Source organism: Sciurus carolinensis, chromosome 4 (assembly GCF_902686445.1).
Source record: "Sciurus carolinensis chromosome 4, mSciCar1.2, whole genome shotgun sequence".
Taxonomy (NCBI): domain Eukaryota; kingdom Metazoa; phylum Chordata; class Mammalia; order Rodentia; family Sciuridae; genus Sciurus; species Sciurus carolinensis.
In genome coordinates, this window is record NC_062216.1 from 34,314,311 (window position 1) to 34,386,399 (window position 72,089).

The following is a 72,089-nucleotide window of genomic DNA, read 5'->3' on the forward strand; positions in this document are numbered from 1 at the left end:
TACCAAGAACTTGCATAGCGACTGGGACTCTGGCCTTAATATTGCTTGGAAAACTGATAATGAAGAACTCAAGCAAGGGATTTCTAAGGTTTTCTTTGTCATGAAAAGACAAGAATGCTACATTCGATCATGACATGAAAATACATGCATAAACCCCAATCAAAGCAATCACAGAAATGTTTAAAAAGACAATCAGAATGGGTGTTTTATAAGTAATCATTATACTGTCTATTGCTATCATATATACATACACACTTAATGTAAGCACACATTTATTCATTAGAGTTGCCAATAGGAAAAGAATTGGTGCTGAATCATGTGACTTGGATTATAAATTTATTAATGACTCATGTTATTAAGTGTTGCTAACAGGTGAGTATAGTTCCAAGTGCTTTGTTGGTATTTATGTCTTTAAATTTTTCAGTGACTACGTGGTACAGATTATTATCCTTACTTTACATTTGAGCAAGTGAAACAGTGAGCAATTTAACTGACTTAATGTCACACCAAAAATTGATGGGGCCAAGATTTTACTGTAACTTCAGGATGACCCATGTTCTGAACCCTGACACTATACTACCTTGGTCTCTTTTCAGAAATCATAAGCTGTATTGTCTTTTATGTGACCATAGTTATGTATTTTGTTTTCTTTTCCTGTCATTCAGAAGTTTCTGATGAAATGTTTAGTAAATATTGTTTTCCCTGAAACATTAAAATAAATATTTAGTTCTATGATCTTCTTTCATAGTTTAAAAGTTGTTAGCATTTTTCCTTTGAGATATTCTGTCAATTAATTTGTGATCTATTTATTCTCTGGGTAAAACTTCCTGCTAAAGCTCAGGATAAAATTTGTGTTCATCCAGAAAGAATTTGGAAAAACTCTTTAAATAAAAAGAAATCATAAAATTGCCAGGTTTTGGTTATGTAATAAGCATTGTTAGTGGATTCCTCCTTGTAGAAATTATTGAATGGCAGTTGGATACCGATAGTGTCTGCTCCTTCGCTTTCCCTTCCATCATCTCTCTCCAGGACATGGCTGCCAGGGTGATTTCCTTTCTCACCTCCCTAATGCTGCCTTTCCGCCTCCTTGAATCTCTTCATTGCTTGTCCTTTTTGATATGACCTTCTTGTACCTTGAAATATCTCCTCTGTTTCAAAAATCTCCATTAATTCCATTTTCCCTCTCTGTCCAGGCTGCCATCCGATTCTCTGACTCTTTACTATTCTTCATTGTTCTGTCTTCTCTCTTACTGGCTTGCTGTTTGAACAGTACAGCACTTAGCAAATATGAGGCTCTTCATTTTATTAAAAAACAGCAACTAGAGATGTGTTTTGAGGAGTGTGCTTGTGCCATTGTGATGAAGTAGTATGAATAGGATCCTAATTAATTTTAGCTCTGGATGTGACAGCCTTCTCAATAGTGTTCAAATTGATCCAACATATTCTATCCCACTTATCACAACAACATGACCTTGGAAAAACTGCACTGAACAAAAATATTTTAAATAAGCCTTTGACTGACGTTATAATTATCATCTTATACAGAGCAAATGCCAATGATAACAAGATGACAAACATTTGTACTTCAGGAGAGAGAAAAGCTTGGTTAGGAGTCATCATTAGTCATTGAAAGGCTACAGGAAGTAACTTCAACAGCAAATACTACCCAGGCGTGCGTCTTCTATGTGGTGGATGGAAGTGACACTGTCAGAATAGCCTTTAAACACGCCCATTCGAGAACCAAATTAGTGACTAAACATGGTTTCCAAAAGCTTGTGTTACTCAAAGCATCGAATCCTTAATTTTATAAGGTAGGAACTGTAAGCCTGCTGCTCACACTGATGAAAATTGTCCTTCTACTTTAATGCATTCATTTTGCTTCAGTTCTTTGACATTCAGCTGACATTCTTTGATGACTGGAATGCAAAAACAAAATTGCAATATTTTATTTAAAATAAATACTATGAAACAGTTTCAAAAGTTGAAAATCTCTAACATAATTCTCAGGCTGTTTGCATACCCATCAGTGCAAAGATGCCGTCTTCCCTGTATGGTTTCAATGACGGTTATCTAAAACAATCTGGCTTACTTCCCATATCAATACAATCTCTGAAGGGGCCAATTTTTAAAGTCATGTGTTAGAAGCATCACTTCCCAATTGCAGATAGGCAGTTTTAAAGATGCAATTATGTCATTAGCAAATTATCTAGTTACTAAGTTGACTCATTGAAATAATGAGGAAAACTCAGTGCTGATTATTTTTAGAGAAAGAAGGTAGTATTATGTGAAGAATATTTTCCTAATTTAAGTGATTCTTACAAACATAACCTTTGCCACTCTAGTCTTTTAGGTATTCAGTATGATTTTTACTTCTAATCATTTAACATAAACAAAAGAAAATGAGAAGCCATGAAATTAATGTTTATCATGATCGAAATAATTTCAATGTTAGTGGAGGTTATATTTAAGAAAGTTCATTTTGTATAGTGACATAAGCCTTTATATTCTCAGCCATTTCAGTAATGTCATTGTCATGCTGTTAATATTAACTGTGCTAACTTTCAGGGCAATACACTTTGCCCAGCCTCCTCTGCAGCCCCTATTCCCCTACCATCTGGAATCTCTTAGCAAGGGATGATCTGGTACCATATTAAGTTTCTCTGATCTTTCGGTTTTAGAAACTTTTTGTTTTCTCTTGCTCTGGTGTAAACAGAAATAGTAATCACTAACTCTTAAGGACTTTGGCTCAATATGTGAATTCCTGGACTCACATTTCCCCTGTTGTACAGGACAAGTTAGTTTCTACATGTTCCAGGTCAAAAGTATGGATGTGCTAGCCTCTTTCCAATCTACGTTTTATATGGATATAAATTTGAGTAAGAACCAGAAGTAAGTTTTAACTTTTAACCCTAACTTCCTTCCACTGTAGCCATTCATTTTGTTAGTTTTCTTGTGTTTGTCAATGACTCCAAACTAACATCTTAATGAATTACAAATGCTTTAAAATACACAAAAGCATGCTCAATATTTAATGTAGTCCTGCTTTTTTGTCATAGGTGGAAAGAATATACATACACACACACACATTTACATACTCCAGCCATTAAACTAAGGTTGTCATTAAATTATCATGCACAACCTGAGTTTCAAGGCACACTGCCTTAAGAAGCAAGAGATATGCAGTGGAGGGAACAGTAAGCAAGAAGTCAAGAAAAATGGGTGCTTATTGTAACACCATTGATCAGCCTTGATTTTTAGGACTATCACTAATCACATTTTTTTTCCATAAAATGGGGTACCCAATCTTATTCCTCCTTCCTCAAAAGATTTTGCAAGGTTTAAATACAATAATTCTTGAGGAAGTACTTTGAAAAAATAGTATTATAAAGTGTTATTCTTAGGTTTATATTAGTCAGCTGAGAAACTTTGGTAGGCGAAATATTAATATACAAATACTTATAAATTAAGTTCAGACTAAGGTACTTGGTTGTGAACCTCATGTTACTTAGTATTCATATAGAGATATTGACAATTTTTAGAACTCATGTTTATTTCTAATTAACATAGACCAAAGTAAAAAAATCTACCCAAAATGCGATTTTAAAAATTATATTCAAACTAAGTAGGTTTAAGGAAAGCTGTAATCACATTGAATAAGTAAAATGATAATAATATTGATCCACACTTCCTCTACTAATAACGTCATCAAACATTTTGTAAAAATTAATTAAGTCTCACACTTTCCTTATTTGAAAATGAATTAATAATTCATGGCATAATGAGACCTGCACAATCAACACCATTAACTGGTTCTTAGGATGAATTTAATCCCTTAGTCTTTTAATTTAATCACTAGAAAATTCTTTCATCTTTTATTGACTTGTATTTCAACTGTCCTTGTTTTAATTTTTAATAATACATCTTGTTTATTATTTAACAACTTATAATACAAACTTTAAAAATAATCTGACTTCTATGAATCCATGAAATTAAAAGAGAGAGGTTTAAATATAATATCTTTCATTTTATAAGAAATCACATAAACAAGAAAAATTTATCTGGTTTATTTTGAAGTGGGAAAAATTGCTTCTAAAAATTTATGTGAGCAATTAAAACATACCTTTTAGAGGCTAAAAAATCAGGGTGTAAAATATTTAGTATTTTCATTAACACTTTCAGGTTCTACCTCTCACTGTGTAGAAATAATGGAGTTTAATGTTCTCTTTAGAAAGTTAACACATGGATCTATGAATGCCAACCTTCTTTCCAAGGGAGAGTGGGAAATCTCTCCTGTTTCTCTTCCAGAAATCCACCAGCTTGTTTTTGACTTACTTAACAATAGAGAGGAGGGATGACATTTTTTTGCAAATGCCAATATTTCTTTCATCTAAGATGTTCTTAATTTCCAATGATAGCTTTTAATAAATCACCAATTCATTAACTATCTGAAGCCTCAAAAAAGACAATGATTTGATGGGCAGTTTGAGACGCTCCATGGGCAAAGCAGGAGGCTGTGTGCTTTTTGTGAAGTCAGGGTTACCAGGACAGTCCTCTGCCCTAAAATTAACTGACTCGTTTCCAAGAATACCAATGTCACTATTACAAATATTGATAAAAGTGATAATACTGATATTATATTTATAATACTGATATTCATATTTATAATATTTATATTTATGATACTGACATTTATAAGTGTTTACTATGTGCCAGTCACTATGGTAAGCATTTAGTACATAAGTTATTGCTTTCAATTCCCATATCAATATTGTAATGAAAGTATTATTATCTCCAAAGCATAGATGAAGATGCTGAGGTTCAGGGTGTTAAGAAGTAATGTGCCAAAAGTTATATAAATATTAAGTGATAGAACTCTAAAAATCTAAGTGAGATTAAATTCAAATCTCTAGAAAAATATTTTCTCCAAAGTCTCCAAAGAAACATCTTTGTTCTATTATTTCCTATCATAATGTTCCTACTTTGTCACTAGGAACTCAGTGCTGGAAAAAGTAGTTAATTTCTTAACAATTTTTCTACTCAATGGTTACAACTGGGAAACTTTAGCATTCTTTGAGAGTAGATCTTAGGATAGGTTTGCTTTATTTTACTTTGCTTTAGGGTGGAGGACAAAGGAATATATCCAGAGAGAGAAGTCCTATCTATGTAGGGCAGTCCTGTAAGATTTACCTTTGAAGAGAATCTGAAAACATGGAGAAAATGGATGAATGAAAGAGAAAAACTTCACTTACTTTAGGGATTTGCTCTGAGGAAATTTTGACTAAAAACCAATTCCTTATTTACTTTCCGGATCCTGGCTCATGACATTAAAGTTTATATGTAGCCTTCTGCTCACAGTCCATCGGCCAAAGCACCATTGGACACACCTAGGTGCAATGGAGTTGAGAGGAAGTACTCCTCTCCTGAACTCAGAAAGAAGAAAACCAGAATATCGGTGAACACTCATGGTAACTACCATTGTTACAACCATGGAAAAGTGATAAAATTAGTCCCTTCCTTCACAGACAAAAGAATATTCTAAGTGAACTAAAATTATATGCATGAAAAATCAAATATTAATATATTTATGAAATACAATAGAATGTCTTTATAAATGGGGTAAAGTATCATAAAAATGAACAAGACACAAAACAGACAACATTGGTAACAACAATTAGATTAAAATAAAATAGCTTTTGCAAGACACAAATGTGCTTTAAAAAGAAAAACAAATATGGAAGACTAGTACAACACTTATGGCCAAGAATAAATTAATTTCTACAGTGCATAAATACTTCTAAGCCTCAATAAGGAAAAGACAACTAACCCAATACAAAAACAGACAATAAATAAGAATACATAATCCATGAAAGGGAAAAGCAGAGAAGCCATAATTACATGTGGAATGCTTAACATCACATGTAACCACATGTAAAATATGAGGGAAGTACTATCATACCCATTTGCAGGCAAATGCTAAGAATTTTGACAGGACCAGTATACTGAGAATATGAATATCGTTGAGTGCTCACTCATAGCCATGTTAGATGTGCAATTTCAACTTAATCACTTAACAATTTGAATTTATGTAGTAAAATTGAAGATATGTTGAACTATAAACCCAGTACTCCACACTTTGTATTTCTCCTCTCAGACAGGTACACAGGAACTAATATTTAAGGTTGTTCATTGAAGCACTCTTTGCAACCTAAAACTTGGAAGCATACATAGAAGAAAGAGTGCATCCATTGAAATCAATTCCTTAAGAAGCAAACTGCATAGTACAGCCATTTGGTCTGTTTAGTTGGTTGGTTGTCCTTATCACCTCAAATGCTGCCTGGAATATAATAGAATTTCAATGCATATCTAATTCATTGAATGAACGGATGGTGAATGATTGAAAGAATCTAAAACTGAATGAAGGAAAATTACATATATCAATACTGACATTTTCAAAAGAACATTGAATATAAAAAGCTGGTTGCTGGATATGTAACTATAAAATCATTTATACAAATTATAAAATGCATAAAATACTGCACCTTTCTTACAGACATGTGTGTGTTTGCACAAACATGCAAACATCAAAATTATGACAAAAACAAATTCCAGAAAGCAAGGACCTCTAAGGCAAGGGGAGGATTTATATCAGAGGACATACAGGCAAGTTAAATTATACCTATAATGTTTTATTTTTTTAAAGCCAATGATGGAAAATGTTAGTAATTTTAAAACCTAAATATTGCACCATATCCTGAGTTGTTAAAACATCAATTCCTATCCCTCTCTTTGTATGAACTATTTCATGATGAAAATATTTAATAAGACCACTGAACATACCCATATTAAATTCATGGAGTAACTCAGTAGGAAAATTTGTTTCTTAATAAAGTACAATAATTTATTATACTTTGATTTTCAAAAGCTTAGTAACTTCTTTAATAATGGTCTGATTTTTAACATTCTATTCAAATTCCACCAATTTAATATATCGGTATAATTTTGTGGTTAGAGAGCACTGAACTATGCCATAGAAACGCATTACTGTCCTCTAGAATCTCCTACTGGCTGTGACATTTACATCAGACAGTAATTAATTAATAAGCCCCTATGTACAAATGATTCTATATTGGCTAGAGTACAAAAACTCTTCTTGTCCTGTCCCTGCCTTTGAGGAGCTTACTGTTTAAAGAGGTTTTAATTGTAGAAAAGGCTTTGAAATACACAAAGGGAAACAGCTACATTAGTCCAAGGCATTTTTTCTTACAGTTTTGGGACTTGATTTGTGCTCTTTGTTCTGTTGCACTTATAGCTCAGTTCTTCTGGGTGAACATGAACTCTTCTTCAATCTTTTCTGCATTCCCGAGCACACTGTTCACACTTTTTAAAGAATAAAAAAAGAAACCCACAATCTTTACCCTTTTATTATAGTTGTTCTCAGCTGTTCACATCATCTCTTTAAGGTTTGCCTCTAATTCATCTTCATATCCTTAATGACCATTTGAATTAAGCAAAACAATTCTGCATGGTTATCGTTACGGATTATACTAAGAGGAATATGCATGTATAACAAAATTACATATATTTGTGACTTTAGACAATCAAGGCTGTTTAATCCTTATCAGTGACATCAGTGCGGACCCAATTAGCACAGTTTGCAGCCACTTCATAATTCAAAAGAATGTGATCATTCAGCTGGAAGCACATTTGACAGAAACTCCATAGTCATGAAAGTAAAAGCTTGCAAGATCACCCACCAGGATGGAGAAGCTGTCATTCTTTCATCAGTGCTGTTGAATACTAATGTCAAGGTCAGAATGGTGTAATTTTAGGCTGCCAAAATATTGCTGGAATTGATATACCAGAAGATGTTTAAGAAAGTAAAGAAAAAGAACTTTGCAAAACTTTCTCAAGGTATAGTTTGATATGACTTTTTACTGCCTAGAGACAAATCTCCATTTTATCATTGTTTTACAACGAAATCTTCTGCTAGTTCTCTTGTACAATGATTCCAATATTCTTGCTTTCTTTTGTCCTCTATATTATTAAATTTATATCTTGGTTAAGAACTGGAACTACTGTAAAAATCTATTCCTCTGAGATTCTAATTTTAAAAGGAAGCCTGCTTTTGCTAAGCATAATATGCACCCTTCCACCCTTCCACAAGTGGAGAGTATGAGACACATTAAACTGAAGTACAATTTTCTAAATACGTCATTTCAAACACTTCTCATAGAATAGAGTAAAACTATAATACATTGAGACAACAGGTTCGAATTAGATTAGATTTTCCAAAACAATAGCTTGTTCTAATTAAACAATAACTGTTACATTGTCACTAAAGACCATTTATCTATGGAAAACGTGTGTATTTTCTAGCCCCTTTATGTATATTATGTGTGTTATGTGATCCTTATAATCATTCCTGAAAATAGAGAGCTATGTTTAGTGCCAATGTTTTAGAAGAGACACCTGAGGTTCTTGTTAGCTGTTGACTCTTTGAAAAGTTATAGCATGTGGGATGAGAGAGAAAGTGGCTTTGGAGCGCAGCTTCTGGTATATGTATCATTATCATTTTTATCATTACATATCGGCCATTTGTTACAGCCTCTTCGAACATGTTTCCCCGAATCATTCTCCTTTCTCTTATATTTTATTTTATTATTTTTATTTTAAGGGAAAAATAATAAGCAAAACCCATCACACATTTCTTTTATTCTTATACTTACTGAAAATTTGCAGACTCCATTCATTCAAGAAAAATAAAAAACCAAATTCATAGTTGCTCTGATCTGATTGATTTTACAAACATAAATATGTCAATGAGCTATGCCAAACAATAGCTCAGTAGGATTGCTTTCCATATTCCAGATACATTTTGAAAGATGTCTAAAATGACATGTTTGCTGTAAAATATACATGGCCGGGTGAACTTTCCCAGTCTTATCTTGCGCCTCAGTAACTCTAAAGAGAAAGTGAAATTTTTGTTCTGCATCAGACGTGTTGTAAAAAATATTTAAATGTTGCTTTTAAATATTCCTTAGTCTTCATAAGCATACTGCATACTTTTAACAAGTTTCTAATTTTAACTTCCTAAGGGCAGATAGTCAGGGTTCAGGGGCAGAAAGCTATCACCTATTTAAGTGTTTTGTTGTGGATATTTTAACTGAATCGATTCAATCTACACTAGACTGTGCCTATGTTTAGCTTTAAAGACAATTTATCAGCATCCTATGGTGCTTTAAATCTTCAGAGATGATTATATAGACAGCACTACAAGCCTGCTCAAAGTTAAGCAATCTTTTATGATTTGGGTGTAATTTTTTTAAATGATGCCCCATTTTAAGGGACTATCAATTTTTGCCTTGGAAATAATGGACTAAAGATTGCAATGAACTAAAGTATCCCCTGGAAAACCTGATTCCAAGGGGTCAAGGACAAATCTAAATTAAAGGTGACTTCATACAAGAAGAATTTGAAGACTAGGATTTAGCATCAGAGAGGTAGGGAGAGATGTTACAGTAAAAGTTCTGTGGAAGGTGGGAGCAGACAGAATTTAAACCAGTGTTTTTTTCAGCAATATCCCATCTCTTAGTGTATTAGCTAATCTCTACTTCTCTTTTCGTATAGAATATATGTTAAACCTGAATGGTATTAATTAGATTATCCAGCAAGTGTTCATACAGGGTCAACCAGGTCCTGTGAACAGTCCTAAGACTTCAAAAGTAAATAAAATAAGTCACTACTTTCAGGAAGCTCAAAGTCCAAGGGGAAAGCAATTAACTAAACAGTCAAGAACAGGGAGCTATGTTCATGTCCCATGACTGACTGTGTCCCCCCGCCCTTTTCCTAAAAGAAAAACAGAGGAATCTTAAACGTCAAGATGGATACCATAAAAGCAACATTGAATATACACAGTAAATAGAAGCAAAGATAAAAGAGATAGTGATTATGTCATGCATAAGTCAATGTGGTGTCACCCTCTTTCAGGCCTAGATGGTCGAACTGATTGCCAAAGCCACATAAAGCCCTTGCATGGCCTGGGTCTTGTACAGTGAGTTGCCATATGGCGTGCGTCTGTCCTCTCCCGGGAATGCTGTGCCCCACAAGGCTAAAGTGGTTTCCACATTAAGAGGTTGATCCTCTTCCTGCTGCTTCTTCCCCAACACAGGGTCTGGTGAAGCCAGATGTGCTTCTTGCCTCACAGGAAACTCCATGGCTCAGCCTCTTTCCACAGGCGTTGGGTAGCCGCCACACAGATCTGCCAGGCTGTGAACTCAGGGATTTGAACACAGGGGTCCAGATTCTGACAACTCATTTGTGGGTAATACTGACTTGATGGAATTATTTCACCTTAGCAGGTCTCCGTTTTCGTTATTTTTAACATAGAAAAAATACACATGCCTACCTTAAAGATTACTGTGAGAATCAAGAGAAGTGAAGCTGGGAGTCTTATCACCTAGGGGAGTAGTTATATATCGCCACCATTTTTCCTCCTCCCTTCCTTCTTATATTTCTTCATCAACTTTTCCTTAGCCATTTCATTTTCAAGTTGTAGCCCAGTATGAACCAGTTCTACAAGAGGCAGAGAAAAGCATAGAAGTGACTCTGTTCCCCCAATAATTTGCAATGAACAAGCATCCTGTGTGACATGCAACCAAAGGATTGATGTGAAGATTAAATGAGGTTATGCAAGTAATGCATTCGCACATAGTAAATGCTCAATAAATATTAACTGTTGTAATATGGCTTAGTAGTTTCATTGTGGAAAGGGAGTGGAATTGCTAATCCGACAAAGGTTGCATGAAGTATTACGAGTATTACAAGCAAAATACTTAACATATATTAAATGCTCAATAACAAGTACCAGCAATTACTTGCTACTCATCATGGTTTTACTGCATGAGTGAGAGTGGAGTTGGCGAAAATCATCATTGGATAAGGCTGCTTCTGTTACCTTGTGCCCTGCTGACAGCCCATGATGTTGGGTAAGGAGGTTGCTTCATCTTGTACCTACCAGGAAGCTACTGGTGTACGCATAACAGAGAACTGGGAGCTGGTCTGGGAAAGAATGAACTGCTTCTTTCTCTTAGCTCAACAGGCAAACATCACATTTACCTGAATCAGAAAAAGAAAACAAGGCAGAACTGTACTTCAGTTTTATAGTAGACCCAATTCTTAATGTGCATGATTTTACCCTGAATGTACTTCAAATCAACTGGGCCACAGTTTCACAGGATCACATTAGTGAACATGAAAAATATTAAACTTAATATTTTACAAGTTCGTTTTATCTTTTGCAGTATTTTTGCACATACTGCCTTAGTTCTAAAATGAGCTAACATTTATTTGGTATGTTAAGTATGTAGCTTTACAGCTTTAAAATTTGTATAAGAAATTGCAAGGAAAATGTCAAAAATAATAGGAATCTGAGAGTCTTAAATGTTTGTTTGCAGGGCTGTGCCTTAAAAACATTAACCTTAAATTAGAAAGGTCAAGGTTCGTATCAAGTTTTCAGGGAACACATAAAACTACGTCATTGTAAATAACAATAAACTAAACCTCACTTTAAGTTTTGGCTTTCATCTTCAACTCAAAACTCTAAGCACACATTGCAAGATTGCTTATATATGTTAAAATATTCCATAGAAATGTTTGCAGAAAGCTGGCATGTGAGGCTAAACATCCTGGTTATCTTAACAAAGAAATTCAGTTGAACAGCTCAGCACAAAAGCAACAACAACAAAAAAGTCTGCTAAGTTCTAAAAAAGAAAAAGAAAAAAAAGTCTCTAATACTATGTAATTTGATTTGGGATCCAAATAAATTAACAACAAGGTCCTCTTTCATTAAAGCAGTGACCCATTTTATGACTATGGTCTGTGGCTTGTTCACCTATTTATTTGAATGTGACTTATGCTAACTAATGGAGTCCAGTCTCCACCATTTCTAATGGGGGCACAATTGTGGCAGTTGGAAGATTGAGCTTTTTTTTCTTTTTCTTTTTTTTTTTCCATTCAAGCCTGATGTTTCCTCCTTGAATCATAAAACTTGAGAAATACATGTTGACGTTCTGTATTCGCACTGTGGGCATTGGCTGGGCATCACCATAATTGTCAGTGACAGACATTCTTTTACAAAGATAAGTTCTCACCTAATTTGTGTGAAGCAGTCCCCAAAGAATGTCACGGTAACAGCCAGCACATGTGCAATATTGCTTTCAAATCACATGCATGTGCCAAATGCCAAAATGAAAATTCGTAGAAATGACATCTGCAATTGAAAAAAAAAAAAAATACACCTCATAAAAACCACCAGGGATTCTGTTTTCTGGGAGTTGTTTTGGTCATTGCCCTTTTAATCTAAAATGACTACTTTATCACTCTTCTTGTGAGCTGCCCTGTGTGCTTTAGCAGTGAGGCATGAGAAGGGTTAGGTCATACAAGGGGCAGCTTGGCAGCAAGTTCAACTACAACGGCACCACAGTGTAAAGAATTGATAGGGAAACCCTTGGTGGCTGAATGCTTTCCACCTAATTTGACTTCCTTATTTTATGTCAATCAAGGTTTAGCAAATTTATTGACAAGGGTTCTTTTTAGTAATAAAAATAGCTACACCTTATATGGCACTTGCTATGTGACAGGCACAAGTCTAACTGCTTTACATATGTCAATTCGTTTAATCCTCACAGTGACCCTGTGAGGTATGATAGTTGTGATTCTCATTTTACAGATGAAGAACTTGGTGCTAAGATTTGAACACAAATTGGCTGGTTCCAAAGACTGTGTGTTTAACCAGCATATTACATGAGAAATGTCTATTTAATTAAATATTATGTAGTTAAAGCACTTGACATAATGAGCATTCAAGCAATGTAACCTATTATTATCATTGCTGTTATCATCGTTCTTATTTTATTTGCTCTGTAGACTCTGCTATCAAAACTCACATAATGAAATTATCTGGATATGTTTATCAGTACACACCACAACTTTGGTAATCAGAGCATCCCACCAGAAATTGTTTCTCCTCTATTGAAATTCATAGATTAATTGTATGGATAACTTCTTTAGAAACAAATGCACCTTTTTTATATACATCATTATCCACTAAAAATATTTATAATTGTGTAATTGTATTAATGACACAGAGAGTTGTTTATTTTTAAGCTCCAACTCAAAAACATTGCTTCCTTTACCCTACTGTGCTTAATTCATTTTGACAGCTTTACTGAAAATGTGAAACTTACAAGTGCCCCCTTTTCCGTCGTTGGCCCTCGGGGAGCAGGAGGTGTTGAGATTGCCTCACACTCAGGGAAACTCCCCCTGACCTGCATCTGCATCTGCACATGAGATGAAAATTCATGAATTGCTTCTTTCTTTGAAAGTGAGCAGGATCCTCCAGTTTCTTGATGTGAATAACAGGGAGAGGAAGCCTTACCTGGAGGACAGAGTCATCTGCATAACACCAGAAAGATGTGGTACTCTGCTCACAGCAACCCTATCCAGACCCTGTCTGGGTGCTGATCACATTGTCTGCTCAGTATGATCTCCAGGAGAGCAACCACAAATGTTTATTGTCCCTCTCTTATTCGGGTACCTTGTAGTTATAGCACCTGACACATTTTTTTCTCCCAATATCATTTTGTTCAGCAGCTGTTTTTACCTGAATTCTATGGTTTGGATCTGGAATGTTCCTCATAAGCTCATGTATTGATGACTTGATCCCCAAAGTAGCAATGTTCAAAGGTAGGGCATTAGGGAAGTATTTAGGTCCTGAGGGCTCTAACCTCATCAGTGGATCAATCCATTGATGACTTCTTAACTAAATGGACTATTGGTAGGAGGTGGAAACTGTAGATGGTAGAACCTAGTTGGAGGGATGGATCCCTGTGGGCGTGTATCCTTGGGAACAACATCTTGTCCTCAGTCCCTTCTCCTTTCTCTTCTCTTTCTCTCTCTCTGCTTCCTGGCCATCATAAGGTGAACAACTTTCTACCACGCCCTTTCTCCATGATAAACTGCCTCCTCATAAGACCAGAAACAATGGAGTCAGTCAGTCATGAACCGAAACTGTGAGCCAAAAATAAATCTTTCTTCCTTTAAGTTGTTTTTCTCAGGTATTCTGTCACAGTGATGTAAAGCTGACTAACTCACTAAGATAATCAACTTATAAAGATAAAGGGTTTATTTTGGCTCATACTTTTAGAGGTTTCCATCCATGATTTGTTGGCCCCATTAGTGTTAAGCCTGTGGCAAGACATCACAACATGCTGGAGTTCTTTGCAGAAGGAAAATGTTAACCTCACAGGAAAAGAGTGAAAGAATAGAAGGGGCTGGTGTTCTCCTATAATCTTCAGGGCATGACCCCCAGTCATCTAAAGACATCCCACTAGGCTCCACCTCTTCCAGGTTTCAACATTTCCCAATAGTGGCACACTAAGGAAAAAGCTTTTAACGCACGCTCCTTTGAGGGACACTTATCCAAGTCATAGTGTTTATATTTTAAGAAACTTGATGTTTTAATTGTGAAAATCTGAGCTCAGACTTTGGAATGAACTGATTATCATATTTAACATAAATGCACTGAGGAAATAGGAATGGTAATACTCCAATACTGATAATAGCTTTCTTCCAAAGCTATTGATGAAGCACTAAAGCATAGCCAATCTTTTCTTAAAATTACTTATTGAGATGCAATTTACAGAATATGAACTTAACCACTTTAAAGTGAACAACTGAGTGACGTTTTTATATATATACATTGTATAACCACATCTATTTCCAAAATATTTGCATCATTCCAAAGTAAAACCCTTACTAATTAAGCGGTTTGTCCCCCTTTTCTTTAACCCCTAGAAACTACCAATCTGCATTATTTTCTTATGGATTTATCTATTCAGGATTTTTCATATAAATGGAATCAAATAACTTGTGATTTTTATGTTTGGCTTTTTTCACTTAGTGTAGTGTTTATAAGAAAAGTTTGTTGATCTTGTAGCATATTCTACTACCCTATTCCTTTTTATGACTGAATAATATTCCATTGCACATGTAATATTCCACATGCAAATGCCACAATTCTTTCCTCTATTCTTCCCTAAAGGACATTTCTGTTGTCACTACATTTTGACTATTCTGAAAAATGCATCTATGAAAATCCATGTCCATGTATTTATTTGATGTCTATTTTCAACTTTGATCTATACTTAAAAGTGAAATTGCAGGATCATTACATTATCTTTTCCAGTAATTATTGAACCTGTATCATCTTAGGATTAACTAGTATAATCATTGCTGCCTGTGTTCCACCCCTGGTAGATTTCATGTGCTGTTACCTCTGTAGAATAGTCTTCTTTCCAGTTCCCCTTCCTACTCATTCTTTCTAAATTAAGTAAAGCATTACTTTGTAAGCCTCGGAGTATTCTGGGCATGCTGTGTACTCTCTTATTCTCTTATAATGGCAATTTGTCAAACAAAGAGAGAGAGAGAATGAATCCAACAGGAAATAGTGAATTAAAATGTGTTATTAACCCTAACATTCTTAAGTCCCTTTGTCCTAGGCCCCGTAGTAAGCACTGAGAATATGGAGATAAATGTGATAGATGTGGTCCCTGCCTTCATAGAGTTTTCAATCTGAAAAGCAAATAAAGGCAATGAATTTTATTATCTAGATCACAATTTAATTTCCCAAAACCACAACCTTGTTGCAGTATTTTTCAAATGTAAAATAATTTTCTATATTTATTTTGGGATGATGATCACATCTCTTCTTGCTCAACCTTGTTCCTTCTCTGATTAATTGCATCTTTCAGTTGTGTCCCTGTAGTAACCAGAAGAGCCCTTGAAGATGATTTGTGGTTTCATAACTGTCCAATGTCACACTGGCAGACTGAATGTCAAAAACACCCTCTTGTAAGGCTCAATTTCAGACACACAAAGGAATACATGTATACTTCTAGCATTTTCATTTTTCCTAAAACTTCATCTAGTGTGAGAGCATTTCAGTTTTAAAACTATGAAAATTCATTTACATTTGAGGTCTATGAAACTCAAAAATGTGTAACAAATTTGGCAATTCATGTAAGTGTTTTAAAATTAATTCCCAAATAAGTGATCATTTCCTAGTCACACTTAATTCCTAATGAAAATTAAGAGTGAGATTTTTGAAGTCAGGAAACATCAAGAAGTGTTAGCTGAATGAGGATACAAAGGTATAAGTGTCCAGAACAAGTGGATCCCAAGAAAGAGTGATTTAAACAAAATAGGCAAAAAGTTTATTAAGCTCTTATGGAAAAATTCAAACCAACAGGAATAGATGGTTTGGGCTGAAAAAGGTTGTTGAAGCTCCAGACAAGAAATCTACATTCCAGGTAGTTGGAATAAGACAATGCAAGGCATACCCATTTTGTTCTAGGAATGCATTCATCCATTCACTCAAATGCCACCAGCCACAATTTTGTTATGTGTCCACATTTTCAAGGGAGATTTGGAAACATAGATTTGGAAACATAGCTCTACAGCTTTAGAGCTCTAACACAAAAGAAAAGAAAGGAATGTATATGGCAAGGAACAACCAGCTCTGCCATAAATTCTCTCATATGAAAAATATTTCCTTTAATTCTAATACATTCCAAGTGAATAAAGATGTAATCTGTCCGTAGTCTAGGTTCTAGAATGAATTCTTAACTATTTTTCAATAATAGAGTCAGTATTAGTTAGAGTAGCTGTCTAGAAATAAGAACCTCATAACTATGTTTTTAGTCAGTGAAACAATTTCTATTTATTCCCTCTAATTTGATTTCAGAATGTGAAAATTAATGGGAAAGTTAGAGTAAAACTAAAACTAAACATTTCTTCAGTTATAAAGTCCTTTCCTTTTTTTTTTTATTTTATGGATTGTTCCAAGAAAAAAACACCAAATACAAATGTATATCTATTCTCCACCTTTATTATACCTCCTACATTTACAAAACTAATGGTACAACTTATTTGTGTGTGTGTATATAAATTATGTAAAATTTTTTGATGCAAAAAATAATATCTAATTTAATAAGAAAGGACAAAATCTGTTTCTTTGAGAAATCTGCCATAAAGATACATTTTACACTTGAAGTTAAACTTCTCAATAATTTATTCCCTCTCTAGGCTGCCTGAGATTCTAAATTGCTCAAATTACTGCTAGGGTGCTTGGATGACCTCGTACCAGGGCACACCTGATGGCAATTGTTTATATATAGAACACAATCCTGATCAATCTCTGAAGCTTATTACTGACTTCCTGCTGCTCAAAAATGTGTACTCTAATAGCATTTGTATGTTTTCTTTTCCCTCAAGGTTTCAGATTCCTTCCCTACAAGAACATGGCAAATTAGAATGAACATCACAGATACCAACAGAAGTAGCCCCAGCAATTTGATTGTAGTCTAATATACTATATAGTATTTATGAAATAAAAAAACATCTTATCTATCTGTGAAATAGAGTTTTAGAGATATAGGAGTATACAAAGACTTATACATACATCTTTTACACATTTCAAAGTTGCAGATATTCCAACCATTATTATCCCCTTACAATGTAACATGTTTTCAAGATTTCACATTAGAATAACTTCCAAAAACAATGAAGTGGAGTAACTGAAAACTAATTTCTAAAAATTGACAGAATCAGAAGTTAAAAACTATAATCCTTTAGAGAATGACTTCTCTAGATGTTTGATATTCCTATAAAATTAGAGCTCTACTGTTATAATTTTTAGTTGTTCAAAACGGTTATATTAATCATAAATTAAATGTATGCTAAACTAGTAATTAAATTTTGGAAAAGAAAGTAGATAATGAAGCAGTAAGCATTTTTGAACTTGAATCTGCTTAAACAAACAGGTTTTAGAGAGGATTTGTGTTGTAAAGATTGAGAATCATCTTGTTTGTGTTTTTCTTTTGAATTTCTTCAAGACAAGTAGGAGTCTTTCCTATCTCTGAGACAGAAGGAAGTGCAGCATGGTATGAGCCCTTAGTGGTCTCACTTCAGTGACACTGAGGAGTTAAATGCAGATGGAGAACATGAAAAGTGTTAAGAATAAACAAACAAAAAACTTTCAGTCCTGTTTAAATTGTATTCACAAATTTCATTTACCTCTTAAATTGCTCTCAAATCTGCCCATTTCTCTACAATTCCACTCCCTTCACCTACTCTGTGCTACCCTCCCCTGTCTATTGAACCAGCATCATAGACTTCTTTGTCAGTATCCATGGAATTACCAAACCCCACAAATATTTCCCAATCCATAGGCCTTCATGAGGCACATTGATTATTTTGAAGCACAAACCCTCTTATCTTGAATGACTGCTTGAACCACTTTAAATTTTCTCTTTGACCTGTGTCTTCAACTTGTGTCCAAGGTCTTGCAGGGTCTGGCCTCTGCCTCTTCTTCTGGATGTCCTATGACTTGGTGCTCCCTTATTCTCTGCAGTTCAGCCACCATGACCACTGTGCAGCCTCCCTTTCTCAGAGGAATTTTTATTTGTCATTTTGACTACCTGAAATGTGCCACCTACTACTTGTTTTGAATTAGGTATTAACCATCTGGCTTTAAATCTAGTGCTAAACTCATTGCACTTCAGCTGGCTGTTAGTACATAAAGAGTCTTAGTACAGGCACTAAGTTAAGGAATGTCAAGTTTGTGATTCCTTTAAATTGCCCACATCATGACTTCTCCCAAAGCAAAAAAGAATGACAATATATGAGTGAACTTCCGTCTCCATGAACATCATGGTAACCATGGCAGAGGAACTCAAGCTAACAACCCCTGAAAGTTGTATGCAATCAGTAACAATTATGCTCTCTTTTACCTTGGTACCCATATTTTGAGACATGAGAACATATTGATTGTAGCCAATTCTTCAAACTCAATTCAATGTACTCAAACTCTTCAATGTATTCAACTGCACATGCATTCAGAAACACATTTTGGAGCATATCATGTGCCAGGAGCAAGCCTTGAGTCTTCATGAGCCCAGTTGAAATGTGACCTCTTTTCTGAAGCTTCCCTGAACTTTTCTGGTTGATTTAATTGCTCCTTTATCTGTGTTCCCAAAGGAGTTAGTTCATACATTTCTAAGAGCACGTATCACATTGCATTATGACTATCTGCATGTCTGTGCCTTTTCTGGACTTATTTCTTTATGGTAGGGCCCATATCTTACCCATTTTTAAATCTCTCATTTGATATTTGTATCTCACACTTGCATCTCTAGCTGTATCACAGGGCTTGGCATGTGACAGGTACTATTAAAATATTGGTTGTTGCTTAAATGTCTAGGACTCCCAAACGTCTCTGGATGCTCCCATGCAAACATCTCTGGACACTCCCATTTATGTTGAGATGTAAACAATCATAGAATATAATTTACAATCTTTTCTGAATGGCTTGTTAAATAAATTCTCATGGCATCATTGCTTTTCAGGGAAAACTTATGCTCTAGCCAAAATTCCCAATGCATAGAAAAGACTAAAACAATAGAAAAATACAAACTTTGCAAAAATCAGGGCAATAAGAAAATGAAAAGCAAGTGGGAATGCAACTATCCTTGGAAATTAGGCTAGGTCACTGAGGAAGGAGCCAAAGAAATAGCACAAGAGTGTAGGGACATATTCGGGGGACAACACACAAAAGAAACAGAAATATTCTTACAAAAGGCAACATAAAAAATATTCCTAAATCACATGTATCAGGTGGATTTTTTTCATTATAAAAAAATAAAACAGTAATCCATGTAAAATAACATTTAGGAGGAAGAACATGGGCCCACCCCCAACCTCAATGAGTTATTGTACCTTACTTGATGTTGGTTTATTATCTTTGATGATTAGTTAAATTTGTGGCTTGTGCATACCTAAGGGATCTTTAAGAATAGACAGGTTTAAGTCTACTACAAAATGTTACCTATCTCAAGGGGATATTGCAATTATGCAGCTTGATCTGAGATCCCTAAATGACAACCGATCTCTATCTATGTAACTCTCAGATTCAGACATCTTGTGTATACTCCTAGAAAAATTTATCCAACCTAACTTGGAATCATCTAGGTTTCTTAAATCAGTTTTGGTCTGGAACATGATTGACAACTGGTTTTGAGTTATGAAAAGAAGACAGCATGGTTACCTTTTCTCAATTCCATGATGCTCCTGTTTCAGGACCGTCCAACACATATATCCTTGCTATTGGTACATAAGAGTGACCAGGCATGTCTTGATACCTTGGCCCAGGAAAGGCAATCTGATGAGGCAGGCTAGAGGTACAGTTTCTTGGCAGTCTGTAAGAATGATCATGAACTCATTTAGTCTTGCTCCCCATTCTTGCTGTCATTCTGCTTTCTTTTTTATTCATTTTCACTTACCCCTCACCTAGATGGGAAAATGTTGGCCCATGAGTGAAAAACAAATAAAATAAAATAAAATAGATTGAATCCAATATACCCCTACCTTAATCATGGACTGATTGAAGCCTTAAAACTTAAAATATGCCAACGAAGGAGATGATTACTTTGTAAATAGTGTGTGCAAGTGAGCAGACCAGATGATGGAAATCCTTGTTGATTTAAGGAGACAGATTGTATTTCAGCACTATTTCTAATTATTATAGTATTCAATTCTGTGAATAATGAAAAGATTGTTTGAAGTCTAAACGGGAGAAAATATAGCATTCATTTTTAAAGAGTGAGAAAAGAAGGAACCTTTTGAATACATGGACTAGTTTAACCTTTGTATTTGGCTAGGCACAGAAATATGATATTAATCTATGAAAATCTCCAGGAGAGTAGCAGATGTTGGTAATGAGCACAATGACTAGGAATGTAAGACCAGTTTGCTTATATGGCAGTCTGTATATTTAACAAGAAAGCAAAGGATAAAAGACTTCTGTTCTGTATGAGACTCTTTGCTGGGAGTCTGTCCTATACCTTCTACTCCATTCCCCAATATATACACTCCCTGTGTGGAAATCTCCTACTAATCATGCAAAATTCCATCATTATTTCATGGGAAACCTTCTCTGGGAACCTTAATTTCCTGACTCTGCCATAAGCAAAATAATGCCAACCCCTCCACTAAGATGTCCACACAATAATCCCTGGAACCTGGGAAGAGGATTCCTAGTTGGCAAAAGGGAAGGATGGGATTCAATTAAGGATAATAAGATGGGAAGATTATCCCACACTCTCTATTAGGGCCTAATATAATCACATGGGTTCCTAAAAGTGAAAAATGAAGGCAGACGGGTCAGATGCAGAATGATGTTATGTAAAAAAGATACAACTGGCCACTGTTGGCCTCGAAGGAGGATGGAAACCATGACCTGGAATGCAGGCACCATCTAGGAGCTAGAGAAGGCATGGACATTAACTGTCCCCTTGAGTCTCTAGAAGGAATGTAGCCCTATCAACACCTTGATTTTAGCCCAGTGAGATCCAGTGCTGACTTCTGGATTCAGAATTGTAATAGATTTTAGGCAGTAGGAAATGAATAAAAATTCCTTGGCACAAATTTTCACTCCTGTTCATTCATATTATGATATCTTACAACCTCAGCATATCACAATTATTTGTGGGTTGTCTTCCCACACGATCCTCCCTCCATCACCAAACTAAAATCCTTTACTTTCTATTTTAGTCAGATTTTGCATCACTGTGACCAAAATACCTCACAAGAAAAATTTGGAGGAGGAAAAGTTTATTTGGGATTTTACAGTCTCAGAGGTCACACTTCTTAGATGACCAACTCTATGGCTTTGGGCCTGAGGTGAGACAGCACATCATGACTGAAGGCCCCAGTGTATGGAAACTGGTCATCTTATGGAAGGCTCATGAAGCCAAGAAGGGGAGACTGAAGAAGAATCCTTCTAGAACATACCCCTTCCTAAAGTGACTTTCCTCTTCCAGCCATACCCCACCTACCTACAATTACCAACCATTCCTTTCAAAATAGGATGTCTGAATATTCCTGCATTATCAGGACTTTGGGGGGACAAACCATAACACCCATAACTATTTGCTTGGTGGTCCACCCAGAGTTTTAAATGAATGAAACGCCCCATCAACCTGCTCCAGGAACTTGAAAATGATTCACACAGGTTCATTTGTCTTAAGGATTTGCTCAGCTGCCCTTCCAGTCTCTGTTTCAAGTCAGTTGTTAATTGGTATTCAATCTCTTGGCTCCTGACACAATCTCTGAATTCTAGTTGGAGTTTTACTCTACAGAAACATGGTTACACAAGTCTCTGGGTGTGACCTTTAACACTGTCTCTTTCTCCCAAGGTGAGTCATTCCTTTGGGGTCCCTATTAGTAAAGACAGCTCTCATTGCTATCCCAGTCACTCTCCTACCCCTTTTCTAGGAGTAAATCTGTCATATGACACAAATAAATGCTAAGCAAAATTTTATGAATCAGAGGCAAAATGTTATACAAATGACTTCATGTCAATTGTGGGGTAAATAGACAAAGGATTAAGAGATTTCCATTACCCTATGAAGCTATATTATATAACATGCAGTTTTAGAGTTGTCTCTGGTGTCTTACCCTTAAGACTTTGCCAATGATATGTGTGAGGTTTGGTGCTAAGCAAGTTTGTGGATGATGTTTATTTAATGAAATATATAAGGATAAAAAATCATGCATAGTGGTTATAAGACTGTAATCCTTCTGTTTTTCAGTAATGTTAATGGAACTATTTTCTTTTGATCACTCTCATATGTATAAGAGAAATGGTTTTGCCTACATCAGGAAAAACTCTTACAGAGAGCACATTGTATATATTTTGGCACAAGGGAAGAATATTTGATGTAAATGCACTTGTATCAACAAATAACCCAATGATAAAAAAAATGTACTGTACTTATTTGAAATGTTACCATAAATGAATATATAATATAGCAGAAGTACCATTAAGTGGGGATTCAAAAAGTCTTGATGGTATTCAGTTCTGCCAATAACTTTAAGATTATCATTTAGTTCCTTAAGCCTCCTCATCTTAACATGAAATATTTGGAATTGACTCCCAATTCTAAAAATCGTTTATCCTTAGTAACACGGAGGATATAGCATGCCACAAATTGGAAAACTCTTTTTTACTATTCCTTTTAGTATAAGGACTGGATTTATGTTTGTTCCTGAAAATGATTTTAAACCCCTGAAAGAGCCCAGAAAGTAAATGCAATAAAAAATAAATTAAAAAACGGAATTACTGGAAAATAAGCTTTATAAAGGAGACTGAGGTAATTAGTGTTACTTTGCTATCAAAATGTGCTTATTGTAGACAATAACAATCTCAAATTCCATGATAACAAATAAGCAAGACAGAAGGAATATTTTTATAAACATCAAATGGCAAGGGAAACTTAAGAATTCACTAACTTTGGCTTCCTTTTCAAGTTCTAAACTTGACTCAGGTTCATTATTACTTTCCCTTTCCTTAAAGTACCTATCACAAAGATGAGCAACTCGGAGCAGCAAATGATCTGATCTCTTTTTATCATCATTCATATGCTTATTTGGCAAGAAGAGTATGTTTGTATATGTGTGGGTCTCTGTGTGTGTGTACTTGTGAAAACTTGTGTGAGAAATTTGTCAAAGGGACACATTTCTTTCTAAGATGTAGAAATTCTCCTTGTGGAGTCAAAGATTACCTCTTTATAGGAGCTAGAAAAAGAATCCTAAGGTTGTATCTCAGCTGGGAGCCTAGCCTGTCCCAGATACCCAAATCCATATATGCATATAGATTTCGATTACTTTTTCTCTTTGGATAATCTGAAGGAAGAAAAAAAAATACTAGTAGCACAAGAATTTTCCATAAAATCTTGCACTGGATGTGTGTTTTGTACTCCTGGTAAGCTGAAAGTATCACTCAATACCAGTTTTGGAAGATTTAAGCATAGGAACAATGTTGAATGTCTAGACTGAAATTCAATAGGATTGGAGGAGAGAGTGTGATACTTACATATGAATGAAAATATTGAATAAAATAATCATCACTATTTTAAGAATTTTTTTCTCACAAAGACTTTCATTATTCTCTAGTAATTAAAATTAAAACTGAGACTGTATTTCAAAGTGTGGGTTAAATTGGAGCCCATGTAAAAGGTTAAAAAACAAGGTTGCTAGCTTCTGGCGCTATAATGGAGTTACTTTTCGATTTAGGTATAAGATAGATCTGTTCTCCATTCTAATAGACCTGGTGCTATAATATTTTACTCATTTCAAGCTATAATAAGCTTTTGAGTATCTGAAGCCACTAGGTCTGTGTTTCTCATCCAATTTGTTTTAGTCCACAGGTACTCTGATGGGACAAGGTATAAAACAGTTCACAGGAGACTTTCAATGTTAGTTTCTTCACACCTGCAGTTTTTGAGAAATAATCTTTTTTTTTTCCTTAAAAATAAAAGTGAAATGTTTACAAGGACCTTAAGAACTAATTTTTTTTCCCTTACCTCAACCAATTTATAGGATTGAACTGAGCACTCTGAAAGCAGGGGGTAAAGCAAAAACTTGCTTTAGGAGATTTAACAAGTATTTGCCAATGGAAAATATTTTCTTTTTTTTTTTGTACATTTTCCCCTCTTGAGTGATTTATTGAAAAACCCATTGGGTTGCATATATAAATGCTTATAGCAAAATTGTTTTTCTTTGCTACTTATATTATGCTACTCAAAGGTTCGTTATTACATTTGGCTCTTTTTTGGGCTCTGTGCTTGCTTGAAATTCAGTACTATGTCGTTTTAGTCACATCCTCTTAATTGGTGAAAGTAAACACAAGTGTCTGAAGAGATCCCCTCGGCTTGTATTTACTCTTCTGCCACAGAGAGGATATACTTTAGACTTTAGTTCATCTTTTTTTTTTAATTTTTTTTTTTTTTTTAGTTGTCAATGGAACTTTTATTTTATTTATTTATATGCAGTGCTGAGGATTGAACCTAGGACCTCACATATGTCAGGCCTGTGCTCTACCACTGAGCCACACCTTCAGTCCCTCATTCTTAATCTTAAAACCTAGTGTCTACCTAAGTTTTGGAGCTATAAACTTAATCTTAAAACCTAGGGTCTGGCTATAGTTTTGTCCTAGAACTTGTATTATCCATCCTGCAGTTTATCTTGTGGTCCCTTAAAAATCTCCCATGGCATCCTGGAAAATCTGGTGATCTAAAGGACCAAACAAGACTGGGTTCCCTGACCGTATAAGCATGCATGTTGCTCAATATTCTTATTAGGATTATTGACATGCACCTTACCTGTTAAATATTCTTGAGGCTACAAGATGAATGCACTGACTTATGTGACAGTGTGTTAGCAGTCTGAAAAATCCCAGTGTTTACATTGTCTCACACTGAAGCAGAAGCAAAACATTTCAGGCACCCCTCAAAAAATATTTTTTCCTAACTACTATAAGAAGTATGACTTAGGGTGAGAATATAGCTCAGTGGCAGGGCACTTGCCTAGCGTGTATAAGACTCTGGATTTGATGATGGTTCTGAAAAACATGAAAAATAAAATAAACCCAAGATGTAAATTTGTTATTTTTCTGTAGGTGTTTCTAATTGCTTAGAACTAACATTGACATGGAAGTCCTACTACTTATAGAAAGCAGAAGGTGGATGGTATTATGTATGATGCTCAATAAATTTCTACTGGCTGGGCAGGATAAAGAAGAAGAGAGCATTAATCAGTTCCTCAAAAATTCAGTCTAACTCTGAAGATGTTTTTTTTTAAAGTATATGTCCCAAAGAATGAAATAGAACTTCTTAGCTTTCTACTTGATTTGATCTATTCCTTTTTATATGAATGCACCAATTTAAATTTATTTTTTTATAGGAGAGCAAAAGTCTTACATTTTTCACATCTACATGTTAAATCTCAGTCATTGGCTATTGAGCTAATTACAAGAAATATGCTATGTATTTGCATTAGAACAATCTATGTAAAGATATTTACATTTTTTCCGTGAGTGAAGACTTAAAATTTTTTTTCAAAAATGTCTGTGTAACAAAGCACTGGGAACATTTTATTGTGATTTCTAAAAAAATAAGTAAAAGAAAAAAGAGAAGCAAATGTTATAAAAATGTTAAAAAAAAACTTAATAATGCTGACCAATAACTAATGTTTGGTAACAAGATAAATTGCAAACAACCAGAATAATTAGACTAATGTTTCAGTTTTCTTGAGATTGGGACGGCAATGAATTTCTAATATGGCTTTTATGTCAGTGAGTAAAAGGAAAGTCAAAGAGAAAAGAATTAAAAGTATGCAAATAATTACAGGGAAAAAAAAAGGGAGAGGAAAGAAGTACAAACTTCCCATGGTGTCAAACCTGTTAGAGTGAGAATTTGTTACCTGTGGGGTGTTAAGGAGTGTGGAATCTGCTATCCCAATAGTCAGTCTTATGCTGTTAGAATTTATGCACTATTAAATGAGTTATTTCATTGGAAGTTGGTTTGCCCTACTTTATTTAACCAGTGTTTTCCACTGACACAAAGTTATTTTCATTACAACCTCTGAGCTCTGTTTTGGCATTTCTAACAGGACTGCTTTCTAAGTTGGGGACTCCTGGGAGACAAATTCAGCTGAGATGTCCAAGTATAATTTTATGTGTGAGGCATAGCTACCGAATTCCTCCTGGATTTGCCTATTGTTGCAGAGAGAGACTTTGTAATTACCAAGGGATTATGGCAGAATATGAAAGGGCCTGAAAGCAGCTTTCTTGCAAATCAAGAATGTATTCAACACAAACTTAGGAAGAGTCATCTGGGAAGTGAGGCAGAAGTATCTGGAAGTGTTAAGGTTCAAGCAGAGGGGCCTGTCTACAACTCCTAATTAAAGAAATAAAAACTGCTTTTAAAGAATGTCAAGGACTGTCATTTTTATTCTCCACCAAGGAAAGGGTCTTCTGAGGATTGTAAATGAGGTGATGGTACTTCCCAAATACTCTGGGCTTGTCCTTTTTTTGCACTGCAAAAGTTATCTAAATGGAGCTTAATGGTACATAAATAAAAATAATTAAATAGAAGATAGTGGTAGTGGTGCATTACCTGAATTAATATACAAGATTAAGAGGCCAATAACCCAGAAACAACTTCGTTATTTTGGTGTTTCATGTAAATGAGACAACTCTCCCATGGTAGAGTAAAACGAAACTTTCATTCTACCATTTTGATTCCAAATTGAAAAACAAATCACTTCTTATGAATTACATTTCTGGTGTTCTCTTTGACATATGGTTTCTGCACATGTTCTCATTGAAACAAGCCAGATTATCAGTTACACCACTTCTGGGTATGTCTTTTTTAATTGAAGTTTAGAAATTGATGTATTTATCTTATTGATTTCATAACCAAAACCAGAATCAGTGATTAATTTACATGTGTTAATTTTTTTTGTCCTTAAGTTATCTTTGCCCTTGCAGAAATTTTGACAAATGCACAGAGCAATGAGCCATACATCATTGAGAGCCCATAATGATTTGCAGAGTTGTTTCAGATTGGGTGGTTTGTAAAAATAAAGGGGTAAATTGAATTCAGAAGAGAGAAATACGCAGAGAGATCTTCACTTGTGACTAACGAACTAATGAACATTCTTTCTCTTAAGGAATAAAAAGTCTAAGTCACATAGAAAAAATCAGGAACTATTCTTATTAGTCATTTCATTTCTGTAATCATGGGATTTCTCATTAACTTTCCCCTTCTTTGATCTTATGCAGAGATACTATTTTCTCTCACCAATCACTTGTCACTTAAACAGATAATCCTGGTACTGGTCACTGATTCACATACATAAACCTTGACTCAAGTTCCAGCAAGGACACAAACCACATCTTGGATATCCCTGATAATCTCTATGGCAGCTTTGTCTTATAAAAAGATTCAAACTATGATCGTATGCATAAGTTTATATTTTCTAGTAACTGCACTTAAAAATTCAAAACAGATAAATTGATTTTACTAAATGTTACTTAACTGAATATCTAAAATATTTTGATATGCAATAAATGGAAAATTACTGAGATCTTTTATGTTCTTTTGTATGAAGTTTTTAAAACTTGGTATATATCTTCTATTCATGGCACATCTCAATTCAGACTAGCCATATTTCCTATGCTCAATAGCTACATATGTCTACTGACTTCTGTATTGGATGACATAGTACCAGAGTATCCCTCTGAAATTAATGCTTCTAGATAATTCAGAAAAAAACACTTTACTGATATATTCAGAAATCCTATGCAGAATAAGAATGCACTTGCTTGTGCTATCAAAATCTTGGTTGAACACTTCACTTGATCTATATAGAACTATGCTGAGAATAATCTTATTGTTAATGCCTTAAATGAGATGTTGTACCATCAACAATTTTGAGATGTGCACTTACATATTTAGACAATATTCTTGATACCGCCGATATTTTTAAAAAGACAATGTTATACACCTTTGGACAATTTAATTTGTATGTGCTCTGATATTGAGATGTGAATTCAGTTTTAAATGAGCTATAAAATCAAAACTCCAACATAGGTAACTTGAATGTACAGAAGTGCCGGGAAAACCAGAAAGGGCCACGGTTAACAATGGTAAGGAGGTGATGTGGAGCAGAGAGATTAGTCAGGTGATCTGCAAACCAGTCCCAGCTCTACCATGAATTTGGTGCTTGTGGCCTAAGTACTTAAACTCTCTGAATCTTAGATTCCTCCTCTGCAAAGAGAGGATAAGAATTCCAAGGCTGCTGTGAAAATCAGGTATAATAATACATGCAGAATTAACTTATGAACTTATAAGGCAAGGAGAAGATATTATTATTATAGTTAGATACCACTATTTCCAAACATGGGAAATAGGTGATTGGACCCTGGATAATAACAGATACTTCTCTTTGGTCTATTTGCTAAGGGAGTATTTTTTAACTTTTCCAAGCATAAGCGGAAAATGATCCCGTTTTAAAGCACAGATACAGTCAAACTCAAATACTACCACATCACAGATACAAGACTATACATTAACATAGAATAGTAAAGGTAAGTAGTATGGACAAACTTCAGAAATTGCAAACTTATTAGAAAATGTTGATGTACTTATGAAACTTAAAAAAACAAAACAAAACTTGACTTGGGTTCATTGTAAAAACTGTAATGTGTTTTTTTTACAATTCTATTCAGACATTAGCAGCATTTCTGACTTTTCAAAAAACAAACTTGTCAAAATCTTTTTGGAAGGTTCACAGTATTATTAATAACTTTGCTTGCAAGGAGGCATCATGATTAAAAATAATTTCTAAATGGTATTTCTAAACAATTCTCATCAAAAGTCTGGCCCTGATCTAAGTATACTTCCAACTTAGAAAGTGATGCCTGACTTTGTACAAATTCATCCCGTTTGGGTTAAGCAACTCATTCTCCCTTGGAAGATATCCAGAAGTTGCAGACAGGGTAGAATGTGGGGTCGTTTGGCTACTGTGTGGATGGAGCTGCAGGGAGCACATTCCATCTGAGCTCCACAGTCAGTACCGCCTGCCTATTTGCTTCTGAGTGCAATACTCCATGGTCTATAAAGCACTAAATGGTTGGGCCTTCACCACTTAGAGATCAATCTTGCTCCCTGGGCAACTTCAGGGCAATTGAGATCAGCTGGAGTGCTACCACTTGTATTTCCCAACTTCCATCTACGGGGAACCAGAGGTGGGGAATCTTTCAAAGAAGGTCTTCAAACATGGAAAGCCTTAGCCAACAAAGAACTAATCTGGTGATCTACAGGGCATGGAGGAAATTCCATCCTTTAAGCAGAGTAGCAGGGACTTTCTACTCTTTAAAAAGAACAATGCATTCAATGAGAACTCTCAATTTCCTTCGAGCCTTACATTCCAACAGTACAACAGCACAGCTTCTCCTTTCTTGCCTTCAAGTCTTCAGTGTCCACTGGCATGCTACTCTTGTTGCTTCTTGCTCTCTTTGCTATTTTAAAGAATAAATGATTAAAAGAGATTGTTTTAAATTTGTATTTTATTGGTGCTTTATAATTGTACACAGCAGTGTGATTCATTATGCCCTGTTTGTGCATACACATAACAATTTGCTCATTCTCCTTCCCCAGGATCTTCCCTTTCCCTCCATACTTACTATTTCACCCGATCTACTTGCTCTAGTCTTCTGATCTTCCTTCTATTATTAGTAGTAGTATTATTATTAGTACATTATCATTATATATATAATATGTGTAATTCATCATGACATATTTTTACATGAACATAGGATGATTTGATACCCATCATTCCCTAGTACTTCCCCACACCCTTCCCCTTTCTTTCCCTCTGGATATCCTCTCTCTACTCCAATGGTCTCCCTTCTGTTTTCTTGAGAGCCTCTCTTTTCTTTAATTCTCTCTCTCTCTCTCTCTCTCTCTCTCTCTCTCTCTCTCTCTCTCTCTCTCTCTCTCTCTCTGGTTTCTGTATGAGAGAAAATATTCAACCCTTGACTTTCTGAGTCTGACTTATTTCACTTAGCATGATATACTCCCGTTCCATCCATTTGCCAGCACGTAAAATACTTTCATTCTTCTTTATGGCTGAGTGAAACTCCGTTGTGTATATATACAACATTTTCTTTATCCATTTGTCTGTTGCCAGGCACCTACACTGGCTTCATAACTTGACTATTGTGAACTATGCTACTATAATCTTCCACATGCATGCATCACTATAGGATGGTAATTTTAGTTCTTTTGGATAAATTTCAGGGGAAAATGAGATTTTAATGCTTGATTTTGTTTTAGAATTCCAACCTGAGGTTTGTATTAATATGGGTAATCTTTTATGTTTTCATTTCTTAATATATTCAAGTGGCAAATATGAATTGGATATCTTCTATATGCCAGCACTTATTTAGATGCTTTGGATATTATAGAAAATAAAATAGAATTCCCTCCTTCATAGAGTTCTATTTAGGAAAACAGGAAATAAACACATATAATAAAATCTCCAAAGTAAGCAAGTGCTATGAAGAAAACTAAAACGAGAGTGACTGATGTAACTTTTAGACAGAATGATCTGCAGAATTCTACCTGAAGAGCTGATATTAGACCAGAAGGCTGAAGTTAAAGATGTTACCCATGCAAAATATATGGGGAATCACCAAGGCCAAGGTGTGAAGCTGGAGGCATGGCAGATGTTCTTGAGTAATAGCAAGAAATCCAGAGTGACAATAGTGGATAAAGAAGAAGTGTGTCTTAAGAAGAATACAGCCAGGGTCAGGGGAAGGCAATTCTTGTAGAAAAGGGTTTATTTTACTCTATATGTGATAGGAAGACATTAGATGGTTTCCAGTTGCATTGTTAACTGGTCTGTGATTAAAATAATAATCTGCTGGTGAGGCACATCTATAGGTTATGGTAGCAGACAAAGTGAGAAGTCATAGTTCCTTGCTTTTGGGTGGTAAATAGATTCAGGATAGATTTTAAATGAATAACCAACTGGATTTGCTAATGGGATGGGTGTAAAATTTGAGTTAAGTAGCCTTGAAACATTTCTCAGGAAATAAGCATATACATACATACACATATATATATATATATATATATATATATATGCTATTAGACACTATTATATAGATGTACTGGGAACTAAGTGTTTAACTGTATAACAATACTTATGAAAGATATTAAAGATAAATTTGGGGTTCCATTATCCAATTTGCAATAGGAATCACCATATAATTCCTTTAAATAGCAAAATCCTTTAGTGCAGTTAAAGTGTGATTCAATTATTATAAAATCCATTTGGAAAGAATGTTTCAGGAACATAAGTAAAACCTACTTTCATGACACATCAGGGAAGAATAGCCAAAGGCTTGGCCTCCTCTTCCATCTGAAGGCACCTCATTAGATACCATACATGATAATTGGCCCCAGGACAGGGAAGCTGTGGCCTTGGCACAATTGTCAGTTAACACCCTTGTGCATTCTTAAAAGTGCCTTGATTTCAACAGCAAATTTTATGGCCAGTCTACATTTTAATCTAAATATGGGTTTAAATTATTAGCCATGAAAAAAGTTAGATTAATGAAGACATTAATCTAAAAAGGAATTAGAAGGAAAATATCTCTCCCTGCATGACCTGATCTCACCAACAAAAGATCAGGAGTGAAAAAGGATCTCATTATTTGTCTATGTGTTTTTATTGTGGCATAAGTGTTGTGCCCTATAGACATGAGTCTATAGAACATGATTTATATACCTGATGGTTTAAGAACATTCCTTAAAATACCCCCAGAAACACTAAGACATGTGACTATTTTCAATTGGATACCAGTCCTTTTTAAATAAATAAAATGATTATATCAATAATAAGAATAGACCCCTATTAACAAGGATGAAAAATATATACCTCTGGTAATTATAACTAAAGGGCAAGATCATGAAAATAGTCCTACTACACCTTGAATTGTCAGAATATAATAGGTAAATAAATAAATAAATAAATAGAATCATTGTCCCAATCTGTAAGGGCTCTGATTTCTGCACTTTGTGACTTTTCAGTTCCTCCTTTGTCTTCCTGCTTTAGATCCTGGCTTTGTTTGAATTTACCCAAGTCTGATGTTACCTTTTCAAGATTCTGTGCCCTGAATCCCATAAGTGAGCCCTGGGTGACACCCATTTACTTGATCATTGCCATAGCAGGGAGGGGTATGTGCTACCAAGGTTTGGATAAATATGTTATTATTATTATTATTATTATTACTACTACTACTACTACTAGTAGTACCAGGGCTACCATCATAATCAACAATTTTAATAGCTATATGATGTGAAAGTTAAAAAACAAAAAAAGAGAAACTCACTTTGAGGCCCTCAGGAGTTTGTAAAATACAAATAGTCATTGCTCATTATATTTGATTGATTCAGATTCCTTAATGTAAGGGAATTTAAAATTATAATTAAGGCTCACAAAAGGTCTCATTTTTAGACAAGTAATATTACATGACATTTTGTCTTTCAGCTAGGGATTTCAGGGAACTTTATAAATATTACCTTGATAAACTTCATAAAGCCCCTCTTAGTTTGTATATATAAAACTAATTTACAGGTAGTTAATAAAGAAAAAAAAAAGCATGCACCAAGGTTAAGCTTTCAGCTGGAGTCAAAAATGGCTCTTACACCTTTACTTTCCCTTTGGATATAAGAGCAAGACACACCACCACAACACAGCATTCTATGAAGTTTTTTCACAAGCATTTTATTACTTCTTTCAACATAAAAGTGTAAAGCAGATCATGTTCCAACAACCTAATCTTGTAGGTTACAGAAGCGAGGCTCAGAAAATTTAAAATACTTCTCTCTAGCCACCCCATTATTTTATCATCTTAGAGTGTTCTTTCCACATTGGGAGGAAGAGGTATGCATAAGAGAATTAAATAATTCTGAATTGTGACAACTCAATAAAACCATGTTTAATGTGAAGAAGATTTTCTATGACTCTGAGCCTAAGATATATTGTCACTTATTTTCAATAGTAATGGTTATCTGAAAGGCTGTATATACATTTTATTTTTGACTATTGAATTTTATTCTGAATAAGCTTTGGGAAGTTTGATAAGTAAAAGCACCCAGGAACTAATCCATTTTATATAACCTGAGATACTTTTAATAAGACAGACAATGTTTTGCAAGTTGATCAACTTCCATAAGTAGGTTTTTATATGCTCGATTGTCTAAAAAAATAGGACACACTTGTCTACCTATAAAGCATTCATTCTGACACTATTTCAACTCATCCAAAATAAATTACTTCCATATTATGCATTATTCACAGAACAGGTAGCAGAAACTAAAATTACCTTGTTGACATTGACTATGGAATCTCCTTTTCCTTTTGACATTATATTTGGGCCTCCCCCACTTCCCTGCCTCTCCCAAACCCATCTTCAGAGGATTAGTGTACTTCTATCCCCTTTTACCCTTTTTCAAACTTTTCCATGTGTCACCCTTACTTGATCTTCCTCCAGACTACCTGTTCCCCTTTCTACAAATTCTAGTCTTTGTCTGACTTTGGAATAGCAAGGCAATAAATACCTTATAATTTGCAGGGTGAGCTCTCATCAAGATGTTGTGGTTTCATGAAGCATTCCTAGAGATCTAAGACTAATCAAAAGAGTTCTTCAGAAAAGGCTTACATCATTCCTGACCACCGTTGTGTCATTATCTGACTTCTTCCTAATTCTCAGCATATCCCAGAAGCCAGAAACAGGCTTTGGCACAGCTACCGAAGGCTCACTGAGGCTGCCAGATTCAGTGGGTAGCATTGTGCTAGTCCTCTTGCCTACACTTCTACAGAATAGTGTCATCCTTCTTAGGAAAGAATCTCCTCTCTCTTATACTTTGTACCAAATATATCATGCAAAATGAGAAAGCACAAAGGTATTCCCAAACCCCTGGAACATATCAGAGAGACCTTATCCATAGGAATTTCAGAAGTATAGAGAAAGTTTAGTCTACGTACAATAGTGTGTAAATCGCATCCTCAATGGTGTCTTTCTAATGGCCTTAAAGAAATAAGAGAACATGTGTAAAGGCAGACATTGGACCTCGATGGGTTGAATAAAGCAAGACTAGAGAAGAAATAAAATATTTATTGAATAGTTATGCAGTGTTTGTGTAGGAAGTGATCTAAGTTGATATATACACATTTTCTCATTGAATTGTCATCCCCACGTGGATAGTTACTATTATTATACCCACTGTGAAGATAGGGAAATTAAGGCAAGGAAAATGAAATTACATCCCTAGTAGTGGCAAAACCTGGGTTAAACCTGGCAGTCTGGCACACCGGTATGATATTTCCCATTCTTTGAGTTCTCTCCAGGAAGAACATGAGAAAAAGCAAAGGTCAGGGAATAACTCTCATTTGGAGGGAAGAAACCACAAAGAGAACAATCTGAAATAGATGATATTACCAGAAAAGAGATTTTAAAAGCAAAATAAAGTCCTTCAATGAAGAGCTTTGAAGCCAAACAGAGGAGTTGGGACTTGATTTTAAAAGATACCATTGGCCTATTTTGAGTGTATAGTGGAGTAACCTGGCCAAAGAGATCTTTGGGGAAATTAATAACCGTTCATAGGGCAAATTGGAGAAGAAGCTAGAAGAGGATAAAAGCAATGTTTAACATTTTTTAAGTGTAAGGAGGTAAATGAGGCTTTGTATCTCTGTGTCATTGAGCAAAATGTTTAAATAACAGTGATGTTAACAGTTCAGAAATCTGCTTTTCTGCCATAGCATTGCTGGGTATGCAGGTCTGGATAGGGCGCAGATGTGGGTCTCTTTTCCATCAGATGAGGCTTGTTAACGTTTTCAAAGAATAATATCTACTTTAAGAGATAACAAGTGAAATCTGAGAGATAGCAAGAGGGTAAACCTGATTACTATGCTAGGAAACATTTGGTAACCCAGGACAAAAATAAGTACGACATACCCAAAAAGAATGATAGTTCCAATAACCAACAGAAATCATTTTTCATATTGTTTATGTCTGGATAGAAGGGATATGACAGTCTACACAGCACATGCCCATGATACACCAAAATATATTGTGAATTTGCCTAGCAAATAATACTGCAGCAGTTTTTACTGGCCTACAGCTAGCCCACAGGTGTTTCAATAGGTGTGGCATGGAGAAGATCCACAAAAGTCAAATGAAGATGACCAGAGATAAATACAATGCAGAACACACTGATGGTCAACCTGGTGCCATTTTGCATGATATATTTGGTACAATCCTTGTCACAGCTACAACTGGAAATAAACTTTTGGGGCCCCTGAAAGGGGGCTACTCATGGAAGTTTGTCTGACTTACCCAGTACCACAAGATTCCATGGTTATAATCCTGAAAGCAAAGACTTCAGTGTAGAATTACTCAGAAGGATGTTGAGGCTCAGAATATTGTAGATTATATGCATGTGATAGTCAGGGTTGTGTCGCTGTGACCAAAATACCTGACAAGAACAACATAGAGGAGGAAAGATATGTTTGAGTTCATAGTTTCAGAAGATTTAGTCCATGGTCAGTTGACTCCAACACAGAAATATCATGGCAGAAGGGTGGGTGGAGAAAAACTCCAGTATATGGAAACCCAGATTCACAGAGAGAGAGGAATGGGCTAGGGAGAAGATGAACTCTTTCAGGGCATGCTCTGAGTCCCCAATTCCTCTAACTAGTTCCCACTTCCCACTAGTCCATTAGATGGATGAATCCACTGATGTGGTCAGAGCCCTCATGACCCAATCTCTGTCTGAATGTTCCACCTCTGAACCTTGCTGCATTGAGGACCATGCTTCCAACACACGAGGTTTGGGGGACATTCTAACCCAAACCATAATAGGTGTAGATGCTTACAAGAAATAGTTCTCTCAGTACATAAAGAATCATGTAACTCCAGACATCATGAAGGAGATGCATAAGAAAGTTCATTCTGCTATAGAAAAGAATTCAGTCTACTAGAAAAACCCTAAGGATAAGTTAAAGAGGAAAGATAGGACTGTCCTCAGCTGTCACTTGCCCAGAAAAAAGATGAGGTAGCTCAGAAGGAGTCAAACTTCCTCAGAGCTCAGGAGTGAGCTGCTGAGATTTAAACCAAACCATAATCTTCTATAGAGAATTTTCAGAGAAAGACAATGATCTTATTGACCAAGCAACTAAAATTTTAAAAATGCTGAAACCCGCCAGTTATACACAAAATTCAGTGTATACTGAATTTATCTACTCCTGGATATTTCTTAACAATTCCCTCTCCTTTATGATTATTGTGTTCCTTTCTAATTATTTTGATATTTCTTCCATCTAATAATGTATTTTTTGGCTTAGTTTTCCTCATATCTGTTTCTGTGTGGGGGTTTGGGGATCTTACCTGACCATTTCCTAATCTTGTTGACTCAGTTATTCTTTTCTCATTCTTTTTTTTCAACTCTCGATAAGATTTTTGCCCACACCAGACAGAAAAAAAAAGTCTTGTTGAGATGCCAATTAACATATACGGCATCAGGCAAAGTAAGCTGTGTACTATGGAGAGAAATAAACCTAAATGTATTATTCCATTCTTTACTTTGATGATTGTAAGTCCAACATGTATTGAGAATAGGCTGTCAATTTCTCTCTGGTGAGTCATTCAGGGACCTAGGCAGCTGGACACTCCGTCATCTGATATACTTTCCAAGGTCACTTAAGCATCTTTACCCCAATCATCTAGAAGTATGAAAGAGAATAGTTGCAACTGGGTGACTGATATGGGAGAGGCCTGGAATTACTACGTAGCATCTATTGTCTGGGGTTCAGCTTATGACCACAGTGAAGTACCAAGGAAGCCTGAGAACTCATTCTCTCCTTTCACAGGTCTTGAGTCAAGTATTGCCTTCTCAGTGAGAAGCCAATCCATCTCCAATTAAAACTTCTCCCGAACTAATTTTATATGTCTCCCTCCAACTGAACACTATATATGACTTGGTCTTTTTGTTTGTTTGTTCTAACTTCAGAATTCCTCACATCTAGTACAGTGCCACATATAGTTTACATTTGTTCTGAATGAATGAACAGATGAATGAATGACTCCAAATCACAATGATTCCTCTGTTCTCTTTTAATTCATATATGTCAATTTCATTCATTTTCAATTTAGTAATGATTTTTTTTTAAACTTTCATGCGAGAACATGCTATTTCACAGCTTTATTATAAAAGGAAAGCATGAACATGCCATGTTACCAATCTCCAAAGTTTAATTCTGAGGTTCATGCAATGGTTCATGACTGAATGGATGGAAAGTTCTCCAGAGATGGACAGCAGGGTTGAGGAATGATGGACTGTGAGAGCCACGGGTAAAAAGGGGTTGCACTGGAGACTGGAGTCTAAGAATGATAATGTTAAGATGAAGATTAAAGCAGAGGAGTTGTAGGCACCTAACACAGGTAGTCCTGAGAACATTATGCCTTCTAAAGGAAAAGTAGTTATTCCTGATGAATTCAGTACTCAATCAACATGCCAGTTTCTTTTATTCAAGGCTTCCTATTTGTCAGAGTTTTATTTGGCAGATGCCAGACACTTTTCTGTTAATTTTAAAAAATGGAAAAAATCTAAGCAACAGAGACAAATAACAGGCTCCAAATAGATGGTGCTTTCTCTCTCTCTCTCTCTCTCTCTCTCTTTTCTATTGCACAAATGTTCTTACTGACTCAATTCTTATATGTCAAAAGTTTAGGTGATATGATTCTGAAGCAAAATGTAAAATAGAAAAGCTAGTTTTCCAAGTGTCTCATTCTAGAAAAATAAAATTTCAAATGTACTCTTGGAATATTTTAGACACAAGAAAAAAATATAAAGGCAACATTGCCTGAGGTTGATATATTTATGTTGAATAACTAAACAGGCTAGTTCATCTCTCTCCTGTATGGTTTAGTGAACTGGTCAGAGGAGAATAGGTGTGTGCATTTATGGGTTCAGGGTGAAGTGGTTTAGTTTGAGAGTTCAAGTCAGTGAAAGTGGAAGAATGGATAAAATCAGCAAACGGTTTATATTCTTAGCAAGCAAAAGCAGAGACTATACTGAGAAGAGTGGGTTTGTTCTGAGGAAGTCTGCCAGCACAGTAGTGGAGATAGACCGGCATGGAACAGAGGAATCTAGAAAAAGCATTAGGGTTAAGGTTAGGGGGAAAATAATTAGAGTATGTTTTGTGAGGCTAGGAAATGCAAAGGCACATTTCAGGAGAGCTGGTGATGTGTTCTAGCATGTCGGGCTCTGAGTTCTGTGCTTTTCATGCCTCCTGCCCCTCCCACCCATCCCCAGGACTGCAGTGATCAGCAGCAGTGTGCACAGCACCACTTCTGTCACCTGTGTCACATGCTGAGGTGCCAGTTAAGATCACTGTGAGATTTGACTGGGAAAAACAAAGATTTCGGTATCAGAAGTGATACCAAAAGTGAGACTTACTAGCTTTAAAACCCATGCCCAACACTCAGTTAACACCATTTCCCGGTCTTTGTAATAGTTTCAAATTGTCTACCTCTCAGATTCTTTTATTCATCCTCTCCCTCTCAGGCACTCGGTAATGGACGTCTCTGCCGGTATTGAACTACGTTCAGCTGTCATTTCACAAAGATCGGCTATCACACCATCATCACATTCCATATTGCTGTTGACTCTGATTTGTGGCATGTTTCCATTGCTGTCAGTGTACTCCTGAAATTCCATCACTTTCATGTGTCCCTCAGACTCCTAGTTTCATCTCTTACCTTGATTTTAATACTCAACACACCTTCTGAAAGTGTGTCATGTAGACCAACCTCATTAGGAGTAAGAAGTAGCTCTATTTTTCAGGAAATTATGGTGTGCGTCACTCTCTGAGTTATTGGCCCCACCTTCAGATCAGCTTTTCCAAGAATCAGGCTCATTATTGAATGCACTATTCAACACCGTGATTATGCTGCTATTCTTTCCAAATCAATTTCTCTTCAGCTTCTGTTAACTGTAGAGGGTTCTTATGTCTCTCTTCTCAGATGACTCTCCTCCTCCTCACAGATCTCATCTGAAAACACGAATTTTCTATCTTTTCTTTGCCTCTTAATGCCTCTCCCTTCTGTTATTTAACTTTGCAATTGTATGACTTAACTCTGTCAAGTATCTTGACATACAGCTTGCACAAAAGCTGCTATCCGTTTAAAAAAAAACTCCTCTTATAGTTGGGAGACTCCTCCTAGATTGAAGATCTGTGGTTATGCTTTGTGTATCATCAGCTTCAAAATAATTCCATGTCTCTCTGAGATAAGAAATTCAATAAAATCTAACATTAAATTTTTGATAATATATGTAGGTCAACCCAAGGATGTTATGTCATACATAGAAACACACATTCATATACGTGACGTATAATACCTTGAAAGACAATTGTCTGCTACAAAAACACAGCTCCTTCAGTTGAATTTGTATCTTTTATCATAAAATTGCTATATACTGAATTGTTATGGTACAGAAAAGATCCTGAGATAGGAAAAAACACCTGAATTTATATATGTTCCTTTTGGCACTTAGCCAGGTGAGTGTCCAATCAAGGCCACCACACTGTTTTCACACTAGTTCTAAGATTGTAAATCAGTGCAGGTGACACCGGTTCACTGCCACCCAACCCTCCCTCCACCATAACTCTTTTTACCCATGCTTTGAGGCATTCAGACTCAGCTCTGAGTCACTGAAGCAAAATTGGAGCATCTGGGTAGAGTGTCAAAACAGCAGAGCTTACATCAATGCGACACCCTAGAGGATTCCTGAACCCAAACTACAAATGTTACATCAGTGGCTGTTGAAAAGGCTGTAGATTCTCTTGTATTAGCATCTAGACACAACCACTTACAAAAGCTAGTTGGAAAACCATAACAATATAGTCTATCATTTTCCCTGTGATTTTAACTGAGTTTCTAAATATGTGTTGATGCTAGTTAAGAATACAATTCCACTCCTTTAACAATTCTCAGTGATTGTATTAATCTTCTGGTTGTTCTCCTCAGCATGCAAGAAATCAGACTGACAGCTCTAATTGCTTAGTATGTGGAAGAATAGTGTTTGAGAAAAGATAGATTTATGATATGCCCCAGTTTAGTCTTTGGAAAAAAAGTTTTAGTGTTATTATTATCATTATTATTTATCATTCATCAATGCTGTAAATGTATTATTGAATCAAAAATCATATAATCATGGGTTTTTTTTTTTCTATTTTGTCCAATTAAGTGACCTGAATAAAATAATTTTGTCTTAGGTTTTATTGTTGTTGTTAATTTGCAGGCTGGTGATGGAAGTTCATTCTTTTGACTTCTAGATTACTTGTAAGTAAAGAAGTGATCTGTTTCCAAAACACAAGCTAAAATATCCCATTGGTTTTATTTTACATAAAAATAATTATAAGAGCAATATTTTTCTTTAACAATTCCTTAACATTTGCTGAGAATTTCTTGCTCATTTTAAAAAATTGGTGTATATATGTGTTCCCCAAATGTTGGTATCAAGAAAGTAATCCTCTAAAAACTTTTTGACAGTAAAAATTTCTTCTTAAAAATCTTTCAGTAAATAATATAATTTAAGGTGAATGTTACAATCATCAATGCTAAATTAAATCAGGTTAGAAATTTTGAAATAATGGATGAGACGTTTTCTTTTTGTATTTTTTTTTTCTGTTGCAATAGTTTATTACTGAGTAAAATTTTAGGTTACCATCTTTTTTTTTTTAATTGTATACAAATGGGATACATGTTGTTTCTCTATTTGTACATAGAGTCAAGGCATACCATTTGTGTAATCATACGTTTACATAGGGCAATGATGTTTATTTTTTTTTCCCTTCCCCCCCACCCCTCCCACCCCTCTTTTCCCTCTATACAGTCCTTCTTTCCTTCATTCTTACCGCTCTCCTTATCCCTAACCCTAAACCTAACCCTAAACCTAATGCTAACCCCTCCCACCCCCCATTATATGTCCTCATCCGCTTATCAGCGAGATCATTCGTCCTTTAGTTTTTTGAGATTGGCTTATCTCACTTAGCATGATATTCTCCAATTTCGTCCATTTGCCTACAAATGCCATAATTTTATCATTCTTCATTGTGGAGTAATATTCCATTGTATAAATATGCCACAGTTTCTTTATCCATTCATCAACTGAGGGGCATCTAGGTTGGTTCCACAATCTGGCTATGGTGAATTGAGCAGCAATGAACATTGATGTGGCTGTATCTCTGTAGTATGCTGATTTTAAGTCCTTTGGGTATAGGCCAAGGAGTGGGATAGCTGGGTCAAATGGTGTTTCCATTCCAAGCTTTCTGAGGAATCTCCACACTGCTTTCCAGAGTGGCTGCACTAATTTGCAACCCCACCAGCAATGTATGAGTGTTCCTTTTTCACCACATCCTCGCCAACACCTATTGTTGCTTGTATTCTTGATAATCGCCATTCTAATTGGGGTGAGATGAAATCTTAGGGTAGTTTTGATTTGCATTTCCCTTATTACTAGGGATGTTGAACATTTCTTCATATATCTGTTGATTACTTGTACATCTTCTTCTGTGAAGTGTCTGTTCATTTCCTTAGACCATTTGTTGATTGGATTATTTGTATTCTTCGTGTAGAGTTTTTTGAGTTCTTTATAGATTCTGGAAATTAGCGCTCTATCTGAGGTATGGTTGGCAAAGATATTCTCCCACTCCGTAGGCTCTCTCTTCACATTTCTGATAGTTTCCTTTGCTGAGAGAAAGTTTTTTAGTTTGAATCTATCCCAGTTGTTGATTCTTGCTTTTATTTCTTGTGCTATGGGAGTCCTGTTAAGGAAGTCTGATCCTAAGCCAACAAGTTGAAGATTTGGACCTACTTTTTCTTCTATAAGATGCAGGGTCTCTGGTCTGATTCCGAGGTCCTTGATCCATTTTGAGTTGAGTTTTGTGTAGGGTGAGAGATAGGGGTTTAATTTCATTCTATTGCATATGGTTTTCCAGTTTTCCCAGCACCATTTGTTGAAGAGACTATCTTTCCTCCATTGCATATTTTTGGAACCTTTGTCTAGTATGAGAAAATTGTATTTATTTGGGTTTGTGTCCATGTCCTCTATTCTGTACCATTGATCTACCTGTCTATTTTGGTACCAATACCATGCCGTTTTTGTTACTATTGCTTTGTAGTAGAGTTGAAGATCTGGTATTGTAATACCCCCTGCTTTGCTCTTGCTACTGAGGATTGCTTTAGCTATTCTAGGTTTTTTATTCTTCCAGATGAATTTCATAATTGCTTGCTCTATTTCTGCAAGGTACATCATTGGGATTTTAACTGGAATTGCATTGAATCTGTATAGCACTTTAGGTAGTATAGCCATTTTGACAATATTAATTCTGCCTATCCAGGAACATGGGAGATTTTTCCATCTTCTGAGGTTTTCTTTAATTTCTTTCTTTAGTGTTCTGTAGTTCTCATTGTAGAGGTCTTTCACCTCTTTTGTGAGATTGATTCCCAAGTATTTTATTTTTTTCGATGCTATTGTGAATGGGGTAGTTTTCCTAATTTCTCTTTCTGAAGATTCATCACTTATGTATAAAAATGCATTGGATTTATGAGCATTGATCTTGTAACCTGCTACTTTACTGAATTCACTTATGAGTTCTAAAAGTTTTCTGGTGGAATTTCCAGGTTCCTCTAAATATATAATCATGTCATCAGCGAACAGGGATAGTTTGAGTTCTTCTTTTCCTATTCGTATCCCTTTAATTTCTTTCGTTTGTCTGATTGCTCTGGCTAGAGTCTCAAGGACGATGTTGAATAGAAGTGGTGAAAGAGGGCATCCCTGCCTTGTTCCAGATTTTAGGGGGAACGCTTTCAGTTTTTCACCATTTAGAATGATATTAGCCATGGGCTTAGTGTAGATTGCCTTTATAATGTTAAGGAATGTTCCCACTACCCCAATTTTTTCTAGTGTTTTGAGCATGAAGGGATGCTGTATTTTATCGAATGCTTTTTCTGCATCTATTGAAATAATCATGTGATTCTTAACTTTAAGTCTGTTGATATGGTGAATGACATTTATTGATTTCCAAATGTTGAACCAACCTTGCATCCCTGGGATAAAACCCACTTGATGGTGGTGCACTATCTTTTTAATATGTTTTTGTATGCGATTTGCTAAAATTTTGTTGAGAATTTTTGCGTCAATGTTCATTAAGGATATTGGTCTGAAATTTTCTTTCCTCGATGTGTCTCTGTCTGGTTTAGGTATCAGGGTGATATTGGCTTCATAGAACGAGTTTGGGAGGGTTCCCTCTTCTTCTATTTCATGGAATAGTTTGAGGAGTATTGGAATGAGCTCTTCTTTAAAGATTTTGTAGAACTCGGCTGAGAACCCATCTGGTCCTGGACTTTTCTTTGTTGGTAGGCTTTTGATGACCTCTTCTATTTCATTGCTTGAAATTCGTTTATTTAAGTTGTGTATGTCCTCCTCGTAGACTTAATGGACATATATAGAATATACCATCCAACAAAGAACGAATACACTTTCTTCTCAGCAGCACATGGATCCTTCTCTAAAATAGACCATATTTTATGCCACAAAGCTACTGTTAGCAAATACAAGAAGATAGACATACTACCTTGTACTCTATCAGATCATAATGGATTGAAATTAGAAATAAATGACAGAATAAAAAACAGAAACTTCTCCAATACCTGGAGATTAAATAATACACTATTATATGATGAATGGATAACAGAAGACATCAGGAGGGAAATAAAAAAATTCTTAGAAGTAAACGAGAACAAAGACTCATCATATCAAAATCTCTGGGACACTATGAAAGCAGTACTTAGAGGAAGATTTATTTCATGGGGTGCATTCAAAAAAAGAAGTAGAAATCAACAAATAAACGACTTAACACTACAGCTCAAAGCGCTAGAAAAAGAAGAGCAGACCAATACCAAAAGTAGTAGAAGACAGGAAATAGTTAAAATCAGAGCCGAAATCAACGAAATCGAAACAAAAGAAACAATTGGAAAAATTAACAAAATAAATAGTTGGTTCTTTGAAAAGATAAATAAAATTGATAAACCCTTAGCCACACTAACAAAGAGAAAGAGGGAGAAAACTCAAATTACTAAAATTCGGAATGAACAAGGAAACATCACAACAGACACGAGTGAAATACAAAACATAATTAGAAGCTATTTCGAAAATCTATACTCCAACAAAACAGAAAACCTCGAAGACATCAACAAATTTCTTTTTGTATTTGCATATCAACTACCATTGGTTTACTTGTTTTTCACCTATTTATGCTGAAACTACAGAATTTCTTTAATAGGTGAACAATATACATTTTTTAGGGAGACGATTATAACTAGATAATAAGTAATGTACATCCAAATGAACTATTTTTTTTCTTTTTTTAATTTATTTTTATTGTAAACAAATGGGATACTTGTTTCTGTTTGTACATGGAGTAACAGTATACCATTTGCGTAATCATACATTTACATAGGGTAATGATGTTTGATTCCCAAATGAACTATTTTGGACCCAAATAGAGCAATAGGGTTTTGAAGGCTATAATATGCTCTTTTGAAGTGAGTAATTGATGTTGCTCTTTATTCAGTAGTTCACCCCCCGCCCCATTCTTGAAATATCGCACTAACTGCTTTAACATTGAAAGTTGTTGGCCATGTAGTAATGCAATATGGGTATAGTCAGGTACTTATTTTGTACTAATATTTTGTGTGGCTGCTGCAGACTGCTGTCTTTTCATTAGTCACCTCTTAGAAGCTTCCCACCCTTGGTCATTTTCTGCCTTCCAGTGGTGATGGAGGAAGCAAGTAAAGATGGTGTCTTAAATACTTGAAAAATTCTATTCAGTAGCATTCCACTGAGACACTGACTTTTTTAAAAACTTGATGGGGATTAGAAAGTTGAATAAAGGATGTATTTATTTCAGACTTCCGTTCTTCTTAGCATTCAGAATACTCTTGTCTGTTCCTGTGTTCCACAAGCAACTTGAACCTTTATCTCGTGGGCTATCTTTGCTATTTATGAATCAACTGAAAGAGTACTAGAGCAATCAAGCACTTCTGAGAGGGACAGGTGGCTCTGATAGAGATCACAGGGCTTCAGTCATAGGGATATTCCATTATAATAAAGTTATTTCACTGTTCATGGGTTTTTAAATTTTCTAGAATGGAAGTTATGTCCAAGGGAAAAACAATGATAGTCTATTCAGTTTATTAATAAAGGGTGATCTTTTTCTGCCATAACAGGCCACAGTGAAGTATAAATGTATAGATTTTCAGTCACATTTTTCAAAAGGCATTGAGCTTGGGTAATGTTAAAGCATTACAGTTGGACTCAATTCTGTGTTGGGTTCCTGAAACCGACTAGAGCATCCTTTTCATATAAGAGTCATGAATAACATCTAGGGACAGTTTTTGCAATGAAGAGGACAAAAATAGGTCAGTATACACTCCAGGTGATGTCTTGGGAGTAAGGATGGGTGGAGATTTAACACCCTTTAAAACAAGTAGGCTACTTTTTAGAAGGGGGAAAAGCAAGCTAAGAAACACATGTTGGCAGGTTATTATCTTGAATTAATTTTCTAGTTTTTTAGGTATACTGTGACAATTCTGATCATGATGAATTTGTTTTGAATCCATGTAGTTTAAAGATTTATTTTTAGAAGTGTTTGTTACTTTAAACTAATTAAGCAATTTTCTGGTTTTAATGAATTTACTGTTTGGAATCACTGACTGTAAATTTGTGAGACCAACTGAATGAAGCTGCCCCATGGAGGGTAATGCTAACTATCCCTATGAGCCTTTCACATTATGAGTTTGTGTTTTAATGCCTGCCTGACTTTAATCAGTGGGGTGTTATTTTGAATGCTTTGCATAAATATCAAGATCTGTTCTATCTTCAGTGAAATTGCCTTCTTTGTTAATCTTGTTCTTTAAGGAATAACCCGAAAATATCTCAACTATTTTCCTGTTAACCCATCTACTCTTCTCCCCTAAATCTGGAAAGTGTCTTTGCAGATTACATTCAGTGAATTAGGATGGCTTCTAAGTGAATCATACCCAAAGGTACACTAAGTACCTCAAATTGTTCATCAGGTGATCAACAGTTTGAAGTCTTTCATATGGTCATATCCCTGTCACTTTTTCTAGCTTCCTTGGAGCCTATAACTAAGAAGACTGCTTTTCTGCCTTGTCAAATCACTGGTTGGGTTTGATTATGATAAACTTTTCTATACTTACCTTAAAGTGTTGTTTTCTCTTTCTAGAACCAAGTTTCTCTGTCTTTATGAATATATTCAAATTACACTCATCTTTCAAATCTTCAGCATGTATCAATCTACTTCCATGACCCTATGTCTTCAATTAGTATAAGCATAGCCTTTTATTCTTTCTCTGAAATAACAACATTATGAAGACATTTATCTGTCATATGCAGTTTGCCTTTTATTAGGATTTGTTTATTCTGTGTTTACTCATTCAACTATATTTTTAAGTACTGTGACGAAAATCCTAAGTATCAACCTTGGACAGTAGATTATCAGTGGAGTCAAATACAGGTTTGGTGAGAACTGAAAGAGCCCATTGAGCTGTGCAGTTAAAGGTCTTTGAGTCATGTTGTAGGGTAGAGCACAAAAATCATGAAAAAAATAAATAAGATTTAACTAAATGAAGAATGAGCATAGAGCATGTCCAAAAATTTTTGCGGAGCGGAAACTGGTTTGAAATGAAAAGTTTTCTTTCTGTTTGTATTACTTTGTTTTCTTAGGTAAAAGTGCTTTGCATGTTTTGTGGTCTTAGAAGAAAGATGTTGAAGAAAATAAAAGGAGAGAGGATACCAGAGAAAGTACATGGAGAGAGAGAGAGAGAGAAGAAAATAGAAATCCATGAAGAAATTAACTCCTCAATTTCATTTGGAAAGAGTTACAATTATTGTGAAGTTGAAGATAAGGTGGTTAGATTAGTGATTGTAACAAAATGTCAAAGTTTTAGAAGTTATCAATTTCAGAGTTAAAACTTGAGAATAGAAATGCTGTATTCACCATGCTAATTCATCTTCTAAAATTTTTTCTTTGAGCATATGCTTTATTGGTTTCAAGTTACCTGATGAATATAACACAAATTTATCATTCCTTCCTTATCCACCCCCTGCATTGCCATAAACCTAACTTCCAATCTTCTTTTCCAATATCACTCTGTACAATAGTCAAATAGAACAATTCCTTCTTCCCCAGAGGACAGTTTGGGGTTTTGATTTGATGCAATTCTATTTGACCAGAATGTCATTTGCAGGAATCACTATTCATCCCTTATCATCTAGTTTAAATGGCACCTCTTCCAAGAATCCTAAGATCATCCTCAAATTGAAAGTATTGTTCCTCCTCAGTGGACACCTGTGCCAAAACAAGACATTGAGCAAAGGCTGCTCCAAATATTTCTAGTTCCTTTAACTCAACCAAAAACTCTTTTTGAGTGTGAACAAAGCTTTGTAACACTTTCTTTCTTAGATAAAATATGTTAAAAATCTATTTCTTAACATTATTTTGCATTGAGTAGTCAATAGATATGTTTGAGTGAATAAATGAATCTTTTAGCATGACATGAACCAGCATTATCAGCCTTTTATACCTTTCCTTCCAATGTAATAATTCTATTGGGCCAATGGTATTTTTTTAATCACTTGAAACTGAATGTCAAGTAAATTTTACAAGTTAAACACTAATAAGTGGGAATTATTACAGTCCAAACATAAGCTCCTATTTCTCCCTCCATAACACCTACTATGTATTCACATTCCATGGCCATCCTGGGTGTTTTTGACAGCAGCTCCATTACTTTTACAAGTACCATCAAAATGTGCTATTCTTGATCCAATTCTGTCATGTGAAGGTCACATTATCAGAAGGATGAGAAATGCCTAGCAGAGCTAAGAGAGATCCCAGCAAACATTCATGCTTCTGCTTGATTTGCAAAATGGGAAAATGTCTTTCTGCCCTGTAGGTTTTGTTTTAGTAGATGATCATATTTCAGAGGTGAAATATGAAATGAAAATTGAGGCATTTGACTGTAAAAAGCCCAATTTTATTGTGCTTTGCTCTCAAGGAGTGACATGTGCAAATTCAAAAGCCCTATAGAATGGAACTTATTGATCGTACTGCTAAAATATTTGTATGCCACCATATTTGGAAAACCTCTCAATATTATCCCCATAGAGGTAGTATGGTCTTGCCTAACTTAATTATTTAATGATTGGTATGTATGGGTGTCTACATGAGGCACTAGAGAGGGGAATTATCTGGGTGTCAGAGTAGTGAAAATAATGAAATATGACATGTGCTTTGATAGATCAGAATGTTTCAGTCTCCTGCTAGCTCTTCTAATATTGAACACAATTTGAGTATAATAGGAAATTTTTTCAGTTTTTAGCAACAGTGAAATCTAATATCTGTGAATGAATCACTAAAAATTGTCTTTAGGGCAACAAACACATTCTCACCTTTCGGAGTTCACATTAGTAGCTGATGTAACGGTTGCTCAACTAGTGATGTCATCCTGATCTGTCACCTCAGTTAAATTAAGTGCAAAGAATGGGAAAATAAACAGTCCACCTTAGTTTTTCTTCTCTTCTGGAATTTAGACATTGAATTGAATACCACTAGTGAAAATTATTATTTAAGAATTTCTCCTTCCTTACAGATCAAAGTAAAACTTGATAAATCCGTGGATTTGAGAGCTTAAAGTTATTTGTGATAGTCCAATTCACTGGTTCTCAACTCTATTAGAGTCAAAGCTCCTTTTTACAAAAACAGTTTATTATAAAACTCTGAAATGAAATTCATAGAAAATATAACCTCTTTATAATCATTTCTAAAAATCAACAAAATTCAGTAATACAAGGAGAAGTAAAAAGCAATTTACAATTGATGGATGTGTATTTCAATATATAAACACTCATGTGAAATCACAGTAGGTGACATTGTGAACTAACATCATCTTGCTAACAGAAACATGGGCAGGTGAATTCCAGCTATAAATGCAGTCGGATAAACATATTGGCAACTTGAATACCAAGAGCAAGATAGTGATATGATTTTCTAGAATGGTGACCTACTTTTAGTAAAATTCTAAACAAAATGGAATGTAATTTTTCATTATTCAGTTCTGATCCTGGAAAAGTTAGCAAAAAAAAAAAAAAAAAGGAAAAAAGAAAAAAGCTTTTGTTCATAATTAACTGGAGTTAGGTTATAGGCTTGTGTGATTACAAACAAGATTTTTTTCTGTTGAAAATTTACACTGGAAAATTCTAAATGATATGAGATTGTGCTCCCCATTCTCAGCCTCCTGTGCATTGCCTGGTATTTAGTGTTCCTGGTTTTCAATCCCTACATAATTATAGTGCACCCAAATGTTGTTATGCCAAATGTTGCATTACCAAAACATTTCAAAAGCCCCTTTAGGACTTTACTGAGTCTGTTGAGAACCTCTCTCTAATTCAATACCTTTGCTTTATCAATGAGGAAGCAAAACTCTGGAAAATTTAAGTAACTTAACTAAAGTTATAGCTAATATAGAATCAGGCCAAACCAGGCTGCAAACTCAGTTTGGGGACCAAACTGAATCTAATTTTGTGTCAGCACAGAAGTTACAATGTAGGTGGTGTCAAGTAGAACAGTGCTCCCAGAAACAATGGCTGTAAACTAGCCCAGGATACTGTGTGCATATATTAAAGTAACTCAGACAGATATCTTGAAGGATCAATTTATTTCTTGAATGCATATAAGCCAAATCTTCATCCTCTGTTCCCACTAATCCTATCCATCCTCCTGTTGTCTGCTTATTAAATCTTTCTTTCCACTTTGGAGAGAGATGTCTTCCAAGCCTTTCCAAGGACTTGAAATAAATCCCCCATTCTATCTGACAAACACATCATTTTCCCTCTGAATGGTCTAAGCCTTTTCTTCATTACTTTCTCCATGAATATTTTCCATTTTTCACCATGCTTATGGAATTTCATGTTCACCTCCCCTATGATTGCATTTCTGTATAGAGTTTTGAGTACATATCTGTTAAGATTTTCTTTTTGCTGGTTTTATTTGTTCTATTAGCTGATAAGTTCTGGAGGAGCAACTGCTAATTCTAAGTATCTAGGGCCATGTTAAACACCCTGTGGCCATTCCACAAATAGTTGACTGACCTATCAAACCAAGGACTAGAATAGTCAAAACTCTGATAGTAACTTAATATGTGTTATAAAGGATGATTAGATAATATAAATGTAAACTTTACTAGAGTCTTCAAATATGAGTGATAACTAACAAGCTCTTCTTTGTAATGCATTTTATGACACTTGATTATTGAAGATCCTGGATGTGTGACTATTCTGTCCTCGTTGCTATGAGCCATCTCCAGGGAGAACTCCTGTAGCATTCTTCACAGTGGAAACTGATAAGTAGAGGGGTCATCCAATTAGTTCCTATGGCTCCAGGCAGAGCTATACCTAAACTGTCATCAGTTCTTAACAATCTTCAGAGAAAGAGATCCTATAATACCCAACAGTAACCAGACAAGTGCCTAACAGTCCCTCATGTCAAGAATTCATCCTATCTCTATCCTTCTCAAAAATATATTTTTCATTTAAAATTAGTTATTATTGGAGAATGGGCACCTTGAGTCAAGATTATTAACAGGAAGCAACTAATGAACTTGAAGATGTTAAGCCATCCTCAGTTGCTCACTTCATTGTATTAGGAAAGAGCAACAGCATTTTCCTCTCTAATCACACTCCCACTTTTACACATTAAACCAGCTGACCAGCTGTGCGCTGAGTTATTATGATTATTTATTTATGCAACTTCCTTCTCATCTGCCTATTGCCATTTATTCAACAAACATTTATTGAGAACCCCCTGTGAAATAAACTCAGTATGAAGGTTGGGGAAGTTAGCAATACTAAAAAAATAAATAAATAAAATTTTAAAAAATTAAAAAAAAACCCTCATATTTCAAGTGCCAGGTCTAGAGGTACATGATAACTATGTTTGAAAATTTATTATCAGATTACTTTACAAATACTCAATGATGTTTATTCAAAGTTCTCAATAATCTTTAGTATATATATTAAATATCACATAACTCATTAGAATTTAGCAGTCAACATCAGTCTATCCCTGGCTACTCATCCATTTGCTCTTTCATACAATAAATATCTATTTTTATATTTTGTTTCAAGCTTTGACACTGGAGTCACAATAATGAACAAAACATCTATATTCCTTCTCACAGGATTTATATTTTAATGATTCATAAAAGTGTCAATACAAAATATCAAATACATATGTAACTGTATACTGAAACTGCTGTGGGATAACCCAGGATATCTGACCTAGTTTACTGAATGGAATAGGAAAGATTGTGACAGTAAGTTACAAGAGAAAATGTTATGCCTAAACTCAGTACAGGTTGAGTATTCCTTGTCTAGAGTGCTTGGTACCAGCCATGTTATGGATTCTGGAATTGTTTGGATGTTGAAATACTTGCACATACATAATAAGATATCCTGGGTAGGGGACCCAAGTCTGAACTCAAAATTCATTTATATTTTATATACACTACACACACACACACACACACACACACTCACACCCAAACACCAAGAAGTTGAGTCAGTTCCCTTCTGTTGACTTCTATTGTCTTCAAGAATTTAATGGCCACCATGTCTGTTCAGAATGAGAAAAAAAGGTGAAGTTATCAGAGCTTAGGAAAAATAAAAAATATCTGAAATGAATTAAGCATAGAAATATAATGGAATTTTTAAACAGCAGTAAAATTGAGCATCCTTAATCAGAAAATCTAAAATCCAAAATGCTTCAGAATCCAAAAAGTTTTGAGCATGGATGTAACGCCATAAATGCAACATTCCACTTTCGTAATATAAAGAAGCATTTTTTAAATGTGATCCATGAAGCTATACATGATTAAGCCCTTTAGGATTCTTTCCTTTTTCCTTTCCACATGCTAGAAAATTAGCTTTGGGCCTTCCAACTGTCCCTTCTCTTTTTCATCATTATTTGAACTAGATCATTCTGGTTTTATTGTTGTTGTTGTTGTTGTTTGGACTTAGAACATATTGCTTCCTTTTCTAGATTACTTCCTCTGTCCTGACTTCCCCTAATTAACTTGCATGGACTGATGTTTAAATGAAGTCAGGAAAATTAACTTCAAATAGACCCTCATCATTGGTTCTTGTAAACAATGATATTAGCAATAATGCACTTTTGTTTGATTTTCTCCAGTTGAATCCAGTTTCCTGGAGGCGGGCATGGAGTAAAAAGATATTTGTGTTCATGTATGCTTGAGGACCGGCAAGAGGTGTGTAAAAGGAATAAGGAATCCTAGATCAATAGCAAGGAAATCATTAAATGAACCTGGAATACAGATTGGGTAGAAAGAACAGAAATCCTGAGGGCAACCAATTAGGGTAGGTGAAGGTAGAGATCTTTGTGGATGGAAGTCTTGAACAGTTGATGAATGGCTATAAATGAATATTTAAACTATGAAGTCTCAGAAATTATGATCAGAGAATGAGATGTTTGACTTGGTGATTTTTTTGATGGAGCAATTTCAGTAAAGATAAGATTCTGGCTATGTCCATGCAAGATGGTATTAGAGGAGAAGATACATTTATTTAGTATGTACTTTAATTTACTCATGGATTATAAAATAATTGAGAAGAGGAACCATATCAGCAAATGGTACACACACACACACACACACACACACACACACACACACGTGTGTGCTGAATAATTTTATACTAATTTTATATTTTAAAAACTGTTATGGCGTAGCATTTTAGCATACATATTATTTTTGATTATTGTTAAGCTCAAATACTACTTAAAATGTAGGCAGTTACTATTTTCTACATTGTAAATGAATAGATGAAATTCACTATGACTTTTTTAACTCCTTTAAAACCGGGGGAAATTATTAGCTTAGCTTTGTATTCAAAACAACAATAACAATGACAGAAATTACAAAAAAAAAATAACTACACATCTTTCCCCAATTATACATTATAGCAGGTAAAAAAAATTGTGTGGGAGCAAAGTGGTTTTTATAAGGGTCTTATCATAATTGCAATTAGACAGTAATGGCATTACTGAGAAATCACCTCTACAGCAATTATGTATTGAGCAAAAAAATAATTTATATTATGAAATGTCAACCAGAATTGCTACTACTATTCTATTATTGGGGGGAAAAACCCTAACAGAGTCCTGACAAAAAAAGTCCTTGTGTTCTATTCTATAAGGTACAATTTCATATACACATTAAATGTATAATCAGACTTAACATTGATCTACTGGGACCATGACTATAATAGTCCCTTTCTGGGCAACACAGCTAGATAAATAAGCTCCTTCCTTGATTGTCCAATCATAATAGTTTTAGTATGCAATGATTTACTAAATGGCGAAAATTCTAAGCATGTGCTCATTTAATTTTCAGAGTCATTATCACACCCATACACTAAGATATCCATAGTTGATTCAGATTTTTAAAAAATTTGAATTGATAATTATATGGAGATAAGAATTGCATGAAAATCTCAGTAGGTATTCATCAAGGGTCAAAATAAAATCTTGCTTGTGATTGCCTGTAATTGAGTTTTCCTAGTGGAAAATAGGATGCTGGAACATGTTTCTCGTAAGTTTAATTTCAGATGGGAAAGAGATACTAAAGATGGTTGTCGATGGTTACCATTAGTTTAATTGTTTGTCAAAACAGACTTTCTCAAATTTATTCCAAAACACTAATGTTTTCTTATTTGAATAGCCAATGACTTTTATCCACACAGCTCCACTGCCAATAATATACCTACCACAAAATAAGATTTCTAAAAGTTTTTTTGAAGATTTGAAAGAATAGACTAACAGCTATATAACATTTATACATACTATCCAACTTATAATAATAGTTATCTTAAAGGGTCATGTGTCTTTGGCAGATCTGGAGATATATAAGATAGTTTTAACTCATACCATTGCATTCCACTGGTATGCATCTACCATGTTGTGATAGTATACACAAAGGCTTTTCTTTGTAGTATCAGCAGACGTAGTGTTTAATCATGAAGCAATAGACCCCAAATAGACCTGGCAAGATACTTGAAAATAATCTTTTCTTATAACATTTCACATTTTGTCTTTCAAGGGTTACATGACCATTTTAATAGACCTCTTTCTATTTTACAAATATGAAAACAAGAACCACAGGGTAAGTACACCATACAGTAGCTTATAACTTTTAACCAAAACACTTGGTTATCTTTCCCAGTCCAAATGTCTCTCTCTATATATATATATATATATAGAGAGAGAGAGAGATATAAATCGTATATAAATATACGATTTACCCTCTCTCAATTTTTAGACCAGATGTTTAATTCTATCCTCATACACAAAACACAATAATGCAAGAAGATCATAAAAATAAGGAGATAAATGCAAAGAACAGAAGGTCCATGGCCAAGTGAAAGAATCATTCTGCCTATGCCATTGAAGTTATCTTTAAATATGCCATGGGATGTTAAGCGTCCATTTCAAAGTCATGAAAATATGCAAGCCCAGTCAGATTCAGTTCAGGAAACAGAAAGTGGATTGAAGCTGCTCACCAGCCACGGCAGGTGATTTCACATAATCACAGAGGCTGCAGGGACTTCTGCTATTGCCATTGCTTTTTTAAGCAAAACAAAGCTGGTGATTAAATATACAAAAAAATGCTTCCTGAAGGGATTTCTTTCAAAGAGATACCTGACAGGGCATGTATCAGACCTAAGCCAATGTTTAAAATCTCCTAGAAGTGATATTTATGGGAAAATAAACAGTCTCAGTCTCATGAAGTGACACTAGTAAGGAAAGCTCTAGCAAGAACCACGTGACGGGGAAGGTTTTAAGTACAGACATTTTAATTTTTGTGTCATGATGACAGCCTAAGCCTTTTGACATACTGATATTCTGATCATTTTTCTTATCTGGAATATCATTATGCTTGGGCAGACAAGGGGTTATGAACTGTTCAAATTAGAAAGTTATTTCATCCACTAGGCATAGAAATATTGGTCTCTATCTTAACTATTTTAGTGTGAATTTCTGAGCATTTGATAAAAAGCAACTTGTCCATCAGATTTAAGTCAAGATGGTATGGATAATGTGTAGGTTTTTAAAATATTTTTAAATAAGCAGATGAGTTTTTTGTAAATGTTTGTCTGCCTCCACTTAGCCAGAGTTGTTCATCTGCTTGTTGAGAATGAAGGGGTACAATAAACATATATTGACTGAGTAATAAATATCATAGAGATAGAAGTCAGCTCACTGGAACCTGAGAAGGAGGAGTATAATGAAGGCATTTCCTTTTTCCAGGCTTGATATATATTCCTGAAAATTTTATTTTTTAATTTTCAAAATCACCTAAGCTGTTACTTCTCAATTGGACATCATAAATATTGGAAAATTTCAAGAGTTTAGATCTTTCTTCAGCTCTCTTTTTCGAATGCTTTACATTTAAAATTGCTAGCCAAATAAGAATCCCTATTATAGTACATAGCACAATTAATATTCTTTTTGTAAAAGATATATTGAGAGAAGGAACACACACATAGTAATATTCTAGAAGTGATTTGTCCTTGAATATATCATGCCCCAGAAATGCATAGTTGTCTTGAAAACTTTGATGAATTTATTCCCTTCTAGTCCCTTGGAAAACAACTGAAGTTATGTGTATTTTAATATTGTCCTCTTTGAGTTATTTCATACTAAAATGTTCTTAAAAATTATAAATTACTTCACAAGAATAGATGACTACACACTCTAAAATATAGAACCATTAAACAACCATTACCTTTTTTGTTTTTGATTCATGGACTTATCAGACAGTAACTGGAGGGCTAGTGCCATTAATGTACCTTTACAAAAAACACTAAAATCAAGGAGTATGTGCAAAAAAGTCATTAACGCAATTATACTTCCATCTCAAAATTTCATGATTAAGTGCATGAACCAAAAAATAACTATCTGCCTTGTCATTAATAACCCTGCCTAATGAAGTGCATCTAAAGTATTTTACTTTTTATTCTCTATTTAATTTAGGGACCTGAACACACAAACACACATACCCATAAGCAATTCTAGTTACACTGTTTCATCACTGACACTTGTTACTAATTCTGTATCATATTTAGCATTTGATGCCAAACATCTGATTTTTCATATGAGACCTGAATAGCCCATGGACAGCAACCAGTGTCAAGATCACTGTTTAGAAGATAAGGGGAAGGAATGCTAGATGGCAGAGAAGAGCAGTGGTACTCTAAGACAGCTGTTTCTTAGAATGGTCTCAATGAGGCTTCACATGTGTCTTCAGCTGTAAAACAGGTAACACATTTTGGCCTTCTCTCTGAAAATCTTTAATCCTTCTGTATTCCTCCCAAAATGATCTTTCTAAAAATCTTTTTATGTGAGGTTTATATAATATAAAATGTACATATCGTCTTTGTCACTGGCCTCTATGTGCTTTAGTCCTTACATACTAGGGTCTCAATTCCTTTGCTCAGATGTTTATGCACTGGCCCAGTGTATTTCTTCATGCCAGTCTTCATGCTAGCTATATGCCACATCATAATTTAATGATAACAAGGCACACAGCATGGTTTTATCCCCTCTCTGCGCCTGTGCACTATTAGTTGGCAAGACCATTGCTCTTTTATAGACTCGGTCCGAAAGGCTCAGCTCAGGCATGAGCCCAGTGGGCCAGGCTCAAGTTTTACCACATGCCCCCATGTCAAGAAGTACAGATTCTAGCAGATCAATTTCAATAATTTGTCAAAATGGTTTGCTACAATGTTTGTCTTTTCCACCAGAAGATGATGTCTACAATGTCAAGACTGACTTATTCATCTTTGTGTTCTAGAGACCTCAATGAGCATATGTTAGTCTAATACCTCTACCTAGAACATACTCAGTGCATGTATGCCGAATTAAAGCATTACTCATTCTCAGGGAGAGATACAGCACTTTTATATTGCGCTCACTGCCTTCTATGATCGTCTTCCTCGAATTTCTCAAATTGGCTTTGAACTGTTCCTTTAGCATCCTGTATATTATCTCCTTTGATTTGCTTAGTACTTGTGTGTGACAAATTGTATCAGGTGACAGAACTGAAAAGAAACAGGAGGTGACTGGCTAGCCCAGATCTCCCATGAACAGCAAACTGCAGTCAGATCTTAAGGCCACCTCTGTCCTGTCCCTCTTGCCCTCACTTCTTTTTCTTAGTCCACTCTTCTTTCTCTTCTCTCTTTTCACACCAAGGAGAGATCAAGAAGTTGCTCAGATCTATCCAGAATCCTGTAATCATCCCTTAAAGTATGGAGAAGGCAGCACTCCAGCCTCTTTCCACCTCCTTCCCTCCACCTAGCGGACTCACACCCCTTCCAGCATGCCAAGTATTACACTCTGTGGCAGTTGCAGTTTGGAAACTACGCCTACCTAGAAACATTTCGAAATGCCAAGTTGTTTTAAACTTGTATGATTAATTCAAATAATAACCTTTCACTAATACCATCAGCTCTTGATTGTTCACAAGCCATTATGAAAGGTGTGAGCTCCTGCTTGTCATCCCTTCCCCCACCCTCCTCCAGGCTTGGGAGGCTGCTCTGCCAGAGGGAGGGCCTCAGAAAACAAAGAGCTGCTACTGAAAATCAATCCATTGTTCCACATGTTATCAGCTCTGAAAAAGGTTTTGCAGTGAAAAATGTTACAACTGTAGTTTAAAATATGGCTTGGGAATTACAGTGGAATTTATCTATAGTCTCCCTATTGCTGCTTCCTATGTGCAATCAAGAGATGAATACAAAGGTAATGCTGGTGTGTGTGTGTGTGTGTGTGTGTGTGTGTGTGTGGATGGGGAACTGTCAATAGCCAATCACAGCTCTTTAATTGTTTTAACATTTGATCAATTTTTATTTCAAAACAATGCATAGAAATCTTTTAAAAAAAATTCTTTGCAAAGGCTTATTTCCTAAAGAGGACATATTACTGTGGCACAGAATTTCCTAGTTTTTGAAAACACTTACTAATTTAGGTCCAGGGTTTCTTGAATTATTGATCCCCTACTGAGAAGAATAATTGGGTATTCAAACAGAAGAAGACCTGGGCTGGGCCCTTACCCCCTTTTTAAATGATGAAACTGAAATCCAGAGAGATGGGAACTGCTCCAGACCATACTTTCTCACCATGATGTTTAGTTGCACTCAGTGGGTAAGGTCAGTTATTAGAAGAACTATAATGAGAACCAAGGTATCCACTCATGCATTATTTGAATTTTGCAGAATCAGATGTATTTTAGTATTCTAACCAACATGTTAAATTCAAGCAATACCATATTGGTCATAATGTCTCGTCAACATCTTTGAAAAACACTAAACTTCCTTGGAAAAAGATTGCCTATGTATTCAGGTCTATTATACAAAGTGAGTTGTACAGGTGCAGTCTGGGCAATTACTGTAACTCCTTTCTCCAGATTCTTTTCTGCCTTATTCATTCCACTCACTAGGAAAAAACCATCCCTTTTTCAAGATTTCTTCTATACCCAGGTATCCATATATTACCTTGGAATTGTAAATAGGTTCTAAGGCTCCCCACTTGTCCAGCTCATCAGGTGTTAGAGCAAATGTTAATGTTGGTATCCTTGTTCTGTTGGAGAAATGATGATGTGCCAAAATGCTTGCAACTTGAAAGTGCTTAGATATGCAGAACTAATTTTTTTTTTTTTTGCAAGGATAGCTCTCTCTTTAAATCTTATCCATAGCACTTTTATTTCTTACATTTATCCGGCAGTAATTTTCTAGGAGAAATATAAATCCTAAAATGAATTCATTTGTTACATTGGTTGTTCTAAAACAAGAATCAAGACCAATTGGAAACAGAAATGATAATAAAAGTTCCTTTTCACCTTACAAAGGAATCTTTGCCCAAATCATTAATAGCATGGAATTCTCTACTGATTGGTAATAACAGTAATGAGGTTTCTTTTCTTTCCAGTTATGCAGTTCCATCAGTCAGTTCAGTGTATTAAAAAAAAAAAAAAACCTTCCATTTTTTCTTGTAGATAATTCAAAAGATAATAAAGATAATACCTAAATTAGTATAGATTTTAGCTTGAATTATTCTTAATTTCAGTGGTCAAACTTTTTCAAGATAAATTATCATAACTATAGTAAGAACTTTTCTTCTGTTTTATACTAGATTCCTCTTCCCCAAGGTCCATGGAAGTAAGATGCTATCTCTCTTGCTGTCAATATTACACTTCATCCTGGCTCTGACACTATACGAAGCACAGTAGAAATGAAGACTGGGATGTTCTATGAGCAGGATCTGCCCTGGTGGTTGAATGAATATTCCTAGGAGAATGTCAGGAAACACATTTTTTAAAAAATTCTCAGTTGTAAAGAAATCACAGTAAATTGGAGGGTCCAGACCTTTCAATTGATCCGATTTTATGACAAGGTATCTAGAAACGAGATGCTCTGCAAAAGAATGATTTGGAGAAGAGTGAAAATATTTACAACATCTTTCAAGACTCAGAGGAAAGTAGATAACCACAATTTAAGCTATTGTAAATGATTATATTTATAGTTTATAAATGAAACCTAAAATCCCATTTTCAAAGTCTAATATATTAGAGGTAATAATTTTATTTCTAAAATATTTATATATCAAGTACTTGTTACAATGATTTTAGTGTCTAAATAAATGGTGAGTAAGAGAATCATTTTCATTGTGTTTAAAAAGCTACAAGAATATTCAAGACATCCATTTGCAAATAATAATATGTTCCTGGCCCCTTTAACTTTCCCTTTCTCAGAAGGGCAAAAGGCCAGGGAAGACAGGGCAAGAATGTGATTGGTCCATTGAGAGCCAATCAGAGGACTTTGACTGAAAAACTCCTGTCAGTATGCCAAATTGCATGATAGGCTAGCAAATGTCATAAAATCCCCTTTACCTCCCAAACTCATTTTTTTGCAAGATGATAAAAAGCAAAAGTAGAGAAAAATCTAACTGTGATCTTACTTGATGGAACCTAAGGGAAATATCTTCCCTCATCTATTTCTGAGGATGAATACAGCAAAACCATTAGCAAGGATGGGTTTAGGGAAAGAAAAAAGAAAAAGAAAAAAAAAAAAAAAACCCACAGTCAAGTACTCACTTCTAAATACAGTCTATAGCTAAGACTTATTTATGTGAATTCCAAAGAATGAACAAAATGCATTCTTTTTAATGTTTCCCTACTGCTCCTGAAAATAAATGACTCTGCCAAGATTTGCAATGGTGCTATCCATACCCCAATGATAGGTGCTTTGTTGAACTGCCTCACTCGCTAGCATAATTTCCAGAAGTTAGGCTTCTAAGCATAAAATATTCTATGTTTGTCCTGAATATTTTGCAGTGTGAGACAAGCTGGGTACAATTTATGCTGTAGTGTGTCCTACAGCAACTGAGATGTCATGTTGCACAATGGCGAAGGTAAATCTACAGTAATTTATTGTATACCTTTACAGTGGACTACTTTTACCTTTAATGTTGTTAAATTGTTTCATTGCCTCGGAGGGGTTATTTGCATATACTTAACAGAATGCAGACCTGGCCACATTTGTTTCTAATGTCTAATTAGATGTGAAGGAACCTTGACTTTAATATTATGCTTTAAATTTAACTCCGGTGAACTGTGACTGAAAATGATATTACAGTCTATTAGGTATGATCTGGAAAAATAAGCATGTAATTTGTAGTATTATTATTACAACCCCTTTTACTGCATATGTTTCAAACACTATTATAAAATGAATGTCACTGCCATTATAATTTTGACATTTTAAATGAAACTCGATGAGGAGTCATAAAATTTAAATAAAAGAATATTCCATACTATTAAAGTTAAGGCCTATTCATTTCCCCATAAACTGAAATTCATGTTTAATCTGTTTAGCTAGTTAACTAATCAGTTTTTGTTAATGCTGTGGCAGATAATTTTGCATGGTATGTGAAGCACTTCTTGTTTAGTGAAGATTAACCACTAAACTCTCATTGACACAATTTTAATAGTGATTTCCTGCACAAAAGAAAAAAAAAAAAACTTGCACTTCTGATTTTTAAGTGTTAAAGAAAATATGCAAACATCATATTTTAAATATTCTCGAAAGATATTTAGGTTGCAGTCATACCATTTTCAACCTCCATAGTAAAGTTCTTGATTGAATTTCTGCAAAGTCTCTGAGATGAAGACTAGGGGACAGTGAACCAGAAGTGGCTGGCCAGGTAACCTCTGTGACTCACATTTGTAGGAATAGGACTGTACCTGATTGCTGAGCTACAATGATCACTGGTATTACTGGACTCCAGAGAAAAACAAGGAAGTGAGAGGAAGAGGAGGTAGGAGATGCCAGTTTCTATCAATGAATTCACTCAAGGGATATCTTTTTGAGAACTTGCAATATTCTGGGAATACAAGAGATGCTTGAAAGCATCTCTTTCTGACATGAATATTGGTTGATATTTTTATTTCCAATCATGGGCAACATGAAATTGGAATAACAAAGATGCAGGTTACACTTTCCTGCATTATGTAAGTTTCCTCTTTGCAGAAGCAGAAAAGATCTTCAGACATTGGAAGACTGTTTCCTAAGTTTTTATTTTAGTCAAAATAAAATTGCTATACACTTAACCCACTTTCAAGTAGAGTTGACATTATTAGCATTTTCTCCATTACTTTTGTTAGATTTTCATGATCATCAAACAGTACATTGAGTCCTGATTTGTAGCATTTCCTGGTTTTAATAGTATAAGTAATCCTATCATAGTCACTGTTAAGTTATTAATGTGGTAGCATTGAATACAGAGTTAGAAAAGAACTTACAGTAGGGTGCTATTGTATATTACTTAACAACATGCAGAGAAGGGTGCAAATAATCTTAAGAACTTAGGTAGTAATATCGTATACTACTACACTAAAGAAGTGATAAGTTTTGAGTAATTACTTTTTAAACATAATTGTACACATATATAATTTATTTTAAAACAGTTGACATGTTTAACAACTAACTCAATAAATCTCAGAATATTCAAAAATTTACAATTTGTATCAGCTATTACCCCTTGTGATATGTGCGGAATGAATTTGGGAGGTAAAAATAGAAACAGGTGACTGATAATAGTCTGGGTGAAAGAGTATGGTATTTGAGCTAGAATGAAGACACTGAAGGATGTAAGGGGTATTCAGACTCAGGACTTATTTTGGAAGAACTTCTGGATATATTGGATATGGAGGTTGTCCTCAAAGCATGAACATCAGTTAAGATCCTTTAAATTTTTGTCAGGATTTTGTGTGTGTATGTGTATGTGCGTGTGTGTGCTTCTATAATTATGTTTCTGTCACTTTTAAGCAATGCAAATAAATATCAAACAGGTGAGCTTATTTAACAACATTAATCTTATAACACAATTAAAACATTATTAAAACTGGAGATGAATAAGCTCAATTAAAGCAGTACTCAGGGATTTGTAGAAATGTAGGTACTTGTTCTGTTCTCAAAGCACTTCAAAATCCAGATGTTCTCTACTTTGCTCCTTTTAAAGTACACACTGATGTTAGTAGATTAATGGTTTGGTATATTTAAAAGGAACAGGTGCATAATCAATTATTTGGAATGGTGCAGCACTCTAGTAAGTTTGGTGGAGGGTACACTTTTATGTGAATAATGGAAAAGCTCACAAAGAAGATGTATTCTCAAGAACTCTGATTTCTCTTTACGTGGTCAGATCCTTATTTTCAACAGTAATACATATTTTAGCATACGGATGCATGATTTCTTTCAGGAGGAATTGAATATTTGTGACTTATCAACATCAATAAGCCATCATGTAAAGATAGGAAAGTTCTCAAAATCCACATTTGTTTTCAGAGAGTAATTTAATCACAGGTCTGTTCTTTAGCTTGCATCCTGGTACAGTGTTAGGAATGTAGCCCATGTCTTTTCAGTAATTAAAGGAATTATGAACATCTGTTGATGTTCTTAGAACATGTCCCACTGTCTCTGGGTAGGTGTTAGAAAATTTCGATACATAATGATTAGATTAGCCCATAAATTGCAATTCAAGTTAGAAACATTATTACTAATTGTTTTTACTATGGCTCTTGAAATGAGTCAGCTTACCCACCCCCAACTTTTGATTAAATTTAGATTGAGGATTGATTCCTCCTGTTTGGCGAACAGTTTTTAAAAATTTAGATTAAAATTGACTCCCTGGTTTAACTAAACAGTGTTTTCACACTGTCAGTGTTTTATTGAATGCTTAAAACTTATGACAGTCAGACACAGCAGATCAATGCCTTTTTTCTTTACATTCTGAATAAAGATTTGAATTTGAAAAGAGTAACTGATGGCTTCCCAGAATAAAAGTTATAGTTCCCTACTAGTGCATTTTCCTGTATCAAATGCATCTTGTTATCTCCTTAATAACAAGGTCAGTTGACAAAAGTAACTTGTACTTTGACTTTGTATCACTAGTAAAATATAAAGAGACCTATGCTGCAGAGCCAGGACCCAGAACAAAGTCTTGGACATTTGTTCAACTACAAGCAAAATCTGAATAGGCCCTAATTCCAAATTTTTTCATTTGCAAAAATAAGGGAATGAATTTGAGTTCTAAATTATCTGAGATTTAAAAATAATCCTAGGACTTTCTATTTATTATCATTTTCATTTTAATATCAAATATAAAGAGTCTACATAGGAAAATAACAAGATGTCATATCTATACTGAATGCATCAAAATGCTTTTCATAACCATATGCTTTAATTATTTAAGAAAAATGCTGTACCTCAATTTTATTTAGACATTTTCAATAAGAGCACAATGTGAGGCAGTTGAAGACAATACCCAGCTCATGTCTCTGAGTTAACTGTTTCATTCAATTAAGTGTTCGGTGAACTTTGGAAATAAATGTTTCTAATAAAATGTATTTTAGCGGTGATGATGATGGTGGATGTTATTTGCTTGTTTAGGTCTTAATAATTTACTGAGAGTTTAATTTACACTCTTTGTATGGAGGGTTAATTCCTTGATATGATGTAGGTTATTTGAAATCATTTACTATCTCCATGTAGCTTCTACCACACATGCCACTGTTTTATTAACTATCTCATTTTTATTGAGTGTACTAAAAAGAAAATAACAATTAGGAGACAAAAGAACCAGAGAATATCAAGGGTAAATCAGAAGTCTAAGCAAGTAGGATAAAGCAAATATAAAATTGAGACAACTTCTTACTTTTATATTTTATAATCCAATGCTGTTTTCAGACCCCTCTCTGAGCACTGATTTCCAGTGAATTTGCCAACTAGTCCTCTAGGAGTCCTAGATCCAGGTCATTGCAACTGCCATGAAAATCAGGTCTGTGAGAACTGCCTCTCACCCCAACACTTCTGAATCAGTTCTGCCTTCCACCCTAACAGATCCAACTCTGCCTGCTGTTCTCATTGTGTGCCTCTTAAAAAATTTCATTTTTATTTCTACAGTCTCCATTGTCACTTCCTTCACTTAAGTGACCTTTGAAATCCTTCTACTCTTCATAGGTTCAAAGCACTGTGTTGGTACCAGACAACTTAAGATACTTCGTGCTCCCAGTTGTAAGATGTCCTAATAGGGCTCAAGGAACTTTTACTCAACACGTCAGACACAAAGTTCTCCTGCCCTGCCACAAACCTCCTCTCCTGGCTGTCCACCCTCTTCTTGCCACACCAATTTCTTTTTTTGGTTTCTCTTCTTTCTGTCTAACTTCTCTTGGCCATATCCAATTGCCTTTCAGGAATAAGAAATACTTGCAGATACATTAGCATTTGTATATTCCATAATTGTGATGTCTAATAATAAAATAGAGCTCAATTTGGCTTCGATCAAATGGGTGCACACATTTAACAAGGGGGGCTATACATGTAATAACATTACATGTAATAAAATTATTATGCTGAACTTGATGCTGTTATCACAGATTTTTTTCTACATACCTAAAGGTTTCACAGGTTTCTCCCTGTGATTTTGGTCCTGACAGCCTCTCTAGAACAGGCTGATTGAGTAAGCATTCTCATTGCCCACTGCCTCCTCCAGTGTCCTCACTGGAGATCTTTACCATCTCTTTATAACAGATTTCAGGAGAAGAGAGGCAGGTGAACTTAGAACTCCTAACCATGTACAGCCTTATCCCTTCGAGAATTCAAAGTTTGATTCTCCTCTGATCACAATCATATGCACCTGAGACCCGTAATCACAAGTTTCTACTTTTTCCTTAATACAGTCAAAAGCTGAATTTTTCCTTATTTATTCAAAGGTCTCCCTATGCTCCCAGGCATCACTTCTGCTCAGCTTTCCCTTGACTCCTTCCACAGTCAGTGACCATGGGCAGGTATCACAACAGAACACTAAACACCATTCCATGCCTTTCCCCTATTGGATCACCCAGTCTGCCAGTCTCTGACTCTGTGAAATTCCACTACCAAGTCTTTGTTTTCCTTATAAGTGGCCAAGGTTTATCAAAGAAAGTGGAGCAAAGCTCTGTTTAAAAGTCATGTTAATGTGTGCTGGGTCCTTATTGCTATTTGGTAATGCTTTTATCAGTATGTGTTGATTAAACATCAAAACTCTGAGAAATTCATTTGGAAAGTCACAAAAGTTAAGGGGTTGTCACATGAAGTCAGGAAATGGACAAAGAGAACCCCTGAAACAGGCTGGTCTGAGATGGGAGTGACAGAGCCCAAGACAGTCAAGTCAGAGAGGAGTCCAGAACAGCCTGGTTGGCAGGGGTGGTACTGCTATTTGCACATGCTCAAATGTCTGTGCCCAGCGCTGACAAAGATAAATTCCACTGTGGTTGAACAAATAGGCTTTCCTCATCCTCAGCCAATAAATATCCCATATTCTGAACAGGCTCCCAATTGACTTCTTGGTACAATTTGAGTTGATGGTCTGCACAGCTGTGTAGAAATGAGGGCTTGGGTTACATCACAGACAACCTCTCTGCCTATAATTGCCCCATTACAGGAGTGATCAACTGAGACGTCATTGCCAAAAGTCCCTCACTGTGAACTCCCTGAGTCCGGATACAGACTGTTTTTGATGGAAGGCCAATTGCTCAGGGATTTACTGCCGTTAGTGGTTCTATTGAAGGCAACGAAGCTTGCTTTCAGGGCACAATGAAGAAACCATCTGTTTGCGCAGACCTTTGCCTGAGTGCAGCAAGCCTCTAGTCCCTGAGGGCTTTATTGATGTTATTGTTATTGTTATTCTTCATTATTTATTGATCTTCTGAAATACATAATGTGCTGAGAGACAATAATGTTCATGGAAAATATTCTTTATGTGTATAAAAAATGTTCCATCTACTCCACTTTACACAATGTTTGGAAGGATAGTACTTCTCACCTGGTAAATGACAGAATTGACTATTTAGGGATAGTACCTTTATCTATTTATCTCAGAGGTAGGAATGAGTTTAAAACAAAAAAAAAAAAAGTAAACCACTTGATCTACTGGAGTTTTTGTCCAAATCATCAAATGTAGGATTAACCTATAGAACTATTTCACCTAGAGAAGTCCAGATTGCTTAGATGGCCCCTAACCTTTCCTTTCCCTTCCATTCCTTTCCTTTCTTTATCCTTCCTTTCCTTCATTTACCCAAGAAATATTTATGAGCGTGTATTATGTGTCAGACATCATGGAATCAAAAATTAATGAACTACTGTCATTATCTCAAAAGCTTTCTTTTTAAAAAGAAGTCAAGGCAATTTACCATATCACCTTCTCATCTTTGTAGAAATATATAGATGTTGGCTTTAAGATTAATAACCTCATAATTAGTATTGTGGTTAAGATCCTTAATAGCACAATTATAAGAATATTTATTATTTATTATATGGATGGCATTAAAGGAATTTTTAAAAATTTTCTTATAATAAAAGTTATGGATATTCTAAGTCTAAATTTAGAAATAAAGAGTGTGGAAGAAATTTTATTTTATTCCAATGGTATTGGTTTTTCTTGCCCAATGGTATAATTGTTCTTAATTTTTGTCTAGTTCTAACCTCTTTCTATAATGATATCTTTGTGTAAATTTCTCACAAAAACATTTCCCATTATTCAAGGATATGTTAATCATTATAAACTAACCATGAACTGAAATAAAACTAAACATATTTTAGAATATTAAGTCCCTACAGAATAAAATTAGCCTTTCATTTATTTTTCATTAATAAAATGTATGTTATATGCTAAATGTAGTAACATTTACAAAATTTAGTTACATGAGTTTTCTAATTCTGCATCTGTGATAACTAGAAATTTTCAATAGTGGGGGCAACATATTGATCTTTGTTTTCTGTGACCTTTGTAAACATCCATATCTTTACAGAGATTCAATATGGTCTTTTGAATAGAGTGTGTTCAATAAAGAGAATGCTAAAGAAAGACATAATCCATCTTCATACACTTGCCCATATATTTTATATATATATTTATATATATATAAGTTTTCTAGTTAATTCTTTTATTCTCATTCATAATAACAGTTATTCACCAAGAAAATTATTTATCACCGCAGAGTTAATCCAAATGGCTAGAATTGACCAAATCTATATTTCATCCAAGGGATAGGCTGAATCAATTCACAGAAACTGCTTTGAATTAAGAAAAGATTTGTGGCCTGAATATTATCTTGAATAAGCATATATGGCAGGCAAAAATATCTTTGAAGATTCCCCACATTATTATGAAATTTTCTTCTTTAATATTACTTATAGTCTAGCAACTAACATTACATAAACAGAATATCTATTTATTGTTTTATATCATTTGAACTCCACTGATCAACTTTTAAAAATTTAGAAATTTGCTGTGCATTTTGATCTGGGGCCTATAATCAGCTTTGCAAGCATTTCTTGAGGCCATTTCCTATAATTCCTCTCAAATAAGACTTTTAGTTACAAACTAGTCATCTGAAATATATAGGATATATTCATCATTCAAACACCCATTCATCTTTGATCAGAAATATGCATTAGGTTAAAAACAAATGTAATTCATACTGCAGTGTGTTGGGTACACAGGAGTAAATTAATTGCTATGAAATGTTTCTCCGTTATTCAGAATTTAGTGAGGACTTCACCATCTACAGCATCTCTAGACTACAGTGTCTTCATGACTGAAGACTCAGGAATATGGACTGGATTTTGGCCCCTTTAAATACTTCATCAGGCGTTCTCATACACCTCTCAAATGTTCTTGCAAGTGTGTTCCTATTAAATATTATATTGCTTTGAACTCTTTAAATAACTGCCTCTTACCCATGAACCATGAAACAGGTAAAAGGGAAGAAGAAAGCAAAGAGGACATTTAATGTCCTGCTAGCATGGGTTAACCTTCAGTACTTCACCTGGGATCTATTTACACAATAATTTGGGTTTTGTTTTATAAACAGCAAGTAACATAATGGTAAGAAAGAAACATGGAAGTCAAAATAAAACTTTAGAGTTTCATCCTATTTTGTAATTAAAATGTTACCTACAACATTAACAACAACAACAACTAAGGCACAATCTCCCTTGGTCTTACCTTTGATTTGTATACAATCCTTTGGTGTCAGCCCCACTATTGAAAATTTCTAGTCCCTCCCTTTTAGTAAAGAGGACATACAGATTGCATAAATTAGTACTTCTGAAATTATGTTAAAAAAGAAACTTCTCTCTCTCTCTCTCTGTCTCTGTCTCTCTTTCTCTGTGTGTGTGTGTGTGTGTGTGTGTGTGTGTGTGTGTGTGATTGCTTACTCTGCGGGGAGTGAGGTACTATATCATAAGGCCACTCTGTAGAAAGTTCCAAGTGGCAAAGGACTAAGACCTGCCACAAGCCATGTGAGCACCCCTGGAAAGAGATGCCTCCTCTCCCAATAAGGCCAAAATCCTGCTATAGTTTGATAGTAATCTCATGTGACTCCTTGAGCCAGAGGCACTCAGCTAAGTGGTGCCCAAATTTCTGATTCACAGAAACTATGAGATAGTAAATGTTTATTGATTTAAGCCACTAGTTTTAGGCTATTGAAGCCTCATTGTCTTTCTTATCTTATTAAGTTTATTTTTTATTTGTACAGCATTCTAAAATGGTTATTTCTGGAAGGGTTTCTTTCCCAGGCAATGGTTTTCTAAATGGTGAACCAGGGACCCAGCTCCCTTCCATGTTGTAAGAGGGACCTCCTCTAGGTCTAAGAGTTCTTTCCATTCAGCCAGTGGATGGAGAGAGATCACAAGTAGAAAGTGAGGGCTGAGTGGGCAGAATGTGTAGGACTGCATATAATGCACATCACTTCTTTCTATATTCCACTAGCCAGCGCTTAGTAGCATGGCAGCACTTAATTGGAAGATTAGGATATGTTATCTAGCTGTGGGTCAGGAAAGGAAAGGGAAGTGCTCTGGTAAACAACTTGTCAGTCTCTGCCACACGGGGCATAGAGTAATTGGTTAAGTTTGGAATAGGATGAGCGACAGAGTGAGAAAGAGAGGGAAATATTCCAGGCAGAGGAAAGAGCTCCCTGAGAACCTTAAGTACTGAACAAAAGCCTGAAAGAGACCACAATCAGACAATCAGCCTCTTTTTTCTCTAAAAAGTGAGTAGAGAAGCAAATTTTAAAAACAAAGGAAATTAATCATGAAGAAATAAAATATATATTGTTTAGAAATGTAATTATGCCAAACACTAGTAGATTTTGAGATTCAGAAAGGTCAATGCCAATTACCCAGGTCAAGTTCTAGTAAAATACCAAGAATATCTCATGCACAAGAATATTAAACAGGCAAGCAAGTCAAACAGGCTTCACATGTACTATTTGATTATGTTTAATTGAAAAACTGTTTTCTGAAGATAACCTTGAAGCACTCTTCCAAAAGAAACTACCAAGCCCCCCAAAAGTTCATTTCCAATAACGAAAGTTTTCTCTAACAAATAATATGACTGTCAACATATTGGTGATATTGTAGCTTTAAAACATATTTTGATTGTCCAACCTTTAGTCTCTGGAAGCAGTTTCCTTCATATTCATATTTTAGTCTAGGGAATGTGTCATCCAATGGAAGATAAATCTGACTTGAAGTCTTATAAGAAAGTAGAAAGATTTGCATGAAATGAAGGAGGATTTACCTTTCCTATGATACTGCCTTTCTGAAGTTAAGAATTTCCTTGTTTTCTTAGTTCTGCTGGTGGGAAACGAAAGAAACTAAATCCAGACCATTCTTCTATGTCCATAAATTTAATAAAAAATAATTTTATTCCCATGGTTCGTTCTTAGTTTTAAAACCATAGTGTTTAAAGATCAAAAAAAAAAAGACAAAATATTTTATTAGACCATATAGAACATTAAGACATATTTTAAGTAATTAAAAGATAATTTAAACAAATATTTTCAATAGATTCAAAATCTCTTTCATAGTAACAATAACAAGTGATGAGCTCAAGACTTAACTACTATTTTGAAAGCTGCCCTTTAAATCCAAGGAGTGGAATTCAGGATTTTAATGAAATCTGTTTTATATCAAATAAGTATTGGGAAAAAAGGCCAGTAAATCTTAGTCGAATCTAAAATATGAATAGTTGTTTCTCAATGAATGTGAATTTTGCCCTTTCCATTTTTATTTAGATATTAAAACTCGGAAAGAAAATGTTAGTCGAGATGGGTGTGGCTTACTTTGTCATTTTAAAGAATCTTTTTACCATTAAAATAAACAAATGATGGAAATAACATTAATTTTGAGATAATCGGTTGAATAAAAATTTTGACATGTCACTGCTACAATTCTACTAGTGCATCACAGTGTGGTGCAGTGGGAAGACACTAACTTGACTCTGCTATGCTCTGGCATCTTCTCTTCTTAGTCATTCAACTTGGGATTAGTTACTGTTGCTATGGGTCTTTTCTAACCTACACGCTATCTGTATGACTTTGAAAAATTCTTCTTCCCCTTGAAAAGGAAAACAGCCTACCAGTTCCACAGGGTGGCCCAGTATCAGCCTTATCCATCTAACACTATTAACAGAACTTAAGTATGGTTCAAATATGAAGTACTATTGTCCAAATCAAGGGTTGCAAATTGTTCTTTTAAGGGCAGGCTAAGATAATAAATGTTTTAGGTTTTGCAAGTCACACTGTCTCTGTTGCAACAACAATAGTATTGCCAATTTAATCCATGGTTTTTCAGAAGTTTCAGTTAGTCATGTTAAACCATACTGCAAAAATATTAAGTGGAAATTTCCAGAAAAATTAATTATCCATAAGTTTTAAATTATTCACTGTTCTTAGTAGCATGATGACATCTCTCATCAACCCTCTCCATTACCCCTAAGAACATGAATCATTCTTTCTC

At 35.0% G+C, this 72,089-nt stretch overlaps 1 pseudogene; it reads left to right on the forward strand.

Moving 5' to 3' along the window:
- The first annotated feature begins 31,066 nt into the window (after positions 1 to 31,066).
- Positions 31,067 to 35,961, forward strand: LOC124982674 (60S ribosomal protein L5-like; annotated as a pseudogene).
- Positions 35,962 to 72,089: the final 36,128 nt, after the last annotated feature.